The 71,647-nt window shown below is 44.4% G+C and overlaps 2 protein-coding genes across 6 annotated transcripts; both read right to left on the bottom strand.

The window, feature by feature from the left end:
* Nucleotides 1-29,856: 29,856 nt before the first annotated feature.
* On the bottom strand, nt 29,857-43,270 carry LOC100383276 (uncharacterized). Of its 4 annotated transcripts, none has more exons than XM_035959410.1 (35): nt 42,372-42,488; nt 42,031-42,294; nt 41,094-41,210; nt 40,972-41,014; nt 39,988-40,063; nt 39,766-39,897; nt 39,205-39,294; nt 39,025-39,094; nt 38,874-38,944; nt 38,719-38,802; nt 38,561-38,638; nt 38,410-38,481; nt 38,164-38,247; nt 37,998-38,080; nt 37,804-37,912; nt 37,662-37,717; nt 37,557-37,599; nt 37,385-37,468; nt 37,011-37,148; nt 36,577-36,642; nt 36,404-36,499; nt 34,749-34,859; nt 34,482-34,646; nt 34,063-34,122; nt 33,426-33,590; nt 33,165-33,281; nt 32,954-33,052; nt 32,577-32,714; nt 32,209-32,309; nt 32,057-32,102; nt 31,845-31,979; nt 30,907-31,014; nt 30,740-30,831; nt 30,404-30,501; nt 29,857-30,322 (listed from the first exon to the last, which is right to left on the bottom strand). In XM_035959410.1, the coding sequence occupies exons 7-35, from the start codon at nt 39,247-39,249 to the stop codon at nt 30,297-30,299; spliced, it is 2,640 nt and encodes an 879-aa protein (XP_035815303.1). In that variant the 5' UTR covers nt 39,250-39,294; nt 39,766-39,897; nt 39,988-40,063; nt 40,972-41,014; nt 41,094-41,210; nt 42,031-42,294; nt 42,372-42,488; the 3' UTR covers nt 29,857-30,296. The 4 variants fall into 4 exon arrangements, with proteins under 4 accessions (XP_035815303.1, XP_035815296.1, XP_035815299.1 ...); XM_035959403.1 differs by having other exon boundaries at nt 29,870-30,322; nt 39,988-40,103; nt 42,372-43,270; XM_035959406.1 differs by having other exon boundaries at nt 29,870-30,322; nt 40,972-41,010; nt 42,372-43,270.
* Nucleotides 43,271-43,830: 560 nt separating this feature from the next.
* On the bottom strand, nt 43,831-57,218 carry LOC732796 (serrate RNA effector molecule). 2 transcript variants are annotated; one of them, NM_001308505.1, is made up of 12 exons: nt 56,805-57,218; nt 54,839-54,906; nt 54,442-54,496; nt 47,309-47,383; nt 47,003-47,077; nt 46,789-46,836; nt 46,606-46,674; nt 45,642-46,433; nt 45,501-45,549; nt 45,210-45,427; nt 44,928-45,131; nt 43,831-44,192 (listed from the first exon to the last, which is right to left on the bottom strand). In NM_001308505.1, the coding sequence occupies exons 1-12, from the start codon at nt 57,014-57,016 to the stop codon at nt 44,132-44,134; spliced, it is 1,926 nt and encodes a 641-aa protein (NP_001295434.1). In that variant the 5' UTR covers nt 57,017-57,218; the 3' UTR covers nt 43,831-44,131. The 2 variants fall into 2 exon arrangements, with proteins under 2 accessions (NP_001295434.1, XP_008663998.1); XM_008665776.3 differs by having other exon boundaries at nt 43,833-44,192; nt 54,839-55,084; nt 56,805-57,175.
* Nucleotides 57,219-71,647: the final 14,429 nt, after the last annotated feature.

Here is a 71,647-nt window from a genome sequence, read left to right as displayed (position 1 = left end):
GCCAACGGTCGGCTGGGGGCACCGGACTGTCCGGTGCGCCAACCAGCCCGGAGTTGCAACGGTCAGCTGCGCCAAATTAGGAAGGAGATCCGCACCAGACATGCTACAGTGACTGTCCGGTGCGCCACCCGACAGAAGGCAAGAATTGCCTTCCTTGTTGGTCTCCAACGGCTCCTAGCTGCCTTGGGTCTATAAAAGGGACCCCTAGGCACATGGAGGAGACACCTAAGCATTCACTAAGCAATTCTAAGTCTCCACACTCCGTCTTCACGCACTTGATCGATCGTGTTAGTGATTTGAGCTCCGTTCTAGCTGTGAACTCTCTGTGCTTCATTTGAGCTCAAGTCTTGGCTTGTGTGCATGTGTGTGCTGTGGATTTGTGTGTGTTGCTCCCAACCTTACTCTTGTGTTTTCATTGTGATCTTTGTTGTAAGGGCGAGAGGCTCCAACTTGTGGAGATTCCTTGCAAACGGGAAAAGATATAAGCAAGAAAAGTCGTGGTATTCAAGTTGATAATTGGATCACTTGAAAGGGGTTGAGTGCAACCCTCGTCCATTGGGACGCCACAACGTGGAGGTAGGCAAGTGTTATACTTGGCCGAACCACGGGATAAAATCACTATGTCTCTCGTGTTGTCTTTCTTTGTGATTATTGTGATTCGCAAGAGCTCACTCTATAGCCACTTGGTTCTTTTGAGCACTAACATCTTTATAATTAAGTTTTGTGGCTATTAGTTGTTGAATTTTACAGAATCACCTATTCACCCCCTCTAGGTGCTCTCATTTGGTATCAGAGCCGTTCTCTTCACGTAAGGGACTAATCGCCCGAAGAGATGGATCCTAAGGGAAAGGGGATGGTGGTCAACGACAAGGAGAAGGAGTCCTTCCTCAATGAGCCTAGAGATGACAAGCCCACTGACTCTGGCTCGAGTCACAAGAAGAAGGACGGGAAGAAGAAGAGGCGCATCAAGAAGATCGTCTACTACAACAGCGACGAATCTTCTTCTTCACCAAGAGACGACGACGACGAGAAAAAGAAACCAGTTAATTCAAATTATTCATTTGATTATTCTCGTATTCCTTTTAACTCCAATGCTAATTTGCTTTCAATTCCTCTTGGTAAACCTCCACACTTTGATGGAGAGGACTACTCTTTTTAGAGTCACAAAATGCGTAGTCATCTATTCTCTCTCCATCCTAGTATTTGGGAGATAGTCGAAAATGGAATGCGATTTGATAGTATGGATAACCCTATGTTTATTAACAAGCAAATCCATAAAAATGCACAAGCTACCACTGTTTTGCTAGCATCTTTGTGCAGGGATGAGTACAACAAGGTGAGCGGCTTGGACAACGCCAAGCAAATCTGGGACACCCTCAAAATATCACATGAGGGAAACGACGCCACCATGATCACCAAAATGGAGTTGGTGGAAGGCGAGCTGGGAAGGTTCGCTATGATCAGGGGAGAGGAGCCAACACAGACGTACAACAGGCTCAAGACCTTGGTCAACAAGATTAGGAGCTATGGGAGCACGAGATGGACGGACCACGACGTCGTTCGACTTATGCTCAGGTCTTTTACTGTTATTGACCCTCATCTTGTGAACCTCATCCGTAAAAATCCCAGGTACACAAAGATGACGCCCGAGGAGATACTCGGAAAGTTTGTGAGCGGGCGCATGATGGTAAAAGAAGCCCGATATGTAGACGACACGCTTAATGGTCCATTACCCGTCTACGAGCCTCAACCCATTGCTCTCAAAGCAACAAGTAGCAGGGAGGCGCTACCAAGCAAGGTGGCACAAGTTGAGGCGGCCGGACTAAACGAAGATGAGATGGCTATTATCATCAATCGCTTCAAGACTGCATTAAAAGGACGCAAGGAGTACCCCAACAAGAGTAAAGCAAGGGGAAAGCGCTCCTGCTTCAAATGTAGTAAGACAGATCATTTTATTGCTCAATGTCCCGATAATGAAAATGACTAGGGAGAAGAAAGACATGAGAAGAGCGAGAAGAAGAAGGCCTACAAGAAGGCGAAGGGCGAGGCGCACCTTGGCAAAGAATGGGATTCGGACTGCTCTTCTTCCGACTCCGACGACAAAGGACTTGCTGCATCAGCCTTCAACAAGTCCTCTCCCTTCCCCAACGAACACCACACTTGCCTCATGGCAAAGGAGAAAAAGGTAAGCGTTCGAGAAACCCCTAAGTATACTACTTCAAGCGATGATGATTCTAGTGATGATGAAGTAGATTATTCTAGCTTATTCAAAGGCTTAGATAGAGCAAAGGTAGAAAAGATCAATGAATTGATTGATGCTTTAAATGAAAAAGATAGACTACTAGAGAGGCAAGAGGACATTTTGTATGAGGAACATGATAAATTTGTTAGTGTTCAAAAGTCTCTTGCCTTAGAAATTAAGAGGAATGAATTACTATCTTCTGAGTTATCTACTTGCAATGAATCTATCTCTAGTTTAAAGGCTTTGAATGATGAGTTAAGTGCTAAGCTAGAAGTAGCTAATAGATCAAGTTCATGTGTTGAACATGTTGTAATTTGCAATAGATGTAAGGATTTTGATATCAATGCTTGTGATGAACATCTTGCTTCTATTGCTAAATTAAATGATGAGGTGGCAAGTCTTAATGCTCAACTTAAGACTTGCAAGGTTGATTTTGATAAACTAAAATTTGCTAGGGATGCCTACACTATTGGTAGACACCCCTCAATTAAGGATGGACTTGGCTTTCGAAAGGAAGCCAAGAACTTAACAAGCCAAAGGGCTCCTATTTCTAACAAGGAGAAAGGGAAGGCCCCTATGGCTAGTAGCGTTCAAAAGAATCATGCTCTCATGTATAATAGGAAAATTGTTAGTCATAATAGGAGATATGATTATGATGCTTATGATTCACATGCTATGTTCGCTTCAAGTTCTAATGGTAGGCCTAGGAGAAACTTTGTGTCTCATGCTCCTAGGAAAATGTGTAATAAACATACTACTGTCTTTCATGCTTGCAACACTAAGTTTGTACTTTCATGTAAAAATGAAAAAGTGGTTGCTAAAAAATTGGGACCCAAATGCAAAGGAGACAAGGCTTGCACTTGGGTACCAAAAGCTATTGTAACTAACCTTGTAGGACTCAACAAGAGTTGTGTACCTAAAACCCAAGCGTAAATTATCTTGCAGGTTTATGCATCCGGGGGCTCAAGCTGGATTATCGATAGCGAATGCACAAACCACATGACGGGGGAGAAAAAAATGTTCACCTCCTACGTCAAGAACAAGAATTCTCAGGATACGATTATCTTTGGAGATAGGAACCAAGGCAAGGTCAAAGGCTTGGGCAAGATAGCCTGAAAGGGAATTAGGCTTACACCTAGTCCCTAATTAATTTTGGTGGTTGAATTACCCAACACAAACAAATTGGACTAACTAGTTTGCTCAAGTGTATAGATTATACAGGTGTAAAAGGTTCACACTCAGCCAATAAAAAGACCAAGTTTTGGATTCAACAAAGGAGCAAAGTGGCAACCGAAGGCCCTCTGGTCTGGGATCACCGGACTGTCCGGTGTACACCGGACAGTGTCCGGTGCACCACCGGACAGTGTCCGGTGCACCAGAGGACTCCAACTCGAACTCGCCACCTTCGGGAATTTCCAGAGGCACTCGCGCTATAATTCACCGGACTGTCCGGTGTACACCGGACAGTGTCCGGTGCACCAAGGGAGGTCGGCCTCAGGAACTCGCCAACTTCGGGAAACTCCAACGGCTAGTCCGCTAAAATTCACCGGACTGTCCGGTGTGCACCGGACTGTCCGGTGCAACTCCGGAGCAACGGCTATCTCCGCACCAACGGCTCTCTGCCGCGCATTTATTGCGCGCTCTGCGCGCGCAGATGTCAGGCACGCCCACTCCGGCACACCGGACAAGGAACAGTGCATGTCCGGTGTGCACCGGACACCCAGGCGGGCCCACAAGTCAGCAGCTCCAACGGCTAGAATCCAACGGCAGTGATGACGTGGCAGGGGGCACCGGACTGTCCGGTGTGCACCGGACTGTCCGGTGTGCCATCGAACAGACAGAACTCCCAACGGCCATATTTGGTGGTTGGGGGTATAAATACCCCAACCACCCCACCATTCATTGCATCCAAGTTTTCCACTTCCCAACTACTACAAGAGCTCTAGCATTCAATTCTAGACACATCAAAAGAAATCAAATCCTCTCCAACTCCACACAAGCCTCTAGTGATTAGCGAGAGAGATTTGCCGTGTTCTTTTGAGCTCTTGCGCTTGGATTGCCTCTTTTCTTTCTCACTTGTTCTTGAGATCATAACTCCATTGTAATCAAGGCAAGAGGCACCAATTGTATGGTGGCCCTTGCGGGGAAGTTTTGGTTCCCGGCTTTGATTTGAGAAGAGAAGCTCACTCGATCCGTGGATCGTTTGAGAGAGGGAAGGGTTGAAAGAGACCCGGCCTTTGTGGCCTCCTCAACGGGGAGTAGGTTTGCAAGAACCGAACCTCGGTAAAACAAATCTCCGTGTCTCACTTGCTTATTCGCTTGGGATTTGTTTTCCGCCCTCTCTCGCGGACTCGTTTCTTTATTACTAACGCTAACCCCGGCTTGTAGTTGTGTTTATATTTGTAAATTTCAGTTTCGCCCTATTCACCCCCCCCTCTAGGCGACTTTCAATTGGTATCGGAGCCCGGTGCTTCATTAGAGCCTAACCGCTCGAAGTGATGTCGGGAGATCACGCCAAGAAGGAGATGGAGACCGGCGAAAAGCCCACTACAAGCCACGGGAGCACTTCATCGGAAGAGTCCCGCACCAAAAGGAAGGAGAAGAAGAAGATCTCCTCCAACAAAGGGAAGGAGAAGAAATCTTCTTCTCACCACAAAGAGAAGAAGGAAAAATCTCCTTCCCACAAGTCGCATCGGAAAGGTGACAAACACAAGAGGATGAGGAAGGTGGTCTACTACGAGACCGACACTTCATCAACATCGACCTCCGACTCCGATGCGCCATCCGTCACTTCAAAGCGCCAAGAGCGCAAGAAGTATAGTAAGATCCCCCTACGCTACCCTCGCATTTCCAAACATACACCTTTACTTTCCGTCCCATTAGGCAAACCACCAACTTTTGATGGTGAAGATTACGCTAGGTGGAGCGATTTAATGCGATTTCATCTAACCTCGCTCCACAAAAGCATATGGGATGTTGTTGAGTTTGGTGCACAGGTACCATCCGTAGGGGATGAAGACTATGATGAGGATGAGGTGGCCCAAATCGAGCACTTCAACTCTCAAGCGACAACAATACTCCTCGCCTCACTAAGTAGAGAGGAGTATAACAAAGTACAAGGGTTGAAGAGTGCCAAGGAGGTTTGGGATGTGCTCAAAACCACGCACGAGGGAGACGAGCTCACCAAGATCACCAAGCGGGAAACGATCGAGGGGGAGCTCGGTCGGTTCCGGCTTCGCAAAGGGGAGGAGCCACAACACATGTACAACCGGCTCAAGACCTTGGTGAATCAAGTGCGCAACCTCGGGAGCATAAAATGGGACGACCACAAAATGGTTAAGGTTATTCTAAGATCTCTCATTTTCTTTAACCCCACTCAAGTTCAATTAATTCGTGGTAATCCCAGATATACTAAAATGACCCCCGAGGAAGTAATCGGGCATTTTGTAAGTTTTGAGTGCATGATCGAAGGCTCGAGGAAGATCAACGAGCTTGATGATCCATCTACATCCGAGGCTCAACCCGTCGCATTCAAGGCGACGGAAGAAAAGAAGGAGGAGTCTACCCCAAGTCGACAACCAATAGACGCCTCCAAGCTTGACAATGAGGAAATGGCGCTCGTCATCAAGAGCTTCCGCCAGATCCTCAAGCAAAGGAGAGGGAAAGACTACAAGTCTCGCTCCAAGAAAGTTTGCTACAAGTGTGGTAAGCCCGGTCACTTTATTGCTAAATGTCCATTATCAAGTGACAGTGACAGGGATAACGACAAGAAGGGCAAGAGGAGAGAAAAGAAGAGGTACTACAAAAAGAAGGGTGGCGATGCGCATGTTTGTCGGGAATGGGATTCCGACGAAAGTTCAAGCGACTCCTCCGACGACGAGGACGCCGCCAACATCGCCGTCACCAAGGGACTCCTCTTCCCCAACGTCGGCCACAAGTGCCTCATGGCAAAGGACGGCAAAAAGAAGGTAAAATCAAAATCCTCCACTAAATATGAAACCTCTAGTGATGATAATGCTAGTGATGAGGAAGATAATTTGCGTATCCTTTTTGCCAACCTTAACATGGAACAAAAAGAAAAATTAAATGAATTAATTAGTGCTATTCATGAAAAGGATGACCTTTTGGATTCCCAAGAGGATTGTCTAATTAAAGAAAATAAGAAACATGTTAAGGTTAAAAATGCTTATGCTCTAGAAATTGAGAAATGTGAAAAATTATCTAGTGAGCTAAGCACTTGCCGTGAGATGATTGACAACCTTAGGAATGAAAATGCTAGTTTAAATGCTAAAGTTGATTCACATATTTGTAATGTTTCAATTCTCAATCCTAAAGATAATAATGATAATCTGCTTGCTAGGATTGAAGAATTAAACATTTCTCTTGCTAGCCTTAGAGTAGAAAATGAAAATTTAATTGCTAAGGCTAAAGAACTAGATGTCTGCAATGCTACCATTTCCAATCTTAGAGATAAAAATGATATTCTTCATGCTAAGATTGTTGAACTTAATTCCTGCAAACCCTCTACATCTATTGTTGAGCATGTATCTATTTGTACTAGATGTAGAGATGTTGATATTAATGCTATTCATGATCATATGGCTTTAATTAAACAACAAAATGATCATATAGCAAAACTAGATGCTAAAATTGCCGAGCATAACTTAGAAAATGAAAAATTTAAATTTGCTAGAAGTATGCTCTATAATGGGAGACGCCCTGGCATCAAGGATGGCATTGGCTTCCAAAGGGGAGACAATGTCAAACTTAGTGCTCCTCCTAAAAGATTGTCAAATTTTGTTAAGGGCAAGGCTCCCATGCCTCAGGATAACGAGGGTTACATTTTATACCCTGCCGGTTATCCCGAGAGCAAAATCAGGAGAATTCATTCTAGGAAGTCTCACTCTGGCCCAAATCATGCTTTCATGTATAAGGGTGAGACATCTAGTTCTAGGCAACCAATCCGTGCTAAGTTGCCTAAGAAAACTCCTAGTGCATCAAATGATCATAACATTTCATTTAAAACTTTTGATGCATCTTATGTGTTGACTAACAAATCCGGCAAAGTAGTTGCCAAATATGTTGGGGGCAAGCACAAGGGCTCCAAGACTTGTGTTTGGGTACCCAAAGTTCTTGTGTCTAATGCCAAAGGACCCAAAACCATTTGGGTACCTAAAGTCAAGAACTAAATTTGTGTTGTAGGTTTATGCATCCGGGGGCTCAAGTTGGATACTCGACAGCGGGTGCACAAACCACATGACTTGGGAGAAAAAGATGTTCTCCTCATATGAGAAAAACCAAGATCCCCAAAGAGCAATCACATTCGGGGATGGAAATCAAGGTTTGGTCAAAGGTTTGGGTAAAATTGCTATATCTCCTGACCATTCCATTTCCAATGTTTTTCTTGTTGATTCTTTAGATTACAACTTGCTTTCTGTATCTCAATTATGTCAAATGGGCTACAACTGTCTATTCACTGATGTAGGTGTCACTGTCTTTAGAAGAAGTGATGATTCAATAGCATTTAAGGGAGTATTAGAGGGTCAGCTATACTTGGTAGATTTTGATAGAGCTGAACTCGACACTTGCTTAATTGCTAAGACTAACATGGGTTGGCTCTGGCACCGCCGACTAGCCCATGTTGGGATGAAGAATCTTCACAAGCTTCTAAAGGGAGAACACATTTTAGGATTAACAAATGTTCATTTTGAGAAAGACAGGATTTGTAGCGCATGCCAAGCAGGGAAGCAAGTTGGCACTCATCATCCACACAAGAACATAATGACGACCGACAGTCCACTGGAGCTCCTACACATGGATCTATTCGGTCCGATCGCTTACATAAGCATCGGTGGGAGTAAGTACTGTCTAGTTATTGTGGATGACTATTCTCGCTTCACTTGGGTATTCTTTTTACAGGAAAAATCTCAAACCCAAGAGACCTTAAAGGGATTCTTGAGACGGGCTCAAAATGAGTTCGCCTTAAGGATCAAGAAAATAAGAAGCGACAACAGAACGGAGTTCAAGAACTCTCAAATAGAAGGCTTCCTTGAGGAGGAGGGCATCAAGCATGAGTTCTCTTCTCCCTACACACCTCAACAAAATGGTGTAGTAGAGAGGAAGAATAGAACTCTATTGGACATGGCAAGAACCATGCTTGATGAATACAAGACTTCGGATCGGTTTTGGGCCGAGGCAGTCAACACCGCTTGCTACGCCATCAACTGGTTATATCTACACCGAATCCTCAAGAAGACATCATACGAACTCCTAACCGGTAAAAAGCCCAACATTTCATATTTTAGAGTCTTTGGTAGCAAATGCTTTATACTTGTTAAAAGAGGTAGAAAATCTAAATTTGCTCCTAAGACTGTAGAAGGCTTTTTACTTGGTTATGACTCAAACACAAGGGCATATAGGGTCTTTAACAAGTCCACTGGACTAGTTGAAGTCTCATGTGACGTTGTGTTTGATGAGACTAATGGCTCTCAAATAGAGCAAGTTGATCTTGATGAGATAGGTGAAGAAGAGGCTCCATGCATCGCGCTAAGGAACATGTCCATTGGGGATGTGTGTCCTAAGGAATCCGAAGAGCCTCCAATTGCACAAGATCAACCATCCTCCTCAATGCAAGCATCTCCACCGACTCAAATTGAGGATGAAGCTCAAGGTGATGAAGTAGAAGATCAAGCAAATGAGCCACCTCAAGATGATGGCATTGATCAAGGGGGAGATGCAAATGAGGAAGACAAGGAGGATGAGGAACAAAGGCCGCCACACCCAAGAGTCCACCAAGCAATACAACGAGATCACCCCGTCGACACCATCCTCGGCGACATTCATAAGGGGGTAACTACTCGATCTCGTGTTGCACATTTTTGTGAGCATTACTCGTTTGTTTCCTCTATTGAGCCACACAAGGTAGAGGAAGCACTTCAAGATTCGGATTGGGTGGTGGCGATGCAAGAGGAGCTCAACAACTTCACTAGGAATGAGGTATGGCATTTAGTTCCACGTCCTAATCAAAATGTTGTAGGAACCAAATGGGTCTTCCGCAACAAGCAAGATGAGCATGGTGTGGTGACAAGGAACAAAGCTCGACTTGTGGCCAAGGGATACTCCCAAGTCGAAGGTTTGGATTTCGGTGAAACCTATGCACCCGTAGCTAGGCTTGAGTCAATTCACATATTATTAGCCTATGCTACTTACCATGGCTTTAAGCTTTATCAAATGGACGTAAAAAGTGCCTTCCTCAATGGACCAATCAAAGAAGAGGTCTATGTTGAGCAACCTCCCGGCTTTGAAGACAGTGAGTACCCTAACCATGTCTATAAGCTCTCTAAGGCGCTTTATGGGCTCAAGCAAGCCCCAAGAGCATGGTATGAATGCCTTAGAGATTTCCTTATTGCTAATGGCTTCAAAGTCGGAAAGGCCGATCCTACACTCTTTACTAAAACTCTTGAAAATGACTTGTTTGTTTGCCAAATTTATGTTGATGATATTATATTTGGGTCTACTAACGAGTCTACATGTGAAGAGTTTAGTAGGATCATGACACAAAAGTTCGAGATGTCTATGATGGGGGAGTTGAAGTATTTCTTAGGATTTCAAGTAAAGCAACTCCAAGAGGGCACCTTCATTAGCCAAACGAAATACACTCAAGACATCTTAACCAAGTTTGGAATGAAGGATGCCAAGCCCATCAAGACACCCATGGGAACAAATGGGCATCTCGACCTCGACACGGGAGGTAAGTCCGTGGATCAAAAGGTATACCGGTCGATGATAGGTTCTTTACTCTACTTATGTGCATCTCGACCGGATATTATGCTTTCCGTATGCATGTGTGCAAGATTCCAAGCCGACCCTAAGGAAGCTCACCTTACGGCCGTGAAACGAATCTTGAGATATTTGGCTTATACTCCTAAGTTTGGGCTTTGGTATCCTAGGGGATCCACATTTGATTTAATTGGTTATTCGGATGCCGATTGGGCGGGGTGCAAAATCAATAGGAAGAGCACATCGGGGACTTGCCAGTTCTTGGGAAGATCCTTGGTGTCTTGGGCTTCAAAGAAGCAAAATTCGGTCGCTCTTTCCACCGCCGAAGCCGAGTATATTGCCGCAGGTCATTGTTGCGCGCAATTGCTTTGGATGAGGCAAACCCTGCGGGACTACGGTTACAAATTAACCAAAGTCCCTTTGCTATGTGACAATGAGAGTGCAATCAAAATGGCTGACAATCCCGTCGAGCATAGTCGCACTAAACACATAGCCATTCGGTATCACTTTTTAAGGGATCACCAACAAAAAGGGGATATCGAGATTTCTTATATTAACACTAAAGATCAATTAGCCGATATCTTTACCAAGCCTCTTGATGAACAATCTTTTAACAAACTTAGGCATGAGCTCAATATTCTTGATTCGTGGAATTTCTTTTGCTAGATTGCACACATAGCTCTTTTACATACCTTTGATCATGTCTCTCTCATATGCTATGACTAATGTGTTCTCAAGTCTATCTCAAACCAAGTCATAGGTATATCGAAAGGGAATTGGAGTCTTCGGCGAAGACAAAAAGGCTCCAAGCTACTCTCCGTTCTAGGGGGAGAAAACATGAGCACCACGCAAAGGGACTTCGTCTTTGGTATAATCTAAACTCATTTATTTATGACCAAAGGGGAAGATAGCACTTTGAGGGCTCTAATGATTCCGTTTTTGGCGATTCATGCCAAAGGGGGAGAAAGTAGAGCCCAAAGCAAAAGGATCGCACCACCACCAATTTCAAAAAACTTTTGAATATTTTCAATTGGTATCCTATTATGTTAAAAAGGGGGAGAAAGTAGTATTTCAAAATGATATATCAAAACCCTCTTGAACACTAAGAGGAGGATCTCATTTAGGGGGAGTTTTTGTTTAGTCAAAGGAAAAGCATTTGAAACAGGGGGAGAAAATTTCAAATCTTGAAAATGCTTTGCAAAAATCTTATTCATTTACCGTTGACTATTTGCAAAAGAACCTTGAAAATGATTTACAAAAGAATTTGCAAAAACAAAACATGTGGTGCAAACATGGTCCAAAATGTTATATAAGAAAGAAACAATCCATGCATATCTTGTAAGTATTCATATTGGCTCAATTCCAAGCAACCTTTACACTTACTTTATGCAAACTAGTTCAATTATGCACTTCCATATTTGCTTTGGTTTGTGTTGGCATCAATCACCAAAAAGGGGGAGATTGAAAGGGAATTAGGCTTACACCTAGTCCCTAATTAATTTTGGTGGTTGAATTACCCAACACAAACAAATTGGACTAACTAGTTTGCTCAAGTGTATAGATTATACAGGTGTAAAAGGTTCACACTCAGCCAATAAAAGACCAAGTTTTGGATTCAACAAAGGAGCAAAGTGGCAACCGAAGGCCCTCTGGTCTGGGATCACCGGACTGTCCGGTGTACACCGGACAGTGTCCGGTGCACCACCGGACAGTGTCCGGTGCACCAGAGGACTCCAACTCGAACTCGCCACCTTCGGGAATTTCCAGAGGCACTCGCGCTATAATTCACCGGACTGTCCGGTGTACACCGGACAGTGTCCGGTGCACCAAGGGAGGTCGGCCTCAGGAACTCGCCAGCTTCGGGAAACTCCAACGGCTAGTCCGCTAAAATTCACCGGACTGTCCGGTGTGCACCGGACTGTCCGGTGCAACTCCGAAGCAACGGCTATCTCCGCACCAACGGCTCTCTGCCGCGCATTTATTGCGCGCTCTGCGCGCGCAGATGTCAGGCACGCCCACTCCGGCACACCGGACAAGGAACAGTGCATGTCCGGTGTGCACCGGACACCCAGGCGGGCCAACAAGTCAGCAGCTCCAACGGCTAGAATCCAACGGCAGTGATGACGTGGCAGGGGCACCGGACTGTCCGGTGTGCACCGGACTGTCCGGTGTGCCATCGAACAGACAGAACTCCCAACGGCCATATTTGGTGGTTGGGGGTATAAATACCCCAACCACCCCACCATTCATTGCATCCAAGTTTTCCACTTCCCAACTACTACAAGAGTTCTAGCATTCAATTCTAGACACATCAAAAGAAATCAAATCCTCTCCAACTTCACACAAGCCTCTAGTGATTAGCGAGAGAGATTTGCCGTGTTCTTTTGAGCTCTTGCGCTTGGATTGCCTCTTTTCTTTCTCACTTGTTCTTGAGATCATAACTCCATTGTAATCAAGGCAAGAGGCACCAATTGTGTGGTGGCCCTTGCGGGGAAGTTTTGGTTCCCGGCTTTGATTTGAGAAGAGAAGCTCACTCGATCCGTGGATCGTTTGAGAGAGGGAAGGGTTGAAAGAGACCCGGCCTTTGTGGCCTCCTCAACGGGGAGTAGGTTTGCAAGAACCGAACCTCGGTAAAACAAATCTCCGTGTCTCACTTGCTTATTCGCTTGGGATTTGTTTTCCGCCCTCTCTCGCGGACTCGTTTCTTTATTACTAACGCTAACTCCGGCTTGTTGTTGTGTTTATATTTGTAAATTTCAGTTTCGCCCTATTCACCCCCCTCTAGGCGACTTTCATAGCCGTCACAAATGAGCACTCTATTTCTAATGTATTGTTAGTAGAGTCGCTAGGCTATAATCTCCTGTCTGTTAGTCAATTGTGCCACATGGGCTACAATTGTTTGTTTACAAATGTTGATGTATCTGTCTTTAGAAGGAGTGATGGTTCATTAGCGTTTAAGGGTGTACTAGATGGCAAACTCTACTTAGTTGATTTTTCGAAAGAGGAGGCCGATCTAGATGCATGCTTAATCGCTAAGACTAATATAGGCTGGCTGTGACATCCCCGTCTAGCACATGTTGGGATGAAGAACCTTCACAAACTTCTAAAGGGAGAGCATGTGTTAGGACTAACCAATGTATGCTTCGAAAAGGATAGACCTTGTGCAGCTTGTCAGACAGGAAAACAGGTGGGAAGCACTCATCACAACAAGAATGTGATGACTACATCAAGACCACTGGAGCTTCTCCACATGGACCTCTTCGGACCCGTCGCTTACCTTAGCATCGGGGGAAGTAAGTATGGTTTAGTAATTGTTGATGATTTTTTCCGCTTCACTTGGGTATTCTTTTTGCAGGATAAATCAAAAACCCAAGGGACCCTTAAGCGCTTTCTAAGGCGGGCTCAAAACGAATTTGAGCTCAAGGTGAAAAAGATTAGAAGCGACAACGGGTCCGAGTTCAAGAATCTACAAGTGGAGGAGTACCTTGATGAGGAAGGCATCAAGCACGAGTTCTCCGCTCCCTACACACCACAGCAAAATGGTGTGGTAGAGAGGAAGAACAGGACGCTTATCGACATGGCAAGGACGATGCTTGGAGAGTTCAAGACGCCTGAGCGGTTTTGTTCGGAAGCTGTGAACACAGCTTGCCACGCCATAAACCGGCTCTACCTTCATCGCCTCCTCAAGAAGACCTCGTATGAACTTCTTACTGGTAACAAACCCAATGTCTCATACTTTCGTGTATTTGGGAGCAAATGTTACATTTTGGTGAAGAAAGGTAGAAATTCTAAATTTGTTCCCAAAGCTATAGAAGGGTTTTTACTAGGTTATGACTCAAATACAAAGGCGTATAGAGTCTTCAACAAATCATCGAGTTTGGTTGAAGTCTCTAACAACGTTGTATTTGATGAAACTAATGGCTCTCCAAGAGAGCAAGTTGATCTTGATGACATAGATGAAGATGATGTTCCGACGGCCGCAATACGAACCATGGCGATTGGAGATGTGCGACCACAGGAACAACAAGAGCAAGATCAACCTTCTTCCTCAACGATGGTGTTGGGGACTTGTTCTCAAATGCTATGAATTAAGAACAAGGCAACATAAAGTGTTAAATGTTAACGTCCTTCGTCCACGAAACATTATTCCCTTGAGGATAATGAACCTTGGACGAAGGTTGATGAAAGTATAATTACGAAGCTTAAGTCTTCGTAATAAAATTTCAATAGATATTGTAAGATGACATAAAATAAAAGGAATAAAAAGGGGTAAATAAATCATAGACGAATTATATCATATTTACTTAATATATTGAATCATTGAATACAATAATACCTCTGCCTTGGCAAAGGTTGGATTCCAGAATATGCTATTGCAATTATCAGGATGCGTGAACAGTAAAGGAATACTGTTCACTATTTATAGGCACAGGACGCAGCCTGTGAGGAATTACAAGTATGCCCCTTATAAAAGCCTACAACATTGACTCAGACCTTTATGGACTAAAAGGTCATTCTATTTTTAAGTCGGTTTGTAATACCGAAGCTTCACGAAGAGGAACCTTCGGCCATCTTATACAAACAGCCTCAGCCGAAGACCGCTTCTTCCTATAAGACCTTCGGCGACGAAGCATAGGCCCAACAGTAGCCCCTTTCGCGGTGCTAGATCGTTTTTCGTAACGAGCTTGATCCGTGAAAAAAGTCTCTTAGGCTTCGGGGAGCCGAAGGTCCAAAAAACACCTTCCCTGAGCTCGTTGTCGAGAAACGATTCAATTTCCCAGCGTGTAACGGTCCCACCTTGCAGAGTTACTGTTTGGTCTCTGCGGTCCACCGCACAGCGAGTGTAAGCGGGTGTCCGCCTGGTGTAAAAATCCTGGAGCTTCGCCTTCTTACCTGCAGTACTATATAAACAGATGAGTAGGTGTGAAGTTACCACAGCATTCATTGCTATTTGCATTGTTCTGCTGCCAAAATTTTTAACCATCGCCGAAGCTTGTCTGTCGGAATCAAACGAAGCTCCAGTTTGAAGCCTGCTTCGTCAGAAAAAACTTCGGAAGAAAAAAGTGTTAAATTTGCACACATTCGTAATCAAATGGCCAGAGTGTGTTCTACCGCCAGGGTTGAGCGTGAGGGGGGCGAAACTGAAGCTTCGGAGACTGTTCCCATCTCCGAAGCCATGCAACGATCCGGGCTGGTGACTTCCGAAAAGATCCCTAGTGATGATGCAGAACAAGCAGAACAAGCAGAACAAGCAATCGCTGAAGCAGAGGAAGAAGATATTGAGGAAACTGATCCCGAAGATGATTACCGCATTGCCATGCCAAGCAAGCCCAGCCACTTGGACTTCGGGAAATCTACTGTTTCAAAGGCTGATCTTTCCAAGATGGTAAAGTCGGGCTTTTTTAATGAAAATCAGAAGAAGCTATTACGCTTCGGGGGGGAAGAGACTACCCCCAAAGCCGGAGAAGGATGAAATTGTCATTTTCAAAAGCTTTCTAAAGGCTGGATTGAGATTCCCCCTACATGGAATTATTGCAGAGGTACTGAAGAGGTTCGGTATCTATTTTCATCAGCTGACCCCTAACGCTATCGTTAGGCTTAGCGTTTATATCTGGGCACTCCGAAGCCAAGCAGTGGAACCATTTGCGGACAGCTTTTGCCGAGTTCACGAGCTGCATTATCAGACGAAGGCTAGAAAGGATGGATTGCACGACAATTTTGGTTGCTATAACTTCGCCTACCGGAAAACCACAAAGTTTCCTGTAATCAGCTATCGAAGCAAATGGGCAGCAGGCTGGAAGTCGGAGTGGTTCTATGTCAAGGTTGATGACGACAAGGAGAAGCTTGTGCAAAGTCCACTCGAACTAATCTTCGGAGAAACCCGACCTCGCTGTAACATGACACCCGAAGGTCCAACACAACAAGCAATGAATGAATTCAGAATTATTGCAGAGCATATCAGTACAAGGGACCTGGTTCAGGAGTTTTTGGCTTTCAAAGTTTTTCCCAGTTTGAAAGAATGGGAAATGCCGAAGCTGAAGGGGGAGAAGAAAGAAGGTGAACTTGTACGTTTACCTTACTATTTCAAGTTTAAGAAATACTTTAAAGCGCCTTGCCAAGAGTGGCTAGACACAATTGAAGTAATGTGTAATGAAATACTTGGCAATTATTCCAAAAAAGAAGATCAATTAATGACTGCGGCCTTCGGCACCCGTCCGAAGCGAAGACTGAACCGAGTGTTGGACGCCTTGGGTTTTGAATACCCTGACTATGAAAATCTGAACAAAGGTGCCGGAGGCCAGAAAAGGAAAAGGGTAACCGAAGCCTCAAATGAAGATGAAAAAGAGACACCAAAGAAGAAAATTCCAAAGAAGAGGAAAGCGTCTTCTCCGAAACGGAAAATATCCGACGAAGAAAAATCCCCCGCATCACCCTCTGTCGCTGACGTTGAGGAAATTCTGAAGGTAATGACTGAATCCTTACCTGCGAAGCTAAGTCCACTGGGGCCCCAACTGACAAAGTTTTTTCAGAAGGACAAGGAGCCCGAAAAATCGAAGAAAATAATCAAAGCAAAGAGACAAAGAATTATCACTGTGACAGAAGTAATTGACAAGACACCGCCAAGAGCTTCAGCTCAGAAAACACCAGCGGCTGCGGAAGGGACAGATATTGAAATTACACCTTCGGAGGTCGCAGCTGCCGAAGCTGCCTCAGCTGAAGATTTGAACCTGGAGAGCACAATCGAACACATAGACAAAATACTGCTAGACATGGCTGCAGAAGAAGCTACCACCGCCGCCGAAGAGGCCGCGACCGCAGCGTCGGAGAAAGGGAAAGAAATTGCTGATGAAGCTTCAGAAAACGAAGCCTTCATGTTCCAGAATTTAGTTGGGGCAAAACTATCAAAAGCTGAAATAGAAGAGCTTAGAGAGTATGCCAAATCTTGCGGATACAAACCTGGAGCACTCCTCTTCGGAGGCGTTGATGATGAAAAATTAGATTGTATTCGAGATCAAACCGGAGCCAAAGTTATCGGTACTCTGTCAAAGAGTATCGGTTTTCCGAAGCTGGAGACAGACATCAGCCGCTACCGACGACAACATATCGTTGGTAGTTTATTTTATTCCAATTTCAAGGTGAACTACTTTTCCCTTAACTTTTATTGTTTCTAATAATGAAAACACGTCTGACGAAGGTTGATTTCGTGCAGAGTATGCTGTTGAGCAAAGCCTTAAAAATGCAGCAAGATTTTGAAGACAAGAAGCACGAAGTTATAATTGAAAATTTGGAAAGCAGAATAAAGGAGCAATCAGATGCTATCAAGAAAAAGAACTTCGAGCTCCAGGCAACCGAAGGTTTATTGGCGGAAGCCGAAGCAAAAATAACATAACTGAACTCGAAGCTTCTTCGCCAATCTGAGCAGTTCGAACGAGAAAAGCAAGACCTTAATGCAAAACTTGAAGCTGAAGCTCAACAAAATTCAGATTTGAGAAAACTATTGACGAGCCTTCAAGAAAAATGTTTGGAATTTAGCAACAAATGCATTCAACGATTAAGAAAGATTTTCCACTCAGTTGGAGCCAGCAGTGAAAAATTCACCCCCTCAGCTGAAGATCTACCGAAGACCTTCGAACATATTGAGGGTGAGATTGACGAGCTCGACGAAGTCATAGCTGGGCACGGTGACTTCTGTGCCTGGGTAGCTTCTCGGGGCACTGCTGCAGCTTTCCTAAAATCTGGCTGCGATCATGGAAAGATTGTCAATAGGCCAAATTTCACTTTATCACCATCAATCCTAGATGACATTCCTGATCTCGCCCGAAGTATCTCTAATAGATTTGTAAAAATGATATGGACAAAAGGTGGGCGAGAAAAGGCTGGAGACGAAGCTCGGAGTCATCTTGAACCAGTAAGAAATCATACCTTGTGCTTACCTCTTCCTTCAAGTTCGATTTTGACTTACAACAACCTTATTCATGTAGGATGACGAAGCTGATGATTAAAAAATGACGCCGAAGCTGAAGCTCCTTGGAGATTAAATAGTAGACTTGTAATATATCCTTATCCTTCCAATGGTGTATGGGAAGTGCTTTGATGTGGACGAAATTTTCTTTTTTGAGCCGAAGGCGAAAAAACACCTTCCCTTCTTTTCGTACGCAGCGAAGCATAGAAAACAACATTCCCCTCTTTCCGAAGCTCTCCTTTTTGTATACGAAGCTCTTTCTTTCTCTTCCCCCCCTTTTTTTCTTTTTGCCGAAGCAACCACTTATGCCATGATGATGATTATCCTACATATGCCTGGATGAATGTTTATGAATGCAAATGCTATGATGTAATGTGATGTGCAAATGAATGTCCAAACACATATCTGAAGCCATACTTATAGCCATTATTTCCTTAGAAACAATCACACCTCAGCTCTGCATTCCCTTAGGAACGACTTTGGAGCTTCTTCGCCTTTACTTTTGGCGGAATCAGCGTTGACTTTTCGCTGTAAGCTCTGCATTCCCTTAGGAACGTCTTTGGAGCTTCTTCGCCTTTACTTTTGGCGGAATCAGCGTTGACTTTTCGCTGTAAGCTCTGCATTCCCTTAGGAACGTCTTTGGAGCTTCGTCACTTTTTACTTTTCGGCACTCGATGGTGCGTTCTCAGCTTTTACATTTACATTCCTTGGGGGATTTTGCTCTTATAGAACTAAAAAAGAAAATTACATATGATGGCCCCATTAAAAACCTTTCTCCCCCTTCAGAAAGGAAAAGGGTGCCATGAATGAAAAATTACATCGAGCTATACATAATATCGCCGAAGCTCATCCGCATTCCAAGATCTAGGAATGTCGTTGCCGTCCATATCCTTCAATCTGTATGAACCGGGTCTTGACGAAGATGCTACTAAGAAAGGTCCATCCCATTTCAACTGCAACTTGCCCACTGTTTCTGGGTTGGCCACTCTCCGAAGCACCAAGTGTTCTGGCTCAATATTCTTTAGCCGAACCTTTCTATCTCGCCATTTTATTGTTTCGGCTTGATATTTATTGATGTTCTCCACGGCTTGCAGCCTGATCCCTTCTAAAGCATCTTTTTCCACAGAATAAGCAGCTTCGGAACCTGATTCTGCCGAAGCTACTACTCTTATTGATCAGGTTTTAGCTTCCTCCGGAGTTATTGCTTCGTCGCCGAATAATAACTTGAATGGAGTAAAGCCTGTAGACCTTGATGTTGTTGTATTGTGGCTCCACACCACTTTGGTTAACTGATCTGGCCACTTTCCCCTGGGTTGATTGAAGATTAACTTCATTATTCCTGTCATTATAATGCCATTGGCTCTTTCAACGAGTCCGTTTGACTCCGGATGCCTGACTGATGCAAAATGGATCTTCGTACCAATTTGATCACAGAAATCCCTGAAAGCTTCGGAGTCAAACTGTGTTCCATTATCCACAGTGATGGCCTTTGGTACCCCGAAACGACAAACAATATTCTGCCAGAAAAACTTTTGAATGGTGGCCGAAGTTATTGTGGCTAAAGGCTTTGCCTCAATCCATTTGGAAAAATATTCCACAGCCACTACAACATATCTTAAGTTCCCTTGGGCCGGTGGTAATGGACCCAACAAGTCAAGGCCCCACCTTTGCAATGGCCAGATGGGTTGTATGAGCTGTGTTAAGGACGAAGGTTGTTTTTGATCTCTTGCACATTTCTGACAACCTTCGCACTTTTGAACTAATTCCGCCGCATCCGAAGCTGCCTTCGGCCAATAAAACCCCTGACGGAAAACTTTTCCAAGTAACGGCCTAGATCCAATGTGAGATCCACACAGGCCTGCATGTATTTCTTTCATCAACTCTATGCCTTCGGCTCTAGATAAACACTTGAGTAATGGAGCACAAACTCCATGCTTGTACAACTCCCCTTCTATCATGACATATGGACGAGCTCTTGCCTCTATCCTCCTGTTATAAGTTTCGTCATCTGAAAGGAATTTACCCTGAAGGTAAGAGATGATCTCAGTTCTCCAGTCTTCACTATAAACAGGAGATATATTGAGGACTGCTCTTTCAAGAAGTTCCACCGAAGGTGCTTTTATTGTTTCGAAGAACACATCCGAAGGTAAGGGCAGCCCCTGTGCTGCTGACTTAGCTAGCAAATCAGCATGCTCATTTTGTCCTCGAGGGATATTTTTAACAGAAAATCCTTCGAAGGAAGCTTCAACTCTTCGAACCATATCCAGATATTTTTCAAGCTTCGGATCCTTAGCCTTGCAACTCTTATCAATATGACCCGAAACAACCTGGGAATCAGTTTTAAGCATAGCCCTTCTGATTCCCATTGCTTTTAGCTTCCGAAGACCCAAAAGCAGGGCTTCGTACTCGGCAATGTTATTTGTGCAACTAAAATCAAGTTTTGCCGCATAGCAAGTTTTAACTTTGGAAGGTGAAACCAACACAGCAGCCGCTCCCGCTCCGAAAGTTCCCCAAGACCCATCACAAAACACTGTCCATGCTTCGGCGTCTTTATTTGTTTCTTCCTCCTGAGCCCCTGGCGTCCAGTCAGCAATGAAGTCAGCTAACGCCTGGGACTGAATCGAAGATCTATGAACATATTCAATACAAAATTCGTTGAGCTCTGCAGCCCATTTTCCAATCCTTCCAGTAGCTTCTCGGTTCCTCATAATATCCTTCAGAGGTTGTGAAGAAGGAACAATTATGTTGTAAGCTTGAAAATAATGCCGAAGCTTCCTGGAGGCCATCAAGACAGCATACAGTACCTTCTCCAACTCTGTATAATTTTTCTTTGATAAACTAAGAACCTCGGATACAAAATATATTGGGGCCTACCGCTTAACTTGACCATCAAGCTTCTCCTGGACAAGCGCTGCACTTACCGCTGAGTGCGAAGCTGCCACATATAATAACAAAGGAGCCCCTGGCGTCGGGGGAGTTAATGTTGTTAGATCTATCAAATACTGTTTCAGCTCTTCAAAGGCCTTCTGCTGAATTGGTCCCCATTGAAAGACTTCGGCTGACTTCAGCACTTCGAAGAATGGTAAGTTTCTCTCTGCAGATCTGGATATGAATCTATTGAGAGATGCCAACCTTCCTGTCAATCTTTGAGCCCCCTTTTTTGTAGTTGGTGGCTCCATCCGAAGTATAGCTTCAATTTTACTTGGATTAGCTTCAATTCCCTTTGTTGAAACCAAGCACCCAAGAAATTTCCCCTTCTTTAGTCCGAAGACGCATTTTTCTGGATTCAACTTTAAACCAGCTTGTCTGAAACTGGCGAAGGTCTCCTGCAAATCAGCAATATGATTCTCCTGTTTTGTGCTTTTTACAATGATGTCATCAACATAAGTTAGCACATTTCTGCCTATCTGAGACTGGAGAACCTTCACAGTCATTCTGCTGAAACTTCCTCCAGCGTTTTTGAGCCCCTCAGGCATCCGAAGATAGCAATATGTGCCACTTGGAGTTATGAAACTAGTCTTCGGCTCATCTTCCTTCTTCATCCAGATTTGGTGGTAGCCTGAATAACAGTCTAACAGACTCATGAGCTCTGAAGAAGCTGCTGCATCAACTAAAGAGTCTATCCTTGGCAATGGGAATTCATCCTTCGGACAAGCCTTGTTAAGATCTGTAAAATCGATACACATTCGCCACTTGCCATTGGCCTTTTTTACCATAACAGTGTTAGCTAGCCATTCTGGGTACTTTACTTCTCTGATAACTCCTGCACTGAGGAGTCTTTTGACTTCGTTACGAACACCTTCGGCCTTATCATCTGACATTTTCCGAAGCCTCTGCTTTCTGGGCCTGAAGGATGGATCAACATTGAGCGAGTGCTCAATAACATCCCTACTAACTCCACAGAGATCATTGGCTGACCATGCAAAAACATCTTTGTTGTGAAACAAAAACCTTATCAAGGTTTTCTCTTGTTCTTCGGATAATTGAGAGCCCAGCAGCACCTTCTGCTCTGCTATGTCCTCACATAAGAGCATGGGCTTTGGCTGATCTGCTGAAGCTGCTTTCTCCCTTCTGAATTTGTATTGTTCACAAGCTTCAGCTCCATCTATGTTATGGATTGCTTTTGAGTCGGTCCAGTTTCCTTCGGCCCTTCTGGCAGCTTCCTGACTTCCATGAATAGCGATGGGTCCTTGATCCGAAGGTATCTTCATGCAGAGATAAGCAGGATGAAGAATCGCTTCGAAAGCATTGAGAGTGCCACGACCAATAATTGCATTGTAAGGGTATTCCATGTCAACAATGTCAAACACAACTTGCTCAGTTCTAGTGTTGTTGATGAACCCGAAGGTCACTGACATGGTGATCTTGCCGAGTGCTACAATCTGTCTTCCTCCGAAGCCACAGAGAGGATGTGTAGCATCATGAATCTTATCTTCTGGCTCTTGCATTTGTCTGAAGGCCTTAGCAAATATGATATCAGCTGCACTACCTGTGTCAACCAAGACATTGTGGACCAGAAATCCTTTGATAACACAAGAGATAACCATGGCATCATTATGTGGGTAATCCTTGAGCTGAAGGTCCTCTTGGGAGAAGGTAATAGGAATGTGAGACCATCTTGACTTGATGAAGGGCCCTTGCACCCCAACATGTTGTACCCTTCTCTGTGCCTCTTTCTTCTGTTTCTTGTTGGCTGGCTCTGAGGACGAACCACCTGTAATCGGGAGCACCAGCTTCGAGTCCGAAGCAGCTCCAGCTTGATCATTGAACGAAGCCATCAGCTCAAAAAGTGGAAGTGAGTTCACCGGAGGTGGGCGCCAATGTTGGGGACTTGTTCTCAAATGCTATGAATTAAGAACAAGGCAACATAAAGTGTTAAATGTTAACGTCCTTCGTCCACGAAACATTATTCCCTTGAGGATAATGAACCTTGGACGAAGGTTGATGAAAGTATAATTACGAAGCTTAAGTCTTCGTAATAAAATTTCAATAGATATTGTAAGATGACATAAAATAAAAGGTATAAAAAGGGGTAAATAAATCATAGACGAATTATATCATATTTACTTAATATATTGAATCATTGAATACAATAATACCTCTGCCTTGGCAAAGGTTGGATTCCAGAATATGCTATTGCAATTATCAGGATGCGTGAACAGTAAAGGAATATTGTTCACTATTTATAGGCACAGGACGCAGCCTGTGAGGAATTACAAGTATGCCCCTTATAAAAGCCTACAACATTGACTCAGACCTTTATGGACTAAAAGGTCATTCTATTTTTAAGTCGGTTTGTAATACCGAAGCTTCACGAAGAGGAACCTTCGGCCATCTTATACAAACAGCCTCAGCCGAAGACCGCTTCTTCCTATAAGACCTTCGGCGACGAAGCATAGGCCCAACAGATGGTGCACCCCCCAACTCAAGATGATGAACAAGTTCCTCAAGAAGAGGCATGTGATCAAGGGGGAGCACAAGAAGAACAAGTTATGGAGGAAGAGGCACCACCAGCCCCTCCAACTCAAGTCCGAGCGACGATCCAACGGAATCACCCCGTTGACCAGATTTTGGATGACATAAGCAAGGGAGTAACTACTCGCTCAAGATTAGCTAACTTTTGTGAGCATTACTCGTTTGTCTCTTCTATTGATCCTTTCAGGGTAGAAGAGGCCTTGCAAGATCCGGACTGGGTGTTGGCCATGCAGGAAGAGCTCAACAACTTCAAGCAAAATGAAGTTTGGAGCCTGGTGCCACGTCCAAAGCAAAACGTTGTGGGAACCAACTGGGTGTTCCGCAACAAGCAAGACGAGCATGGGATAGTGGCAAGAAACAAGGCTCGACTTGTGGCAAAAGGTTATGCCCAAGTCGCAGGTTTGGATTTTGAGGAGACTTTTGCTCCTGTGGCTAGGCTAGAGTCAATTCACATTTTGTTAGCCTATGCCGCTCACCATTCCTTCAGGTTGTTTGTGAAGAGCGCTTTCCTCAATGGGCCAATCAAGGAGGAGGTGTACGTGGAACAACCCCCTGGCTTTGAGGATGACAGATATCCCGACCACGTTTTTAAGCTCTCTAAGGCGCTCTATGGACTTAAGCAAGCCCCAAGAGCATGGTATGAATGCCTTAGAGATTTCTTAATTGCTAATGCTTTCAAGGTTGGGAAAGCCGATCCCACTCTTTTCACTAAGACTTGTGACGGTGACCTTTTTGTGTGCCAAATTTATGTCGATGACATAATATTTGGTTCTACTAATCAAAAGTCTTGTGAGGAGTTTAGCAGGGTGATGACACAGAAATTTGAGATGTCGATGATGGGCGAGTTGAACTACTTCCTTGGGTTCCAAGTGAAGCAACTCATGGACGACACCTTCATCTCCCAAACGAAGTACACTCAAGATCTTCTCAAGCGGTTTTGGATGAAGGACGCCAAGCCCGCGAAGACGCCAATGGGAACCGACGGACATGTCGACCTCAACAAAGGAGGTAAGTCCATTGATCAAAAGGCATATCAGTCTATGATAGGATCCTTGCTTTATTTATGTGCTAGTAGACCGGATATTATGCTTAGCGTATGCATGTGTGCTAGATTTCAATCCGATCTAAGGGAGTGTCACCTTGTGGCCGTTAAGCGAATTCTTAGGTATTTAGTTGCTACGCCTTGCTTCGGGATTTGGTATCTAAAGGGGTCTACCTCTGACTTGATTGGGTATTCAGACTCCGATTATACCGGGTGCAAGGTTGATAGGAAGAGTACATCAGGGACGTGCCAATTTCTAGGAAGGTCCCTGGTGTCGTGGAGCTCAAAGAAACAAACCTCTGTTGCCCTATCCACCGCTGAGGCCGAGTATATTGCCGCAGGACAGTGTTGCACGCAACTACTTTGGATGAGGCAAACCCTCCGAGACTTTGGCTACAATCTGAGCAAAGTCCCACTCCTATGTGACAATGAGAGTGAAATCCGCATGGCGGATAATCCTGTTGAACACAGCCGCACTAAGCACATAGACATCCGACATCACTTTTTGAGAGACCACCAGCAAAAGGGAGATATCGAAGTGTTCTATATTAGCACCGAGAACTAGCTAGCCGATATCTTTACCAAGCCTTTAGATGAGAAAATCTTTTGCAGGCTGCGTAGTGAGCTAAATGTTTTAGATTCACGTAACTTGGATTGATTTATAGCATACATGTGTTTTATGTCCTTGATCAAGTTACTTTATGCATTTATGAGATTTGTTGTTTACTTATGGTGCTCAAGTTGTGCAAGGGATCCCTGGACCTCACAAGTCCATGTGTGAATGATGCACATATCTAGGGGGAGAAGTGCTACAACTTGACCCTTTGAGACTAACCTTTGTGTTTGAGTTTACTTGATGTAGTCTCAAAGGTGAATTTAAAGGGAAAGGTGAACTTGGAACATGCAAAGACTTCCACTGCACTCCGGTATAAGTGTACTCACCTCCAAGTTCATTCTTAACCTTCTATTGCCTTTTTGCTCTTAGTTGACATTTTTGGTGAGGCAATGGGGTTAAAGGGCCAATAATGATCCCGTTTTGGTGCTTAATGCCAAAGGGGGATAAATTAAGGCCAAAGCAAATGGATCAGCTACCACTTGAGAATTTTGAAAAATAGTAGAGTTAGAACTTTTTGATTTGTCAAAATACTCTTATTGTCAAAATTTGGTCTCTTGTGGGGAGAATTTATGATTATGAGAAAAAGGGGGAGTTTTTTACACTCGTTCAATTTTTCAATTGGAATATCTCTTTGTGCCTAAACATGTGTGTTTGACTTAGAGATAGAAAAACGATTTTGATTTGCAAAAACAAACCAAGTGGTGGCAAAGGATGATCCAAATATGCCAAATTTGAGTCAAAAACAATTTGGTCTTCAATTTGAATCAATGTTGCATGTTTTGCATTTGCTTTTTGATGTGTTGGCATAAATCACCAAAAAGGGGGAGATTGAAAGGGAAATGTGCCTTTGGGCAATTTCTATTATGTTTTGGTGATTAAGTGCCCAACACATTTAAATAAGCTCTCATGTGCTAAATAAATAGAGAAGTGATAATCAAGGCAAAGGTATGGTTCTAGACTTAGTACATTGGTTTTTGTGTGTGCTAATATATTTGTCTAAGTGCTAGAATCAGAGAAAAGAGAAGAAGAAAAGGACTTGGCTAGAGCAGCCAAGACTCAGCTTGGTCTGGCACACCGGACTGTCCGATGGTGCACCGGACAGTGTCCGGTGCGCCAGGCTGGCTTCCCGCGAACTGGCCGCTCTCGGGAGGATTTGGCGGCGTACGACTATAATTCACCGGACTGTCCGGTGAGCCAACGACCGCCAGCGCAACGGTCGGCCCCGCAATCCGCGGGCGACGTGTGGCCCGCGCCAACGGTCGGCTGGGGGCACCGGACAGTGTCCGGTGCGCTAACCAGCCCGGAGTTGCAACGGTCGGCTGCGCCAAATTAGGAAGGAGATCCGCACCAGACATGCTACAGTGACTGTCCGGTGCGCCACCCGACAGAAGACAAGAATTGCCTTACGTCTCCTAGCTTCCTTGGGGCTATAAAAGGGACCCCTAGGCGCATGGAGGAGACATCTAAGCATTCACTAAGCAATTCTAAGTCTCCACACTCCGTCTTCACGCACTTGATCGATCGTGTTAGTGATTTGAGCTCCGTTCTAGCTGTGAACTCTCTGTGCTTCATTTGAGCTCAAGTCTTGGCTTGTGTGCGTGTGTGTGCTGTGGATTTGTGTGTGTTGCTCCCAACCTTACTCTTGTGTTTTCATTGTGATCTTTGTTGTAAGGGCGAGAGGCTCCAACTTGTGGAGATTCCTCGCAAACGGGAAAAGATATAAGCAAGAAAAGCCGTGGTATTCAAGTTGATCATTGGATCACTTGAAAGGGGTTGAGTGCAACCCTCGTCCATCGGGACGCCACAACGTGGAGGTAGGCAAGTGTTATACTTGGCCGAACCACGGGATAAAATCACCGTGTCTCTTGTGTTGTCTTTCTTTGTGATTATTGTGATTCGCAAGAGCTCACTCTATAGCCACTTGGTTCTTTTGAGCACTAACATGTTTATAACCAAGTTTTGTGGCTATTAGTTGTTGAATTTTACAGGATCACCTATTCACTCCCCCCTCTAGGTGCTCTCAAGTACCCCGTACTGTTCACGTTGATTGTAATTGCTTTCGTGTCAACACTTTCAAACAAGACGAAGGTATCAATGTAATATAAATTATGTTAATATTTATCTTTATATCATAAAATAAATATATGAATGAATGAAAGGATAACATATATTATCTTTATAGATTTTTATTTTCATGAATAATAAAGGTGTGTCATTCATAACCTTTGTCCGAAGACCATTATACCTGAAAAGAGATAATGATTTAGAAGACGAATGTCTTTAATCATTAACAGTTGTATTATCTTGTCTTATTCTTTATTCACAATATTTGAGAACAAGTGACCAACAACAGTCTAGCACATGTTGTACTGAACCAGAAAAGTGTTATTAGTCCAGTGGCGAGACGAGCGATCAGCCATTGAGATCGTCTTGTCTTACAGGAAGAGCCTTGGAAAGGTTTCTTGCATCACGGACAGCAATGAAATCGGATATTTAAATTATTCAGACAAATTTAATATTTTAAAATTTATATGATCTTTTTCTATATTATCAAGCATATTATTTTAAATAAGAATAAAATTTTGCATAAGTTGTTTTATTCATTATTTTCTCTACAACAAGAAGGTTAATAAATATATATGAATCTGTATTTGAATTTTATAGAAAATATCTACAATCTATAGAGATAAAATATTGTAATAAAAACCAATATAGATTAAAGCCACACGTCTTGTCGGTCCACCGTCGTGCATGCTATGCACACGTGCGCCGCCGTTTCCTTTCCTCCGCGGCCGCTGCCGGCAGCAAGAGCAAGCAGGGCAGCAGGCGCACCATGCACGTAGCCGTTGAGAGCTTTCCATTCCGGGGCCGGCTCTCCGTTCGACCTCCCTCGCTCCTCCTCCTCAATTGGAAGCCCAGGCATGCACGTAGCCGTTGAGCTTCCCATTCCTGGCCGGCGAGCATATATAGCCGGGAGATCACACCGTATCCGTCTCCAGATCTTTGGAGGATCCGCAAAGATCTCAGCAGCGCCTCACGACGAGATCTGCTGTGATCTCGGCTAGATTCTCATGTCGGCGGCGGGCGGCGGCGGCGGCGGCGGCAGTAATATGGAAATGGACCAGCATCCGGACAGCGGCGGCGGCAGTGCGGCTGCGAGCCGGCGGTGCGCCGCGTGCAAGTACCTCCGGCGGAGGTGCGCCCCCGGCTGCGTCCTGGCGCCCTACTTCCCGGCGTCGCAGCCGCGGAGGTACGCCGACGTGCACGCCGTCTTCGGCACCAGCAACGTCACCAGAGTGCTCCAGGTGCGTGCAGGTGCAGCGTGCATGCATGCATGCGTCGTCACTCTCGTCAGTCACTGAGGCTTTTCATTTTAGCTCTTATTATTAGTTATTACTGTATATCTATATGGGCAAAAAATATTTGGGGGTGCGATACGATACGATGATGACACTCGTACGTGTGCGTGCGCGCCATTTCTATGTACGTTTGCTTGCAGAGCCTGCCGGTGCAGGAGCGAGGCCGGGCGGCGGACACGATGGCGACGGAGGCGCACTGCCGGGTGCAGGACCCGGTGTACGGCTGCACGGGGATCATCCACCGCCTGCAGCAGGAGATCCGCGACGTGCAGCGCCAGCTCGCCACTACGCGGGCGCAGCTCGCCACTATGCACGTGCACGGCGGCACGGCGCCGCCGCCGCCGCCGCCTCTCGCTGCCGCTGGAGCTGGAGCTGCAGCTGCTACGGTGGCGGTGAGCAGCGGCGGACGGCGTCGCGTCAGCGTGCACGACGACGACGAGGAGGAGGCGCCGTTGACGGTGGACCCCGCCGAGTTCCTCGACCTCGATGCATGGCCGCCTCTGACGAGCGAACTCTGCCGGCCATAGCAGCGCTTATTTTTATACCAAAGCAACCACGTCACTTCTTTCGATTTTTGTATTTATTTATTATATTATTATATGGAAATGTAGAACATTAAGTTGCAAGCGTACGTGTACGTATCTTGGGTTCGTCAACGGCCTAATTACCATAGTTAGCAAGACCTAACTATGGTTTTCACAAAAGGTGCGGACTCGTATTAAGTATTATTGGACTCGAGATATGCAATAAGATAGCATAATGACGGTATTTCCAAACTAAAAAAAGCGCTTTTCGTTCATTTTTTTTCATTCAGGATATATAGTTTGGAAACTCCAATCCCCTTTGGGATTAGAGAGAATTGATGGAGAAATTAATTCATTTTTTTTTTAAATCCCCTTCAATTCCGAAGGAAATTTGATTTTTCAAACTAAGGTTTTGTCACGGCGGAGGGACTTGCCATGTGGAGAATGGGATGGCGTTGAAACGACGACGCCTGTGCACTAGAGGACGCAGTAGGCCATATAGATTAGCTTGTTTTAGCGTAGTTGAGAGAGCATAGGTCAACTAGTTGCAGTTGGGCTTGGTTTCCAGCGTCAAGATTTATTTTCTCGATTTAATTTAAATGTGGGTGTTCAAATGTCCTTAGATTTATTTCAAGATTTAACGATGGCTCAAGATTTATTGAATTTATTCAAAGATTTACGACGACAACAAGGCACGGAAAATAGACGATATACCCATGTATAGACAGTAAGGCCGATAACTTCTTCGTCAATACCATCAGTCTCAGTCAAAATGCCAGCTGAGTCTCAGCCATTCGATTATGGTCGTAGGGTAGGATGGTGATTTGCATACGTATCTAAACTGTGATTCAGGAAAAAAAAAACAGTCGTTTTAGAACTGCTCTGTTGACTTTATTTTCTTATATAGAAAAAAACGTTCCGTAGAGAAGAGGTGGATGAAAAATAAGAACAACTCGTAGTCCGAAAGCATTTACAAATTTACAGTCAGATGATATCGCCAGGGAAAAAAAGGTACTGCTACATCGCAAGCTAGCGCTGCTTTCATTCAGGCTACAATCTAATGACTCAAGTTTCGCTGCCGCATAGCAGACACACCAGCTGGATAGGGGTAGACAAGTTTGGCTTCTGTATAGTACTTCTTTTCTTCCGACTGCTTCTCCTAGAAGAAAACGACGAGGCCGACTACCTGCCATCTTATGCGTACATCCCCAGGATGCTGCTACCATGGAATCAACCAGTGCAATTTATCTCCATTTTTTTATCACGTGCCTATTTACACTGCCCACTCGTTGCGCTTTAGCTCTGCCCACCTTCCTCCTCGTCTGCATTACCGATTAATACCTGAGTTCTGGATCGGAACTGACGCAGAAAAGGAACAAAGCCAACTACATCCAGAGACTCACCTCGGCGCGGCGGTTTCCAACAACAGCGGGGTTTGAAATAGTCCGGAAGAGGTCTTACGGGCACAGGAATAAATTTACCCACATAAGCCAGGGGCCAACTGGAAACATCAAACGAACCAAAGATGTCAGCATCCACACCAGATTTGACATTGAAACAAGGCTTCACGTTCAGTTTTAGATTGAAACAAGGGTTCCGTGGAATAAGTGACTTGTCTTCATATGCGCAATGATCAAGTCAGGATGGTAAGGTTGTGCATAAAGGATGTGATGTATTCGAAGAATTGAAAAAAAAGGTTTACAGAACCATAATAGGTTGCCAAATTTTGAAGTGCATACCTCACAAGGCCGATAGCAACTGAAACCAACCATAGTCTCCAACCAAGCCTCACTATTTTGAAGAACTTCCCCAGGAACTGAATTATCAGTATCTGCCAAAGACGAGAGCAACTTTATAACCATGGACAGAGGTGATACCAATGGAGAGAATCTATATCGTATGTTACCTGAAATACTGTCGTTATACCGATTATTCCCATGAACAGGTGATTCTTCGTGACCCCTTTGAAGACATTCTTTTCCTCGGGTTTTCGTGCATTGAACTCATTGAAGATCTGGCATAAAAAAAACACACCCAAGTTAACTCAAACCTTCGTTCCAGATCTACATGGAGTTAACACGGGCCATAAATCATCAAAATAATCTATATTTTCATGGCAAATTCACTCTGGTATGGTTCAACTTCGTACAAGCAAGACAACAGGTTAATATATGGTCAGTCAAGGGCCTAGATTCTAGGAGGTTAAAGCTGGCCACATTAAATTACCGGAACAAACCAAAATGCAAAGAAAAATAGCGAGTCACTGAAAATTGACCAAAAACAGTCCAAGTGAAGCGCATATAACCAACTTCCACATAACTTATGCCATACCTGCAGCACATCCAGGAGGATGCTACGCTGTGGGGTATGGCCGGGGCTAGAGGGCTTAGGGGCTTATGGCCTTAAGACTAGGAGGGCCTGCTGTTGTGTCATAGATAAGGGATGAGTGTGTTTCTGTATTTGTGTTTTCGTCCCCCGTAAGGAGTCGTTTGTACCCCGGTCTGTTCTCAGACCTATCTCTTTCTTAATATAAATTATACGCAGCTCTCCTGCGTGTTTCAAGAAAAAAAACTTATGCCATACCTGAAATTCGACTATGGTAAAGCAATGAATAGCTTATAACGAGTCCTTACGTGAAGAAAAATATCCATGTAGTATCAAGGCTAGAGTACACATTAGTCCCTTTTGGGGGAAAACTACTATCAATTTATAGTCAACTCAATATTGATTCTTTTCTTTTGGGAACAATCCAATGCCAGTATGTATTTGTCTAAAAGGTGAAGCAAGATTCGTCCGCTAATGTTCTGTTATGATTCTTAAATTATTGAAGAACAAATACTCCACCTGGCAAAATACAAATGTGTTGAAGATGAAAGTATTTGTTATCTTCTCAGCATCAGATCGGCTTTCATTCTGCAGACGCAGAATCCTTACTCCATCAAAATCGAAAATCAGAAGAATTGCTACTTGGTAAAGGGCCTGTGTAAAATTCCAAACATATCAGAACAAGAAAGAGTTTTTAACAGAATCCAGTTGTATAATGAAGGAATACTAACCTGAACAAACAAGTTTCTCCACATGATATTTGTAACAAGAGGTTCCCTGCAGTAGAAAAGTATGGGTAAAAATGTTTCCAAATTCAAAAAGCATAGTATATAGGTATTGGACACAATGTTGTCAACAAGAAATTTTGGATCATTTGACATGCCTTCGACCAACAGGATTTCTCTTCATAAGGTTGTCTGTTGGAGGCTCGGTTGCTAATGCAAGAGCTCCAAGTGTGTCCATTATGAGGTTCACCCACAGAAGCTGAGAAGTGAAAGAAGTATATGATACTGATGAGAAACAGCCTGGAAATACATGTGTCTCAGGTAAAATGCTGTGTCGTTGTTAAGCTATATGTATCTGAGTTTTATATAAATTGTTTATCAAAAATATTTAAAATTACATATATACTTACACATAATATCAAACTTCAGCAGATGTTTCATGCAACATGACAACTAACTTCTTGAATGAAGAAGCAATGGCAGCATTCGAGTAAATTGCACAAAAAAGGATGAAAATTGTCCGAACCTCAACAGCATTTAGGGGCACATCACCAGAGGACACAGCAGCAACCACATTAATGACAAGTGCAGCAACATTGACGGTGAGCTGGAACTGAATGAATTTCTGGATATTAGCGTAGACAGATCGTCCCCAACGAACAACCTGAAAGAGAATGTATATATCCATAAATTCTATCGTAAAATCTCACCAGGTAGACTTCTGCAACAAGAATTATAGCCTAGAAATGCACATTATACCCAAAAAAAGGCATGCATGTTTGCTATGTTCAGGAGTCAGGACTTCAATGTGTGAACTCCAAACAAGTGGAATTATTTTTTACAAGGAAAGAAAATCAGTGCTGAACTCAGTTAGGTCCTCTTGGATAATTCTACCAAACAAACCTTGACAACTGACGTGAAGTCATCATCCAAGATTATAATGTCAGAGCTTTCTTTAGCAACTTCTGTCCCGGAAATGCCCATTGAAAGACCTATATCGGCCTAGGACAACAAATGAAGAGGCAAGGCAGCAATTAGAAACGGTAAGCTCATCAATGCAAAGAAAAGGTGCAATATGTAATGCCTCATCAATGTCTTGAGCTGAACATGTCACCTCGTGCAATGCAGGGGCATCATTTGTGCCATCACCAGTAACAGCTACAACATGGCCTTTTCGTTTTAAAGCTTGGACAAGCAAAAGTTTATCATTTGGCGAGGATCTCCCCATCACCTGAAACAAGTTAATTAGCTCTACAGAACCAAAAAGAATGAAAGGACTTAAAAAATACTCCAGAGGATGAAGGCTAGAATGAGAGCATTGACAAAGTGAAAGAAAGCACCAAACAACTTGTGAGACATAGTGAGAGAGAGTTACAATTATCTTGTCGGCGGCCTCTCCTCTTGCACTTTCAGACATCTCACGGAACACTTTTCCCTCGATTACAACTGGCTCTGAAATAACACTATTTGCATCTAGTATTCCACACTCCAGAGCTATAGCTTTAGCTGTTTCAATATTATCTCCTGTAACCATGCGCACCTAAATTGCAGACATTATGGCTATCAGTCATAGAATATAAAAAAATCCATTTCCAAAGAAAATGCATGTATACTTGAAAGAAAGAAAAAAATAGAAAGACTATCCACATAGTAACACAACAAGAAAAATCAATGACTGGAAAGATGTCCATAATCTAGTGAACAGTATTTGGTTAACGGGCAACTACATGGTTTTAATAATGTGTAATCTGCCATAGGAATGAACAAGGGATTTTAGGAAGTTATTTACCACAGGACAAAGGCTAGCAATTTGTTCATGCTCAAACATGGTAGACAACATATTGCATTTTTTTTCCGTTGCTGTTTTTTGAACTTCTACATTCAGTTAATATTAGTTCCTGTTACTACCATTTTACTCTCTGAATATTAAAACGATAAAAAAATCCTAGGTCATCCTCAGAATACACGATATTGGAAGCAGGAAGAATAAAAACAATATAGGTAATACAAACCTTAACACCAGCAGTAGTGCACAGGCGTACAGCATCCCTTACACCTGGGCGACAGGGGTCCTATAGGAGAAACAAGAAGCTGCTCAATGCTATTACCAATTTTGCTTAAAAGCAGATGCATGGGGAGACTGAACTGGAGGTATTATGATGCAAGCTCAAAGATATGGCAAAATCATTTGAAGATGCACTGGTCAATAATAGTACCCATGGCAGTGAGGGATTGTACCAAATTATGCATACTGTTTTTTCTCCATTAAAATAAAACTAAGCCATGCTCATGACACAAGAAAGTAGAGCATAGAATACACAGTACTGTCCTACGCTCAAGTGTTTGAACAAATAACTTGAGTGTTAGTCCCTAGTATGTGTCGAGCACAGACAGTCAACAAAAAAACGAGTCCACAATAACAGTAAGCAACCTTTATTCCTATGATGCCAAGCAGAGTCAGGTCATCCTCAGGCAACTCCCAGCTTGTTATGTCTTCCATTGGGATCTTTTCAATGTCAAAGGAACAGTATGCAAAAGCAACACAGCGTAATGAATTCGCTCCCATGTCTTCGATTGATCTCTTGAATTCATCGTGCTGCAAATATTAAAAGTTCCAAGTGGGTCTCACAGAAACAGACATTTTAAAAATTCTAGTGAATATCAGATTAACCAACAAAAAGTTAGGAGATGGTATTACCTTCTCAGCACTCATTGACTGAACAGAGCCATCGACGGAAAGCCAGCTTTTGCAAGATGATAACACTATTTCAGCTGCACCTTTCCAGTGGATGTGAACACCATCATCTAACTAAAATTCCAGGAATCAGACACCAAGATAACACTAGCCATATCAGGATAAGAAAGAATATGGCATAGATAGTTTCATCAGGATAAGGAAGTCAGTGGACAAAAAGTTACAAGTCTTTCCATATCAAAAGACAAGATCATGGACATGCTATCCTGATTCAAGAATGATAAGAAAATGACAATGGAATCTAACGATTAAAACCATTGACGCAATTGACTAGTAAGCATTAATCCCTGTAAGCAGAGGGGTGTCCCAAAACTGGCTAATTTAGAAGTATAAGTCTTGCCTCTCTGGGGGTTGTCGTAGTCACAGTCGTTGTTTTGTTGTATTGCCCAGTGTAGAATTTTTTTCCCTCTTCTTAATATAATCGGCAGCTCTTCTACTTTGTTTTTTAAACGCTCAAAACACATCCAGAAGTTGTTTACAAATTACAACTAGTAGCAAGATGGTAAGTGGAAATCATTTGTCAGGTCTTTGTTCCAATCAAACAGCAAGCCAATCAGAAAACAGTATCAGCCAGCTGACAGATATGACATGTTATTTGTAAGTGTTAAAGATTCGATGACATCAACTCCCAACAGATTTTTTTCAATTAATTGTTAATTAAATGTTATTTCAAATACTCCCTCCACACTCAAAATTAACGTCGTTTAGGACATCATTTGTGATACCAATGAGTGATTAATTGCATGCTAATTTTCCCTATATGCCCTTATTAAATAGCGTACCGGGTCCACTTCAATCACAATCATCTACTTATCCGACTGGTTGCCTTCCTCGTTCTATGGTCTTCAGTCGCCGGTTCGATGCCCCACAACATCATATATTGTTTTTGCACACCGCTTTTTCTGTTTATTTCCTTCTCCGGTGACCTACTCCTAGGTAGTAGTGAAGGGACGCTTGGTTTAAATGCATCGCCACGGGCAGGGGCTATTTGGTCCAGAGCATAGCAAAAAACTCTGAAATGACTTGAATTCTGAAACTGCTTTTATCTCCAGAACGACCATAATTTTGATATCGGAGGGAGTATAGATTTTTTTTGCAAAGAATTTAAAAATCAATAGGATAATTTAGGCACGCCCATTCATTATTTTATGTCTCGCGAAAGTGCCTCTAGCGTAATGGTTAAGGCTTCCGAGTAGCACCTCCAGATTCTAGGTTCGATCCCCCTTGGGGGCGAATTTCAGGCTTGGTTAAAAAAATCCGTCGTTGTGCCCCGCCCGCTCGTGGGGATCGATATCCTGCGTGCCACCCTCCGGTTGGGTGCAGAGTGGGCAATTGATCGGCCCATTAGTGATGGGAGGCCAGGGTTCAGAGGTTTTCTCGGCCGAGACTATGTTTCGGTTTCTTCTTAATACAATACCGGGAGGACAGTCTTTCCCTCACCGGACGAGTTTTCATTATTTTTATGTCCCCACTCCCCACTGCAAGTGTTACGTTACATGGTACAAGGGATTACTAATATAAAGCTGTAGAAAAGATCAAAAAGTATTCTCAGACACACATTCGTTGCAAGGTTTCATACACATAACACTATGTAGTACCTGTACTGCAACAGCGCCACGTTTCTTCTCCGAGTTAAATGGAAAAACATGAATAACTGAAGATTTTGTCCTCACATCGTCGAAATCCATCCCTATCTGTACAAGGTGGAAAGTCAAGTTGACAGAAAAAGGACTTGTAGAAATACTGAAGAGTAAAGCAAAAGTAATAATACCTTAAGGCCCCAAGAAAGAATGGCCTTTTCAGTAGGCGAACCAGTAAGTTCAGCTGCTCCCCCATCCTGTATAAAGAAAAAGAATGGATGAAAAATTGTCGAACATGGCAAGTTGTCGATTGAAAAGACGAGTACTCTGGATGATTTTTAATAGCGCCCTTAGACTGCCTCCAGGAGGATGACCAGTTCAAGTCTCCTGCATGTTAAGGGTGTAACCTGATTGTTTCAGAGCTTAAACTACTGATGAGTTTCATCCCAGTTTCATACTATTAAACAATTGTGCTTGAGACTCATTCAATTTTTCTTTAGTTGATCTAGTTGACAAATTGTTAGCGGCTTCATTCTGGACACTGAAACCATGATATTATGAACTATGTAATCCAGCATTGAGTTTCCAAAAATGGTATCTAGAATAAAAGGAGACTTTTCTGTACCTCTGGCAGAAATACAGTTCCTGTTGTGTTCTGCGCAATTCCTTCAATAATAAGTGACGCTGCACTGTCTGACATCTGGCTAACATCATCACATGGATCCAACTTTGTTCCAGCAAAATATGCTTCCACGACTGTCATCTGCAGGATTAATTCATACAAGTTACAAATGAATTGTGATGCCAGCAATTATAAAATATCACAACTAAAGCACAAAAATCAGAGCATATGCTCATTGTACTAAATAAAATTGAGCATATGCTTGTCCGAGAATTAGTTTGACATAAAGTCCTGAACAAGCATTATGTCAGAACATCTTGGGGATATATCATGAAAGAATTTAAATGACAAATGGGCTGGTAAATGACTCAACAAACCTTATTCAATGTAAGGGTTCCTGTCTTATCACTGCATATTGTAGTAGCTGATCCCATTGTTTCACATGACGAGAGCCGCCTCACCTATTTAAATAAACAAAAATCAAATCATATTCTTTCTCCTGTCGTACCTTTTTTAATAAATATATGCATAAAAATAATTTTTATTTACCAGAGCTTTGTCTCGCATCATCTTTTTCATGGAATATGCAAGCCTGAAAAAATTCAGATAGTCATTTACCTGAGAAGTTAATGGAATTTACATAAGAATTCATACGTCAGTGTTACTGCCAATGGGAGTCCCTCAGGCACAGCAACAACTACAATGGTCACCTGTGGATAAACAAGAGAAGAACCACTTAAATCTGTTCATAGTACTAGTTTTATACTTTTATATTAACAACATTAGGATTACATACAGCGATAGTCAAAATTCTAATTGCCCCCATAAATCCTTGCTTCACACCAGTAGTTCCAGCAACAAATTGAGGTGTCCCATCAGGATTTTCGGTATGTCCAGTAAAATACCTGAAGTTGGTTTCAAATTCAGTGAGAAAGAGAGAGAGAGAGGTACATATTTTTTAAGTAGTAATATTTAGTAAAAATAAAATACCTTATCCAAAGCACAACAAGTACTGCACCAGCAACAGACAAGCCCACCAAACCAATAAAAGTTGCAACACCATTCAAGCGAACCTAAAAAGGGTCAAAGCATAAACCAAAGAGAGCCTTCAGTAATTGTCCATTCGAGAATTTGCACTATCCTTACAGAGAATAACCTGTAATGGTGTTTCTTCACCATTATCTTCTGAAAGGTTAGCCATCAACTGACCCCATTCAGTATTTGTACCCACCCCTGTTACCTTAAATTGATAAGCAAAGTGTATAAGAAGTCATAGTTAGTTTATCCATGAAAAATAAAATATTAAAATGATAATAATAAAATACTATAGAGCACAGTGACATGGAAAACAAGGGTTCTCATTTCTAGATGTTGTCAAAGTGCTTGAGATTTCTGGACTCACCAACATAGAACCATAGCCATCTGCAACCTTGCAACCAGACATCAAGAATGGTGCCTTTTGATCCTTGTGGACCTAAAATATCACCCAATAATGAAAATCCAATAAATGCAGAATTGGGAACAGCAAATGGCTCTGTTGTCGATAGACTTACAACTTTTGACTCTCCAGTCATACTTGATTCATCTATTGCAAGAGAATGGCCAGATATCAGGACACCATCAGCAGGAACCTGGAGGCGAAAATGGGATAAACAGATGGTTCTACACATAAAAATGAAATAGCAGTCGAAAAATTAATATACCATCTTACTTGATCACCAATTTTGAGAGGAACTACATCACCAACAACAAGGTCAAAGATTGAAGCTCCAAATCTTTTACCACCTCTAACAACCTAACCAATAGAGATAGCAAATCAGAAATATAACCAATGAATGGGAGTTCACGTGGCATAGCCGCACTCACCTCCACTTGTATGTTCTGTTTCTCCTCATTCAGATGTCGAAACTGTAGAGATTGCCTATAATCACTTGTTGCTGGAGATATGACGATGATAAATATTAACAATAGAACATTGCTGCTGAAAACAAGTTTACGTGTAATCCAAACCCATTACCAGTAACAAGTATCACAAGAAAAACGGCTAAAAAGATACTTCCGCCATCATACCATCCTTCATCAACACCCTGAATGAATAGTGGTAAAGAGAAGAAAATGTAAGGTAATATGTATAATAAAGGACAGCATGATTTTTAGTTCAAACAACATGAGTGATAAAAAAACTCAAAAACAATACCTCTGTAGTCATACCCAATGTTAGTGATATGGCAGCAGCTATCATCAGAATGACAAGAGTTAAATCTTGGCAAGCTTCAAATACAAAACGCTGTGAATCAAACATAATAGAGTTAAATTTTAAAAAAAAATTGAAGCAACAAGTAACACATAGTGATACAGAAGTAGAAAATTATGATGGGAACAATGTCTAGTTTGATTTTACCATTAAAAAATGTATTCATTATAAAGATTTATTCGTATTTTTGTTGCTTTTGAGAATTTACTCATTTCCAAAAAAAAACAATTTCTTCCTGTGAGCTATCTCATTGAAACGTGGTCCAAAATTCCACCCAGTAGCAAAAAGGGGACAGGATTTCAATCAAAGTAGCAGAAACTTTGAGCAGAGAAACATAAAGACATCAGTTCGACAAAAGGCTGAAAAACAAAAGGAAAAGAAAAGGGAAATGTGTAACACTAGGAAAAATTGCAACCACAGTGTTAATAGTAAGAGGTTTTAACTGGAAGTGATTATTTGCCATGCTTAAAAATATATATGATCTTATGTGTACTTATAAAATACCAGTATGTTTTTTCTCTTCTTGCGTGGATATGTATTTGATCCATATACATTCTTCCTTTGTAATAATTCATCCTCATTTGGACTAACTCCCTTCTCTAAATTACTCTTCAACAAATCTGACAATCCCTTAACCTGATCAGGTGGACATAACAAGTGATGAACAAAATTTAACATGAAGAGGTTGACCAAAAGAAGTGATAATAAAGGTCTGCATTATCTTACTCCTCCAATTTCTTGAAGAAGAACACTGTCATGGTCCCTGTTTAATGTGTTAAGCTTTTCCAGTTCAATTGGAAAACTGCGAGAGGCCGTTGCAAGATTTATACCAGTATAAGCTTCTGCTTCGTGCAAGGACATTAAACATAACACAAGAATATAAATAAATGGTATGCAAAACAAGCATAAAGGAAAACATAAGAATTAATCACAAGTATAACTTGGCAGAGCAGAAGTAAACTTCCAAGCAGAATTAAATACAGCTAGCTGATTTAAGGTAAAAGTGAAAGTGGAGCCTCAGTTTTATAGGAGAATCAGATTATGTTCAAAAAAATAGATGATTCAGAAGAACTTTAACATAATAATGTACAGCTTAACGGATGAAATGATTTGAAGGAAACATAATGGAAGGGCAAACTAGCAAAACAAATTATTATGACTGTTGCTGTAATCCAAGCGCATTACAACATCATTATTTTTGTATCATATTATAGAGTTAAATGCATGAGCGGTCCTGAACTTGTCAATGGATGCCACTTAGGTCAACAAACTCTGAAAATGTATTTCTAGATCCTCAAACTTGTTAAGTGGCACACCACAGTGGTCGGTGTAGTCCACAATTGGACCTGTGATGCACCTTTTTTTTACAAGTTTAGGGATGTGTGGTACAACACCTAACAAGTTCAAGCAAGGATCTAGAAATACATTTTTAAAGTTTGTGGACCTAAGTGGCATTCCTTGCCAAGTTCAGAGGCCACCGAAGCATTTAATTCTATATTATATAGAACTGTGCTCTTAGGTGCATTGCTACCAGGGAAGATGCTATAGTTTTTGAAAATGAACAATGAAAACATAAATTTGTTGCCCTTTTTATCACTAGGCACTAGCCTTTATAAGGATGGGATGATAATTGATGGCATAATAGTAACATGTTTCTATAAAAATGAACACAAAAACAGAGGTTAAATATCTATGAAGTAGCAGTCGTACCTCTGATATCTTTTTGCCCAGCTTCTTTGAAAAGAAATGCTGCCTGGAGAATACAAATTCAGAATACAAAAATAATGAAACGAAAAAAAATGTGGTATCTCAGTAAGCAGATGACACAGTACCCGTATAACTTGCGCATGGGACCGGATCTTCCTCCTTATAATCTCTTTCTCTTCCTCCTTTTTAAGGTCAAGAGTATATCTAAAACGTCGTGAAGCATTAAGAACAAGAGCAGCTTGCTGAAATGAAGAGAATAACCATATTTGTCAGAACTCAACAGTAGAAGCTTGTGTCCATCCACTATACACAGACACAGCAAACTTCTGTATACCAAAGGCCAAACTTCAGCTTTACCATGAAAAAAATCTCACATAAGCAACTTTGAACTATTAATAAGTAATAATAAGTGAAACAACTAGTATCTCATTGCCATAAAATTGATGCCTGCTTCTTTTAATAATCTCCCCAGCATGTCAACGGGATAATCCAGCCAAGCTACAGACAGTATCCTCGTCTGCATAAGAGCATCAATGTTTGGAAAACTCTGTGGCTACATGAATTTGCGCAAAGTGGCAGGATCAGGCATTGTGTGTTGTGTCCGCAAACAGACCACGATCCACAATGCATTTGTAGGAATGTAGAAAGAAAACAAGCACAGTGCGCATGTCATTAGGAGAAAAGAGGCTGCTGAACCCCCGAATCAAAGCATCGGGACATTTCACTGGAGTATAACTCTTCAGTGAAATGCTCGTCACACATTCGCAATTCCCCTTCTCTCCGTGCGGCAGAACGCTTGGAGCCTCGAAAATGGAAACGACGCCTCCACAACCACACTCCGAACTCCACACCCCAGTCACGATCATACCGACAATGGCTGTATACTTATTTTATTCTCCGAGAACACTCAAACGGTTAGAGTACGGCATACGCACTAATGATTTCCAAATCGAGGTAAACCACACGGAGGACGCAACCCAGATCCCCGGGGCACGACAGGCCAACCGAAGATCCAAATCCGAAGGGAACAGAGACAGTCAGAGGAGGGAGACGATCGCGTACCCTCCACCGGCGCAACCGGTCGTGCGGAGCGTTCTTATGGGGTATGTCGAACGCGTCGTCGAAGACCACCTCCCCCGCCTCCGCCTCGGCGGGGTCCTCCGCCGCGGCCCGCTCGTCCGGCGAGCGGATCTCCGGCGGCGGCGGCGAACTCCCCTGCGCCATGCCCGATCAGACCACCCCGGCAGCAGCAGCCAGGGGCACCTTCGCAGGAGAGACGACACCGACCGACCGACCGACCGACGAGCGCCCGCGCGCGACCGACCCCTGCGCGCCACACAGACGTCACCACGAGATCGCTGGGGACGCCAGGTGGGGCCGGCGGGAACCCAGTCGCGGCTCACCTCGGCGTCGCGAAGGTTCTTCTCGGCGGGCCTGCTCACACACACACACACACACACAGTTGCCTCGCCCTCTCTCCCTCACCTCCCTGACTCTGAAAATCCTCCTGTATATCCAGCGAAGAATGGGGGAAAAAGCTTCGGGTTTCGTTTTGTTCTCTTCTTCCTCGGCTCGGCCCGCTTTTGCGGTCGGGAATGGGGACTTGTTCTCGAGGCGGTAGCGGCCATGAAGCTTCGTGGAAGCTTCTTGCGGCGCATCACGCTGCCACATGGGCCCGCGCATGGCCAGGACCGTGGGAGCTCGTCCAGACGTGGAGGTGGCCCACCGGTCAGTGATCCGTGTCCGGCGGGAAGTAACGATCGGAATCGGACGCTGCGGATTACTCGAGTCAAGCTTGGCGCGGCGGGTTTAGCTGACAGGTTTGAAATGGAGACGCAGCTCGATGGATTCATTCACAGACGGGACCCAAAAGGATAATGGGATACTGGAGCAGTGGAGCATGAGGATACAACTCGATCGATGCGAACCACAGACATGGCACTACTGTCATGTCCAAGTAGCACGTAGCAGGATTCATCTCCCGCGATATATCAAAAAGAAAGAACGAAAAAAGGAGTTGCATGCACCGGCAACAGTCACGTACTATGACATATCAATACGATGTATAGACGATCGGTCAGGCGACAAAAGGAATGCTGAAGAGGAAGCAGCAGCAGCAGCAGCATACGGTATTACGGTCATTACTGGGTCCAGCTTGCGATCCGTCCAGGATCCCGCTCCGGTCCGGTCCACGTCGCGTGCCACTCACTTCGCCGGAAACCCGGGCTCTTCGGTCACACACCACCGCACACATGCTCCTGCTCGTCTTCCCTCAGTACGGGTACAGCGCCCTGCCGCCCAATCATAGTACTCGCCCGCCTCCCTTTCTCACGGGTCACGGATTTACTTGCACGCCGGGGCACGAGAGCGAGAGCTCCGGCTCCGGCGGTGGGTGGCCGACAGCGACCACCGCCGGCTGCTCGCCGCCGCTGGCCAGCAAGGAAGCGTGGCGCGGCACGCCCGTTCCGGCGCATCTGTCATCCGCTGGGTTTCGTGTTCGCCGTGTTGATTGAGGCCCCCGCGACCGTCGCTGGGTCATGCATGCGATGCGATCGCACATCGCAGTCAGCACTCAGCAGTGTGTTTCCACGTGTTGTCCAGATTGGGTGAGCAGATACAGACAGACTGGACCGGATCTGGGGTCCACCCGTCCAGCTCAGCGCTCCAGGTCCAGGTCCAGGGGCTGGAGCTTTCCAAACAGTTTCCGTCCACGAGCTGGACCAGCATGCTTGCCAGCTCCCACGGATCAGGATCACGGTCACGGGGAAGAAATGAAGAATTCCCGGAAACAGCTCCAGGCAGGCACAGAATATAATAAACTGCGAGAGCAGACACCAGTCGACTCCACTTGCCATTTGCATGTGCAGCGACAAACGAACCCCCGCCCTATTTGCCAAGGTACGTACATGTACATCAATGCTGGGCTGACCAAAAAAACAAAACACTGATGGAAATCTTTCACCTTGTTTAATGGGGAGAAGTTGTAATGTACTTCCTGTGTTTCGTTTTACAAAACACTGAGAAGCTGACATCTCAGTGGTCGCGACACAAAAAGCCTGCCGGGGTTTCCTCCGCGGCGATTCTAGAAAGAGCAAGGTGTTTTTCTCTCGCGCTAAAAATGTTGACTACAAAGGTATCTGGATGCACAAGAACTGGAGGAAGTCTACAAGCTTCGGTAGTCCATGACAGTCACTTCGTCCTCCGGAGCATCGAGGTCTTGGTAGCTGCAAGCACGGTGAGGTCAAGAACTGGTGAGAGGGTGTACCAAACAGACGAAATGTTTGCATCGCTAGGTATCTGGAAAGACGTACGTCCTAGTCAAGCATTTGTTATAAACTGGCCATATTCCACACGATCATAATATGGTTGCAGAAGTACTAGAACATGGTTGAGACTTGAGAACGACTAGGACTGCAGATAGCAGTGTCGGTAGAGATGGCTGCACAGCCAAAGCTCCTGCGGCTGCTTGGGTTGTAAAGTGAGGCAACAGCTGCTGCTGAATGAATGCCGCAGCGGTTGCTGCAGCAATCAGAAGCGAACAGAGTCCCATAATCCAAAATTCCAACCATTCTTCAACTAGAACATTTTCCAGTGGCAGCAAGCAGGAGTTTTAATCAGCCGATCAGCTTAAATTTTACAGTCAAGTGTTCAAATTTGGTACTCAAACTCACAAGAAATGGCCAAAACAAAAACCAAGGACAGACCTACTACCAGAGTCTCCCACATGAGTGAGGTCCGGAGGCTCCCAATATACAAATCAAGGCAAAATGTAAAACAGAATGATATCAAACTTAAGTTGGCAACGGATAAACAGTTACGCATTGCTTTGTCTCACTGTCAAAGGCCTCGTCTCAGAATGTGGCAAATGAATTGTTTTATTCAAAGAGTGATGACTTCATGATCATGAGAAACGCAGTGCAAAGTGCAAAGAAACTTGAGATAGACAAGTAAATACTAACCTTCGTATTCTGCGAGGATCATGCATATGATGAGGGGAAGGAGCGCCAAAGATTGGGGATGGGCCACGCATTGAAGGACCACCACCCGTCCCTGCTTTCCTAGGATGTGGACCTCCGGTTGGCTCAATAGGTGGCGGCGCACCCTGATCTCTCAACATATGCATGGCAACTTCGGGTGGTGCGGGAATAAACGGTCCGAGCGGACTGCATGGAGATGAGCTGGATGAGTACATCGTTGATCATTCAAAATTTAAAATCAGCAAGCAGAAGTTGCAGGCTTACCCAGCACCAGGCACAGGCATTAGAACCGGGGGAGCAGGGATATCTGGAGGGAAGGCACCATGCATAGCTGGATCACCAAACGAATCATAAATAGGATCATCGGGATTTTCACCAGACCCATCACGTTTTGGTGAATCAACATTCCTGTCGAACCTATGATTCCCACGCTCATCCCTCAGCCGACTCTCTATTGGTGGCCTTTGTCTGCCTTTTCCCCTCTGAACATTGATCAGTACAAACAGTTAGACAATATAATTTGCAAGTAAACACAAACTTAGTAATGGGGCTTACTGGAGCAGGTTGCTGCATGATAGGTGTACCACCAGGCGCCTTTGGGTCACTGCATTCAAGATAAAAATTTCTCATAATCATCTTGCAATTTTTGAACCTGGCTAACTTAATAGTTCAAAGAATGGGTTTGCAGAAACATACTTCATATAGTTCTCAAAGTAAATATCCTCTCTCACTTTTGAAGTTAGATCAACCACCAAGTCTGCATGCTTCAGTTTAAGATGCTTCTGGACAAACTCAGCGGCATGGAAAAGTTTCGTGCAGCCCTTGGCTCCACATCCATATTTCCACCCATATTTCTCATCCCTTATTTTCCTCACATATGGATCCAAGACTTCAGTAGCAGCTCCATCAATCTTCTCCTTTCCTTTCAACATTTCTAATGGATCCTGACCTTGAATTCTGTCTTGCCAGAATGAATCAAGTTTATTCTCCCATTCAGCACCATTTGAGCTAGCCCCATTATATGTCCTTGCATCAGCTTTCACATGCCTTAGGCCTTTAGGTTCATTTGTCTCAGACATACCATAATAATCCACACCATGGATACGCCATAAATAAGTAACAAGAGTGTCCAGCAACTCAGCACCCTCAAGACCCTTCACAGTAGATGATCCTTGTATTATAACAATTGGCCCCACTGAACCATGTGACTTATCCCTGTCTGACTTTTCATGGTCACTACTTGAGAGAACGTTGTTTTCAATACCCTTCTCAGAATCAAGTTTACGAATGAGAACTTGAGCTTGCTCAATGTCAATTCGAATTCGACGAACCTCGGAACTAACTGGGTGAGCCTTGGAAGCAGCATAATATGAATCATCAGAACCCTTTCCATGTTTTCCCTTTTTACCATCCCCTTCCACAGCATCTAGATTTTTACTGCTATTATTTCCTGATTTGCTCACTGCCGAACCCGTCAAACCTGGACCGCTATGCAGTACAAAAAAGTGTAATAATTAATACACACTCTTAATGAATGCATGTGTGTGCGCGTGTTATTGGGTGACCTGTGTGTGAGTGAGAGAGTCATCATGAGTGCAGGTGTGTGTGTCCTTGTGCGCCGTGCGTGCGCATGGTGTGTGTAAGAGAGAGAGCATCTCACATGTCCAGATCTCCACTTTGCAATTTTAGGAAGAAATCATTTGCAGTAGTTCTTGCCAGTTCATTCCTTCTGTTTGAATAAAGGGTAGTGATAGCTAAGATGGCAGGAACGTTAAAGAAAATGCATTGAAAAAATGCCAGTACATCATGAAGACGACAGAAATAGACTAAGAAAGTAGCAAACCTTTCAATGACATTTTCAAGGTTTGTAGGATGGTACTTATTTCTTAACCTACAAGAAAAAGATGCAAAATTAAAAAGTTATTGAAGAAAATAGGAAGATATATCAAAGGATGATACTTATTTCTTAACCTACAAGAAAAGATGCAAAATTAATAAGTTGTTGAAAAAATAAGAAGATATTAGATATATCATAGTGTAATATAAAAAACAATTACCAATCTTCATTCTTATGGAGGTCAAAGTATGCTTTCTTCTGAGTTGTGATGTATTCTGACTTGTACCCCTCGTATCTATGAATAAATAGGATCAACTAAAACGTCAAACTGGATTTCACATCAGCCATAGAAAAAGTGAACCACACACAGCAGAAATGCGCATTCCACATCAACCATACAACAAGTGTACCACACACAGCAGATTGATTCTTTTGATTAAAGGGGAGAAAATTTATTTGCGGTAGAAACGTATACGGTATGCCTGCCAAAAAATACAGTACAAAAAAGGAAGGTCTGGTACACAACCTGCTTTGAGCTTCAACTGGTGAAACGTCATCTTCAAGTTCCTGAATGAATTGCTTGTATGACATCAATCCTTCCCTGTAGAGCATCAGTGTTGATCACTCTGGATGTTTCCCGTGTTTTTTGTATATAACAAAAGGAAAAAAGCAATAGTAGCAAATAAAAATAAGTTAAAAATGTCAATTAGATCCATCTTAATGTTTTTCCTTCATCCTTCTATTTCTACTTTAAATAAAATTAGCCAATATGACTTAACTATGCTTTTAAATCTGGTCTATTCCCCCCATAGCTAAAGAGATGGAAGGAAACTAAGATGCTGTTTGGCTCCTAAAAATGTAATGTTGTCTGTTCACGCAGGGAAATAGAAAGTGTTACTTGTGTTTGGTTAAGGTTGGGCCGTAATCAAGTACGGCGTAATTAGATACCCATCTATGGACTTTTGATTCCTCCCCTCCCCAAGCATTATCGCATTACTGGCTGCCGCTGCACAAGCGCTTTTGCTCCCCCTGACTCCACAATAGTGTTACCATGCCCAACCAAACAGTTCACGTAATCACTGCTCCCTCCGCGATCCATTCCCAAAACCATTCACGTTACAGTGAGTGAACCAAACACTATCTAATATGCAATTCTAGATGGTTGATTCAAAGTGTTGTGATGACGCGAAAAAAATGATTTTGTAGTGTTCACATGAGATTGTCTGCGGCAGCCACTGCTTTTCCTCAGTATATCTATATCAGATGGGAAAGATATGATCACTTTTCTTCAGTTGTTTAGTGCAGATAGTTCAGTCCGTAAAGAGTCTATTGTGCTTAAGGATGGTAATGGATCGTGATCCGAATGTTTCTTCACAAATTGCTAGGGCCCTAAATTATTTTTAGTTCAAAAATGAATAGAAATACGATCCGATCCGATCCTTACATTTTATAGTGTAAAATTTAGAGCCCATTGTCACCCCTAATTATGCTAGTATTTATTACTGTTAGAAACTGTATCCTGGCTGACGCCTGGCAGATATGCCGGCCGCCCTATATGGAAGTATTGTCTCTGATATAGATAGAGAGGATTAGGGGAGGATCTCAATCACTATGATTGAGGATCTGATTGTACTCTAGATCTTTCCTTAGGTGTAGAAGGCTTCCTTTTACCTCTCACCTTCCTCCCCTATATATACCTGTACATGTGCTGTCTATCAACATCAATATACAAACACACGCTTCCAACTCTCTCACATGGTATCAGACGCCTAGGTCCTGATTCCTGCCCTCCACCCCCGCGCGCCTCCTCTACGGCGCTGCTTCTCCCCATGGCCGACCTCCAGCCAACCTCTCCGGCCATCACCGATCCTGACGGCGACACCTCTGCTGATTCTGAGCGCGCGGCCCTGGCTGCCCGTGAGGCTGCTTTGGCTCGCGCCGCCGCTGCAGAGTAGGACGCCGCCCTCGCCCAGCGCGAGCGCGACGCCGCCGACGCCCGCATCCGTGCGGCTCTCGCCCGTGCAGCTCACGAGCGCGCGGCAGCGGCCCTCTCTCCCCCCATCAATGACCTCACCTCCGACGGCACTGGTGCTGACTCCGTCGCCCAGCTTTCTGCCGCTCTTCTCCAACACGAAGCGGCTGCACTTCTCAATCTGCACGCTCAAGCCGTCGCCGTGCAGAACATTCGGGCCCTCGTTCCACTCCTCCTCGACGTCAACTCCACCTTCTACTCTCGGTGGCGTGAGTCCTTCCTCCTAACCCTCACCAAATTCTCTCTGGATTGCCACGTGCTGTCTGATGCTGTCCACCACTCGCCCGACTGGACTCGCATGAACGCCGTTGTTCTGTCTTGGATCAACGGCTCCATCACCGACAACCTCGCCGATACGATCTCCGAGCGCGGTGCATCTGCTCGCGTCCTGTGGCTCGCCATTGAGTCCCAATTTCTTGGGAACCGCACGACGCGCACCCTATACGCCGACCAAGCTTTCCGCTCCTTCACTCAGGGCGACCTCTCTGCAGCTGATTACTGCCGCCGCTACAAAAAGCTTGCCGAAGATCTTCGCGATCTTGGCGAGCCGGTCTCCGACAAGACCCTTGTCCTCAACATCATTCGCGGCCTCAACGAACGCTTTCAAGCGCTCGGCCTTCACCTCCGTCGCACCTCTCCTCTCCCCACCTTTTTGCAGGTCCGCGATGATCTTACTCTGGAGGAGCTCACCATGACCAATGCTGCTCCTGCAGCAGCTCTCGCTGCTGTTACTACACCACATGGCGAGAACAGCAGCTCCAAGTCATCTACACCCACTGCTCCCGTTGGGCGTCCTTCACATCAGCGTCCGCCCTCTCACCATTCCGGGGGCGGTTCCGGTCATGGCTCCTCCTCCGGACAACGCGGCAAGCGAGGCAAGCGCGGTGGTAGAACCTCCAGCAACAGCAGCAGCGGCATCATTGGCCCTGCACCCTCTTCCAACTACAACTACTACAACCCTTGGACGGGGGCCATCTACATGTGGCCTGGCCAACGTCCACCTTCGACTCCTCGTCCGCCTGCTGCCTCGCCCCCACCACCACATGCCTTCGTCGCCGGCACTCCTGGTCAGTGGGCTGTCCCTGCTGCAGCATATGGGCCGCCCCTGCCTACGTCGATCCTTCTACGCCTGCACCCGTCTGGGATCAACACACCCTCGCTGCCAACTTCCAAACTGTCACTCTTCAGCAGCCACCCCAACAAGAGTGGCACTTTGATACTGGTGCCTCCAGTCACATGACATCTGACGCTGGTATAATATCTCATCCCCCCCTCTTCCCAGCATCTTCCTACTCATATTGTCGTTGGCAACGGCCATCTAATCCCTGTTACCTCCACTGGCACCACTCGTCTTCCCTATAACCTTTCTCTTCATAATGTTCTAGTTTCCCCCTCGCTCATTAAGGATCTGATTTCTGTCCGTCAATTTACCACTGATAATAATTGCTCTGTTGAATTTGATCCTTTTGGCTGCTCTGTGAAGGATCTTCCCACTCGGCGCGAGATCTTCAGATGTAACAGCTCTGGTCCACTATACCCCCTGCGGTTCCCGGCCTCTGCTCTTCTTGCATCTACCCTATGGCACCAACGACTTGGACATCCCGGTCACGCCGTTTTATCACATTTAGCGCAGTCATCCGCAATTTCCTGTAATAAAAATACTAGTACTCATCCTTGTCATGCTTGTCAACTCGGACGACATGTCCGTCTACCATTTCCTATTTCTTCCTCCCGCGCCACCTGTAATTTTCAGTTAATTCACTGTGACCTCTGGACATCACCCATCACCAGTGTGTCTGGCCACAAATATTACCTTGTTATTTTGGATGACTGCTCTCACTATTTATGGACATTTCCGTTACGTCTCAAATCTGACACCCTTTCCACCTTAACCAATTTCTTTGCCTACGTTCGTACGCAGTTTGGTGTCCCTATCCAGAGCATCCAGTGCGACAATGGTCGCGAATTTGACAACCTTCAAGCCCGCAATTTTTTCTCCTCCCATGGAGTCCATCTGCGCATGTCTTGCCCCTACACTTCAGCTCAAAATGGTAAGGCTAAACGTGTCATCCGTTCCATCAACAATATAATCCGCACCCTCCTCGTTCAATCCAGTGTTCCCCCCAATTTTTGGGCTGCGGCTCTTGGGACTGCAACATACCTCCTCAACATCCTACCCACCAAAACACTCGCACTCTCTACACCGCATTTTGCTCTCTTCGGTCACAACCCATCCTATGACCACCTTCGCGTTTTTGGCTGCAAATGCTACCCCAACCTTTCTGCCACCACTCCACATAAATTATCCCCTCGCTCCACTCTTTGTGTCTTCCTTGGCTATTCCCCCCACCACAAAGGCTACCTATGCTTTGATCGCCACTCCAATCGCACCATTATCTCCCGTCATGTGGTTTTTGATGAAACCTCGTTTCCCTTTTCTGAGGCTTCCCATCCACCCCCACCAGCGGCCTTCGATTTCCTTGACAATTACACTAACCCGGTTGCAGCTCCTTTTGGACTGTCGCCGTGTCTTCTTTTTCAGGTACTCGTATGCCACCACCACCCCCACCGGTGGTCCCTTCGCCGGCTGTGCCCCTCGTCTCCTCAGAGGTGGCATTTCAGCCACTTGCCGCGCCAGCTGGGCCTGCCCCGATGCCCCAGTCTCCTGCCCGGATGGCTGGTCTCCCAGGCGCATCGGCACCAACAATACTGCCGCCTGGGTCTACTACCGTGCCCGACGTCCATAGAACGACAGCTCCTGCTGATCGTTTCTGCGGACGGGTATACTCTCGACGCCCGCCCACTGCTACTGCTCCAATACCTTCTCCGACGACCGCCCCTGCACCACCTATTCCTGCTGGTGCAGTCCCTGTCGATCCAGTGGTCAACCACCACAGGATGACAACTCGTGGCAAGAGTGGTCTTCGGTTTCCTGCTCTTTTTGAAGCCGCCGCACTGTCCCCCATTCCGAGGACATATCGCGCAGCCCTTACTGATTCAAATTGGCGCTCCGCTATGGAACAGGAATATTCTGCTCTTATTGGTAATCACACTTGGGACCTTCTGCCTCGACCGCCGAATTGTAATGTTGTGACTGGCAAGTGGGTTTTCAAACACAAGTTCAAAGCTGATGGTTCTCTTGAGCGCTACAAGGCAAGATGGGTTCTTCGGGGTTTCACTCAACGCCCTGGTATTGATTTTTCAGAAACTTTCAGTCCAGTGGTCAAGCCAGCTACAGTCCGGACCGTTCTTTCCCTGGCTCTCTCCCACAGATGGTCGATTCACCAGCTTGATGTCAACAATGCTTTTCTTCAGGGGACCCTGTCAGAAACTGTTTACTGTGTTCAGCCCACCGGTTTTGAAGATTCCACTCATCCTGACTATGTGTGCCGTCTCAATCGGTCACTTTATGGCCTCAAACAGGCCCCTCGTGCCTGGTACAGTCGATTTGCTTCTCACTTGATTCAAATTGGATTTGTTGAGGCCAAGTCTGACACTTCATTATTCGTCTACCACAAGGGTACAGATATGATTTACCTTCTTCTTTACGTGGATGACATTGTGCTAACTGCTTCGTCCATGAATCTTCTCCGGCGGACTATTACTGCTTTCCAACAGGAATTTTCACTGAAGGATCTTGGCCCCCTTCATCACTTCCTGGGCATGCATGTTCAACAATCTGCCTCTGGCATCACTCTTTCTCAGCGCCAGTATATGATTGGGATACTTGAGCGAGCTGGTATGAGTAACTGCAAACCCTGTACAACCCCTGTTGATATCAACCCCAAACTTTCAGCCGACGGTGACCCTGTCTCCGATCCCACGGAATTCCGCAGTCTTGCCGGCGCACTACAGTACCTCACCTTCACCCGTCCGGATATTGCGTATGCTGTTCAACAAGTCTGTCTCCACATGCACGGTCCTCGGGAACCTCATTTGGCTGCTCTCAAGCGTATCCTGCGCTATATCCGAGGCACTCTTCAGTTGGGCCTTCACCTCAGTTCCTCTCCGCAAATGGAACTTGTGGTTTACTCTGATGCTGATTGGGCTGGCTGTCCAGACACTAGGAGGTCTACTTCCGGTTATGCTGTTTTCCTCGGTGCTAACCTCGTCTCATGGTCTTCAAAGCGCCAGAACACGGTCTCCCGCTCCAGTGCCGAAGCCGAGTACCGCGTTGTTGCCAATGCAGTCGCTGAAGTCTCCTGGTTACGCCAGTTGTTGACAGAACTGCATGTTCCTCTCCCCAAGTCCTCATTGGTCTATTGTGACAACATCAGTGCTGTTTATATGTCCTCCAATCCTGTTCAACATCAGCGCACCAAGCATGTGGAAATTGACCTTCACTTCGTCCGAGACAAGGTCGCCCTCGGTGTTGTTCGCGTGCTACATGTCCCGACGACTTCCCAGTACGCCGACATCTTCACCAAAGGCTTACCATCAGCAGTCTTCACTGAATTTCGGACCAGTCTTACCGTTCGCTCCACGGACGCTAACACTGCGGGGGGGGTGTTAGAAACTGTATCCTGGCTGACGCCTGGCAGATATGCCGGCCGCCCTATATGGAAGTATTGTCTCTGATATAGATAGAGAGGATTAGGGGAGGATCTCAATCACTATGATTGAGGATCTGATTGTACTCTAGATCTTTCCTTAGGTGTAGAAGGCTTCCTTTTACCTCTCACCTTCCTCCCCTATATATACCTGTACATGTGCTGTCTATCAACATCAATATACAAACACACGCTTCCAACTCTCTCACAATTACGATAAATGGAGTGAGTGTACACCTAGGGTGGTAATGGATCACGATCCAAATGTTTTTTTTCCACAATAAGTTAGGGCCTTAAATAAATTTAGTTCAAAAAATGAATAAGAATAGAGCCTGATCCTAATCCAATTTGATCCTTCAATTTTATAGCGTAAAATCTAAAGCCCATCACCACCCCTATGTACACCCCACACAGGTTCAAGTCCTATTTGGCTCCAATTGGGTGCCCATTTTCCTCTTAATGAAATTGCTTAGTCTCCTAAATAGGTCTAGGCTCTAGGGTTTTTTTCAACACTACACAGGACAACCCCATGTATGTCCTATATCCTTTTTTTTCCACAATACATAGGACGATCCCATGTACACATCTTAACTGTTTTCGAGTCGAAAAGTCGAGTCGTGCAACTACCAACTAGTAGACTAGTCGTGACTAGTCGAACATAAGCCGATGATTATTTTTATATAATTTTCTATATAAGGTAAGCCCAAAAACATGATGAAACACTAAAAACACCTTGTTTAGTATATCTTCATCCATCTTCATCTTCTACAATACATCATTAAACATAGTCTTGTAGCAAGTCTTCTACTGTTCTCTCTAATTTCAAAAAACTTGTTTATTCTCTTCTATTGTTTTTTTCTTTCTTTGTGTGTTTTTTCTTTTCTTCTTTCTATTTTTGGTGGGTGTTCTCACCCTTGTACTAAAACCTATTATTCCTTCAATAATGCAATGAAATGCAACTCTCGTGTTGTCTTGCATGAGAAAAATATCTTAGTGAAAATCATGACAATCTTGAAAGAGTTGATCCTCATGAAGTAAAAAAGAATACATAAAGCCAATCCAGATTTATATATGTACCTACGACTGTTCCCAGGACCCTCATTCCATCCACCACGTCCAGAATCCGACCAATCTATACATCATATGGAAAATTATAGTTGAAGGAACATCACTACCAAACATAAGTAGCTTGAAATGAAAAAACATATGTATGAATTGATTCCAATGTGTACAGTGCATATTATGCCGTGTGCTTGACACACTTGAAGACTTGACTTAAAAAAATATTTGCTATGAATTGTGATCCATTCCAATGTGTACAATACATATTATGTTGTGTGCTTGACACACTCAAAGATCAAGAAATTGGCACTACCTTTTCAATCTCCTGTCCAACTTACAACTAATAATATCTTTACAAAATGGAAATTTGAAAAGTAACAGGTAATGGCAATCCTGGCTCACTAATTCATACCTGGTGCACGATTCGTATATTGACCATCACCACCTCTTCCTCCTACACCACCAAGACCATTTCCATACCTAGGAAACAAATCACAGAAACTTCAAAAAACTGACACAGTGCTCAAAAGATGTGCAAGAAAAATTGGGGACTGTTTTAAGAAAACTCGTCACAGAATCTCCATCCTTTCTGCTCATAGTTATAGCACTGCCTAGAGTTCCAAAATTGAAACAGAAAACCCATGTGTAGAATTAAAACCTGCAATGAATTCAAAGCATCAAAATATATTTGCTTAATGCAGAAAAAGTAACACTACGAGCTTTTGGATACACAAATTTAATAGCACATTCTCATCATAAGGCAGAAGAAAAGGTTGTCTAGTGTCAATTGAAATCAGTTGACGGCTTTACTGGATCATCCCACAAAATGCCTTCTCTGTGATCAGGAAGAAGAAACAATGCAACACATTCTGGTGCAATGTGTTTTTGCTAGGGAAGTTTGGTTCTGTATCCTCTCTTATTGGGCTGCAGCACCTCACTCCAGCAACTGTGGAATCTGGTTTTCTAGCCTGGTGGCATAGGTCAGAAATGACAGCACTAAAGGCACAAAAGAAAGGTTTCAATTCAGCAGTGATCCTAGTGGCCTGGTGGTTGTGGAAACACAGAAACACCTGTGTCTTTGACAGGACTTCCCTGGACATCTCTAGGGTTACTCAAGACATCAGGGGGTATGCCAAGTTGTGGTGCTTAGCTGGGGCTGCAGGCCTGAAAAGTCTGTGGCCTTAACTCAGGAGGAGTTTAGGCCTGGTCGTTTTGTCTAGTCACCTTTGAAATAGCCCTTTAGCATTCTAGGTTACCACCTATGGTTGGTGGATTTTGTATAGGTCTATTTTGGATTGGACCTTTTTTCTTCTTCTTGATATAATGATGTGCAGTCCTCCTGCGCGCTCGAGAAAAATAATAATAATAAACTACCATGATAATCTCATCATTCCATCCACTTGCACATATGCGACCATGATCAATTTCCAACCTATGACACTAATCTCAACAGCTTCAAAAACTGCCACATCATTCAAATCGACGTGCAAGAATAGTGTCAACAAACCCATCACATGTTTTACTGCATTTCTGCTCACAGCTATAAGCCACATATAGTTCTCAGATGGGGACAACAAAGCCCATGCAGATAAAATTGTGAAAAGCTATTACATATGCCATGTACCACCAAAATATGCTAGCTTCACATGAAAAATGGACATCATAATACTTTAAATATACACAAGTTAAAAGCTATTGATGGCACATGAGCACAGTCACTCCAGGAAGCTCAGGTCATTGATGGTGTTGAAGTGATTCCAGAGCTAAACAGAAGAACTAGGATAGCCCAGATATCCGTAACGTGATGAAATCTCATTTGCAGTGCCGCACACCCCAGGACACAACCTCTCTGATTCCCACAGCTAGACCTATCTGAAATAGCAATTTCTGATAAGCAATGCTCAGCTCCAAACTAAACTCCTGATTCCGTCACACACTTTATCGTCATGTTCCTTCCCATGCAAAGTTCTCAAACAGGTTGAACAAATCCACACGAAGAAAAGTGTGGATGGGTATTACAGTTGTGAGTTGTGACACATCATCAACAGATATGCTATCATAGGGCTTCGGATGTACAGATCATCAATAACGCATTCAGTCAAATAGTAAGCACAGTCACTGCAGGAGGTCAGGTCATTGAGAAATTGACAGTGCTAAACATATTCAGAAGCTAAATCCTTAATGTGATGAACTGCAGGTCACAATATCTATTATCTGATCTACACATATAGACCAAGCCAAAAACAGCGATGTCCGGTTACCACCATACAGTTCCAGTGACAGCAACAAGTAGAGCATATAGCAAGCTCCGATCTGCTGCGATCAACCATATACATGCATACAGCAAGCTAAACTCCTATAACACCGCGGCCACTCACCTCCTGTCGTCCTGTTCGTGCCCTCCGCCGCCGACTGGGCCGAGCCGGCGCCGGTCGAAGCCGCCACCGCCCTCCTCCCTACGCTTCTTGTGCGGGCCGGGTGGCGGGGGCCCGGGCGGCGGCGGCGGGAGCACTGGCGAGGCTCGGCCCCGCTTGCGGTCTCCGCGGCCGACGGTGGGAGGAGGAGGCGACGCGTCGGCGGCCTCGGCCATGGCTGGGGGGCCGGCGAGATCCTTGCTAGGGCACCCTACAGTCTGCCGCGCGCCCGCCTCGGTATGGAAGGATCTCTCGTCTCGGAACGTGTCGGGTAGGGCTGGGATTTGGGATGGGGGAGAAATCAATCGGACGGAAACGAAGCGCCGGGGTCCGGGAGACGTGCGATTGGACTATGGAGGGAGAATCTGCATAGCGAATGCAAACCCACTCTTTAGAGCACCTCACGTTTATCATGTGATACCAGCGTTTCCGTTGTTTTTGTTACGGTTCTTATATATTACTACGTGTTGCAACGGGAAGATAAAATACCACGATAACTCATGTACAAATGTGTTATAATATTATAGGAAAAGGTTTCATAATTTATTTGTAATCCTACCCATACATTAATATACAAAAACACTAATTATTATTCTATATTTTTGTTAGTATCAATAAAAGTAGATGTTTATATACCTTAAAAGATATAGGTGTATATTCGTCTATTGCTATGGAATCAATATGATAAGATACATTGATATACAAAAATACTAATTATTATTCTATACTTTTGTTAGCATCACTAAAAGTAGATGTTTTCATATCTTAAAAGATATAGTAAGGTACGTGCCAGAGTAAGTCACTTTTTAAGGAATATACTCTGACATCATGAACTTAGAAAACTTGCTAGCAGCAATCCACCGCCTACTGCTTGTCTGTCTAGAAGAGGTAGGCAGCTCCCGTTCCTTCAAATACATGAAATTAGCATTGATGAGGGATGAACAAACCTCATGCAAAATAGAGATACATATGAATTAGGTTACCAGACGAGTACAATGGTTCTTTTGTTGTATATTATCTGCTGCTACTACTACTTCATTAGTTCATTCTCATATGTTAAAATATTAAGAAATACATACCCTACCAATAGTGCCAATGATGGCAGTGACAAATGAACAAATTGAGCCAACAAATGGATAAAAAGCATTTCTACCTTTCTAATAACAGCAGTTGGGTTGCCAGCATCACCAAGAGCATCAGTCCTCTCAGATTTTGTGGCTCATTCTAGACATCTCAACAATACCACCAGCATTGTCACTGATTGGACCATCTCAGCAATATCATAGTGATGTTTGACCTTGACAGTGAATCCGTTAATCCCAGCAGAGCTGCTTTATGGAGCCTCTGATGCTAATGATATGGCAAGTCATTGGAAATTTGGATTGGATAAAAAATAATCTATTTAGATTAAACAAATTCAAGCCCAAGAAATATATGCACATCCTGAATTGCAACCTCACCTTAAGCATATCTTGTACATGCCGACCATCCTGCATTGCATATATCACGACAAATCGATTGGAATGAAATAAAAAATCAATGGAAGCATGCAGGGAGAGGGCTCGAGACTGAACCACCTTGTACATGTTGATCTTGGTGATATGGTAGGAGACATCGCGCCAGGTGGTCTTGGCGACCTTGTCGCTACTTCCTCTCCTCCCTTCTTTAGAGCAGCAGCACACCACCTCACTCGATGTTCTCGATGGAGCGCAGCACATCAACAATACAAATCATTTATTTTAAAAATGATTATTTCCTTCAAGGACAGGCCGGGTTTCTTGGGCCCTTCTTCCATTTCAGGTAAAATAAGCATCATGCATGGACAAATGCATATCAATATATATATGGACCTGTATAAACGACACATACTATACAACATTATATGCTTAATTAATCAGGCACAGCCACAAAAGCATGCAACATTAGTTGCTTGAATACTGACAGTACAAATTATGTATCATAGAACAAGTGTACCAAAACTATATATTGCAGACAACAGCCATCTCAGATGTCAAGCACACAGATACCATCGCATCACTTATTCTAAATTACATCAAAAGTAAACAAACTCCAAACATGGTCTAATGAGAGTCTATATTAAAAAAACAGTTCCAGCATTTGATATTACTGTTGAAAGAAGTGGTACTGGTCTTCCATTCCATCACAAGAATTGTGACAATTTAAACTATGTAGGAACAAAGGAGGAGAAAATAGAGCAGCAGAAACAAGTTAGACGCCTTGCCATTTTCCAGAGCAGGTCCTTATGCCATTACAACTTTAATTTCTTCCTCAAGCTGTTTTAGCTCTATCAACCTTGCTGCCCATGCGGCCATGCCCGCTCTCTTGCCACAGCAGCCATCTTCCTTTCTGTTCGTTCTGCCTCATTTCTCTTAACAGCAGCAGAATACTGAGCTCTGCGCTTCTTCTCAGCCTATACAAGGAACACATGCATTTTAAGTGTTTCATTAGAAACTAAGGGCGATACATCAGAGCTCAAATCCAGATAACACTACTCAGCCATATCGACTAAGTTGCTTTGGTTGATACTTCAGTTTACTCATGTATCTCTATGCCAGGCTTGGGTTATGCCATTCACTTGCTTGGGTCCAGGAAAATGAACAAATTGTAAAATAGTGAATCAAAAGAAGGTTGATTTTAAACTCTACTGAGCACCGCTGGAATTGACTGGGTGGCATAAAAGTTATTGTGTAGATCTGTTTCATGGTGACACTTAGGACTGCTAGGCGACATCTACATATCAACTCTCAAGATTTTATTGGTGAAAAAATCCCCCTTCCAGCATAAAGGAAAATCAGGCTAGGCTTACATAGCATAAAACAGAATACCGTAGCAGTAAATCAAGTAATATATTTATTTTATTAATAACAGTAACAACTATAGAGAATGCAAAGGGCATTCACCATGATAAAGTCCCTGCGCTGCTTGATCTGCTTCTTCTCCTTCCTCCCTCGCACGCTCCCTTGGTTCGGCTGACTAACTGGTATGGGCTCGTCAGGCTTGCACTTCACCCAGTAGTACGGACCTGCGGACGAGCAGCAGCATGGACATTAGTGACAGAACTGAACAAGCGGACGAACGGCGTTGAACCTATCAGGGGACCCCAGCAGAAACTCTGTAAATAAACTACAAGAACACAACCACACTCCAATCGAGCAGCGAAAATAAGAGGAATGATATAGAACAGATGCAAAAATAACTTCCCTACCACCAGCGCCCGACGCCGTCCCCGAGGTCCTTTCGCGGAGGTTGGAGCTGTAGCAGGAAAACGAGGCGGGATTGCGACGGCTGGTAGGGCGGTTCGCGACTTTCGCGGCGGTCGCAGTGGGATTGCAGCGTGGGAGCGGGTGGTAGGGCGGTTCGCGGAAGGATTTGTGGGCGGGCGGTAGGGCGGGCGGGTGGTAGGGACAGCGGTTTCCTGCGACGAGGTTTCCGGCGTGCGGGCGGGCGGAGGCGGGCGCGGGGTTTCTGGGGGCGGGGGCGGTCTACACAACGCTCTTAATTGTTAGTAGAGATATAAATAGTTATTAAGATATTTATTTAAATATAATTATTATTTATTTCTAAACACTAAGCTATATGTAGTTTGATGGTTAGCTCAAAAATTTTAGAGTAGGAGACGTGTGTTCAAATGCTCGTTTTGCATTTTTTTTATATAATTATTGTTTATTTCTAAACACTGAGTTATGTGTGGTCTGGTGGTGGCTGCACGGGCGCTAGGGTCCATAGAGCAGTAGCTGAAAACATGTTGAGCGTGGGACCAACAGCGCACAACGCAAAGGCGGGGGCGCGTGGAGCGGGCCCATAGTGTCAGCGCGGGGTGAAGTTTTTTTCTGATGTATCGGAGAGTCAGCACTCTCCACTAGTCCTCGTTGACACACCCACACAAAGGGTACCGCTCCCCTTAGTCCTCGCAAGGACAAGTGCTTACTATGAGATAATGTCACACCCAGGTTTTAGAGGTCCAAAACCCGGACGCGAAATAAACACCAGGTGTGCTGGGACCAAGTCTCACACATATGATGAATAGTAGTACAGAAAGGAATGTCACATCTTTACTATATAATAGGAGTTCTGTACAAAATAAATAAATAAATAAATAAATAAATAAATACATCATAAGTAAACAACGATCCTAAAAGGGAAATAGGCTTACACCTTTTCCTAAATAGATTTTGGTGGTTGAATTGCCCAACACAAATAATTGGACTAACTAGTTTGCTCTAGTCTATAAGTTCTACAGGTGTCAAAGGTTCACAACAAGCCAATAAAAAGACCAAAGATGGGTTCAAATAAAGAGAGCCAAAGACATCCCAAAGGCACCCTGGTATGGCGCACCGGACTGTCCGGTGTGCCACTGGACAGTGTCTGGTGCACCACCGGACAGTGTCCGGTGCACCAGGGCACTCGACGCTGAACTAGCTACCTTCGGGAAAATGGGAGGCCGCTCCGCTATAATTCACCGGACTGTCCAGTGAAGCACCGGACTGTCCGGTGTGCCAGCGGAGCAACGGCTACTTCGCGCCAACGGTCGACTGCAAACGCATTCAATGCGCTACAGTGCGCGCCAGAGTCAGAGCAGCGATAGACGGCGCACCGGACAGTCTATAAGACCTGTCCGGTGTACCATCGGACAGCCCAGAAGCCCCACCAGTCAGAGCTCCAACGGTCAGAACCTAACGGTCGGCTGACGTGGCTGGCGCCACCGGACAGTGTCCGGTGGCGCCATGCGACAGCAACCTTCCAACGGCCACATTTTGGTGGTTGGGGCTATACCCCACATTCAATGGCATCCAAGTTTTCCACCTTCAACACATTACAAGAGCTATAGCATTCAATTCTAGACACAACCAAAGAGATCAAATCCTCTCCCAAGTCCGGAATCACTCCAAATCAAATAGTGACTAGAGAGAGCGACATTTGTGTTCATTTGAGCTCTTGCGCTTGGATTGCTTCTTTTCTTTCTCATTCTTCTTGAGATCAACTCAATTGTAACCGAGGCAAGAGACATCAATTGTGTGGTGGTCCTTGCGGGAACTTTGTGTTCCGTTTGATTGAGAAGAGAAGCTCACTCGTGAAAGTGAATTAGGCTTGCACCTATTTTCCTAATTAATTTTTGGTGGTTGAATTGCCCAACACAAATAATTGAACTAACTAGTTTGCTCTAGTGTATAAGTTATACAGGTGCCAAAGGTTCACACTTAGCCAATAAAAAGACCAAGAAATGAGTTCAACAAAGAGAACAAGGGATAACCGAAGTGTGCCCTGGTCTGGCGCACCGGACTGTCCGGTGCACCAGGGGACTTCACGCTGAACTCTTCACCTTCGGGAAAATCCAGAGGCGCTCCACTATAATTCACCGGACTGTCCGGTGTACACCGGACAGTGTCCGGTGCCCCAGGGAAGAGCGACTCTAGAACTCGCCAGCTTCGGGAATTCGCTCCGCTATAATTCACCGGACATGTCCGGTGTACACCGGACTATCCGGTGAGCCAGCGGAGCAACGGCTATTCGACGCCAACGGTCACCTGCTACAACATTAAATGCGCGCCAGAGCGTGCAGAAGTCAGGCACGCGCGAAGTGGCGCACCGGACATTCTACAGTACATGTCCGGTGTGCCACCGGACATCCAGACGGGCCCAGCAGTCAGAGCTCCAACGGTCGGAACCCAACGCCCTGGTGACGTGGCTGGCGCACCGGACATTGTCCGGTGTGCACCGGACTGTCCGGTGCACCATGCGACAAACAGCCTCCACCAAACGGCTAGTTTGGTGGTTGGGGTTATAAATACTCCCAACCACCCCACATTCAAGTCATCCAAGTTTTCCAACTTCCAACCACTTAACAAGAGCTAGGCATTCAATACAAGACACAACCAAGTGATCAAATCCTCTCCCAATTCCACAAAAGCATTAGTGACTAGTGAGAGTGATTTGTCGTGTTCTTTTGAGCTCTTGCGCTTGGATTGCTTTCTTCTTTCTCATTCTTTTCTTGTGATCAAAACTCACTTGTAACCAAGGCAAGAGACACCAATTGTGTGGTGGTCCTTGCGGGGAAGTTTTGTTCCCGGCTGATTTGAGAAGAGAAAGCTCACTCGGTCCGAGGGACCGTTTGAGAGAGGGAAGGGGTTGAAAAAGACCCGACCTTTGTGGCCTCCTCAACGGGGAGTAGGTTTGCGAGAACCGAACCTCGGTAAAACAAATCTGTGTGTCACACTTCTTATTTGCTTGCGATTTGTTTTCCACCCTCTCTCGCGGACTCAATTATATTTCTAACGCTAATCCGGCTTGTAGTTGTGATTAACTTTGTAAATTTCAGTTTCACCCTATTCACCCCCCTCTAGGCGACTTTCAATTGGTATCAGAGCCCGGTGCTTCATTTAGAGCCTAACCGCTCAAAGTGATGTCGGGAGAACACGCCAAGAAGGAGATGGAGACCGGCGACAAGCCCGCTACAAGCCACGGGAAGGCTTCATCGGAAGAGTCCCCCAACAAAAAGAAAGGGAAGGAGAAGAAAGCCTCCTCCCACAAGTCGCATCGGAGTGGCGACAAGAAAAAGAAAATGAGGAAGGTGGTCTACTACGAGACCGACACTTCATCACCTTCCACCTCCGGCTCCGACGCACCCTTCATAACTTCTAAGCGCCATGAGCGCAAGAAGTTTAGTAAGACCCCCTTACACTATCCTCGTACTTCTAGACATACTCCATTACTTTCCGTTCCATTAGGCAAACCGCCAACCTTTGACGGTGAAGATTATGCTAGGTGGAGTGATTTAATGAAATTTCATCTAACCTCACTCCACAAAAGTATATGGAATGTTGTTGAGTTTGGAGCACAGGTACCATCCGTAGGGGATGAGGATTTTGATGAGGACGAGGTGGCCCAAATCGAGCACTTCAACTCCCAAGCCACAACAATACTTGAAAGGGAATTAGGCTTACACCTAGTTCCTAAATAATTTTGGTGGTTGAATTGCCCAACACAAATATTGGACTGACTAGTTTGCTCTAGTGTATAAGTTATACAGGTGTAAAAGGTTCACACTCAGCCAATAAAAGACCAAGTTTTGGATTCAATAAAGGAGCAAAGGGGCAACCGAGGGCACCCCTGGTCTGGCGCACCGGACTGTCCGGTGTGCCACCGGACAGTGCACAGTACCTGTCCGGTGCACCAGGGAACTCAGACTCAAACTCTTCGCCCTCGGGAATTCTCGGAAGCCGGCGCGCTATAATTCACCGGACTGTCCGGTGTGCACCGGACATGTCCGGTGCTCCAAGGAAGCTCGGCCTCTTAAACTCGCCAGCCTCGGGTTCGCGCGGCAGCCGCTCCGCTATAATTCACCGGACTGTCCGGTGTGCACCGGACTGTCCGGTGTACCAGCGGAGCAACGGCTCCCTGCGGCGCCAACGGCTCCCTGCGGTGCATTAAATGCGCGCGCAGCGCGCGCAGAAGTCAGAATCGCCCATACCGGTGCACCGGACATCAAACAGTACATGTCCGGTGTGCACCGGACACCCAGGCGGGCCCACAAGTCAGAAGCTCCAACGGCTAGAATCCAACGGCAGTGATGACGTGGCAGGGGCACCGGACTGTCCGGTGTGCACCGGACTGTCCGGTGCGCCATCGAGCAGACGCCTCCAGCCAACGGTCACTTTTGGTGGTTGGGGCTATAAATACCCCAACCACCCCACATTCATTGCCATCCAAGTTTTCCACTTCTCAACCACTACAAGAGCTCTAGGCATTCAATTCTAGACACATTCAAAGAGATCAAATCCTCTCCAATTCCACACAAAACCCTAGTGACTAGAGAGAGTGATTTGCCGTGTTCATTTGAGCTCTTGCGCTTGGATTGCTTCTTTTCTTTCTCACTTGTTCTTGAGATCACAACTCCATTGTAATCAAGGCAAGAGGCACCAATTGTGTGGTGGCCCTTGCGGGGAAGTTTTGTTCCCGGCTTTGATTAGAGAAGAGAAGCTCACTCGGTCCGTGGGACCGTTTGAGAGAGGGAAGGGTTGAAAGAGACCCGGCCTTTGTGGCCTCCTCAACGGGGAGTAGGTTTGCAAGAACCGAACCTCGGTAAAACAAATCTCCGTGTCTCACTTGCTTATTCGCTTGGGATTTGTTTTGCGCCCTCTCTCGCGGACTCGTTTATATTTCTAACGCTAACCCGGCTTGTAGTTGTGTTTGTATTTATAAATTTCAGTTTCGCCCTATTCACCCCCCCTCTAGGCGACTATCAATTGGTATCAGAGCCCGGTGCTTCATTAGAGCCTAACCGCTCGAAGTGATGTCGGGAGATCACGCCAAAAAGGAGATGGAGACCGGCGAAAAGCCCACTACAAGCTACGGGAGCACTTCATCGGAAGAATCCCGCACCAAAAGGAGGGAGAAGAAGAAGAGCTCCTCCAACAAAGGGAAGGAGAAGAAATCTTCTTCTCACCACAAAGAGAAGAAGGAAAAATCTTCTTCCCACAAGCCGCATCGGAAAGGCGACAAGCACAAGAGGATGAGGAAGGTGGTCTACTACGAGACCGACACTTCATCAACATCGACCTCCGACTCCGATGCGCCCTCCGTCACTTCTAAGCGCCAAGAGCGCAAGAAGTATAGTAAGATCCCTCTACGCTACCCTCGCATTTCCAAACATACACCTTTACTTTCCGTCCCACTAGGCAAACCACCAACTTTTGATGGTGAAGATTACGCTAGGTGGAGCGATTTAATGCGATTTCATCTAATCTCGCTCCACAAAAGCATATGGGATGTTGTTGAGTTTGGTGCACAGGTACCATCCGTAGGGGATGAAAACTATGATGAGGATGAGGTGGCCCAAATCGAGCACTTCAACTCTCAAGCCACAACCATACTCCTTGCCTCTCTAAGCAAGGAAGAATACAACAAAGTGCAAGGGTTGAAAAATGCAAAGGAGATTTGGGATGTGCTCAAAACTGCGCACGAGGGAGATGAGCTCACCAAGATCACCAAGCGGGAAACGATCGAGGGGGAGCTCGGTCGGTTCCGGCTTCAAAAAGGGGAGGAGCCACAACACATGTACAACCGGCTCAAGACTTTGGTGAACCAAGTGCGCAACCTCGGGAGCAAGAAGTGGGATGACCACGAAGTGGTAAATGTTATTTTAAGATCTCTCATTTTTCTTAATCCCACTCAAGTTCAATTGATTCGTGGTAATCCTAGATATACTAAAATGACCCCCGAGGAAGTTATCGGGCATTTTGTAAGTTTTGAGTGCATGATAGAAGGCTCGAGGAAAATCAACGAGCTTGGCGACCCATCCGAAGCCCAACCCGTTGCATTCAAGGCAACGGAGGAGAAGAAGGAGGAGTCTACACCAAGTAGACAACCAATAGACGCCTCCAAGCTCGACAATGAGGAAATGGCGCTCGTCATCAAGAGTTTCCGCCAAATCCTCAAGCAAAGGAGGGGGAAAGACTACAAGTCCCGCTCCAAGAAGGTTTGCTACAAATGTGGTAAGCCCGGTCATTTTATTGCTAAATGTCCTATGTCTAGTGACAGTGACCGAGGCGACGACAAGAAGGGGAGAAGAAAGGAGAAGAAAAGGTACTACAAGAGGAAGGGCGGCGATGCCCATGTTTGTCGGGAATGGGATTCCGACGAAAGCTCAAGCGACTCCTCCGACGACGAGGACGCCGCCAACATCGCCGTCACCAAGGGACTCCTCTTCCCCAACGTCGGCCACAAGTGCCTCATGGCAAAGGACGGCAAACGGAAAAAGGTTAAATCTAACTCCTCCACTAAATATGAATCTTCTAGTGATGAAAATGCTAGTGATGAGGAGGATAATTTGCGTATTCTTTTTGCCAACCTTAACATAGCTCAAAAAGAAAAGTTAAATGAATTAGTTAGTGCTATTCATGAAAAGGATGACCTTTTGGACTCCCAAGAGGATTGTCTAATTAAAGAAAACAAGAAACATGTTAAGGTTAAAAAGGCTTATGCTCTAGAAGTAGAAAAATGTGAAAAATTGTCTAGTGAGCTAAGCACTTGCCGTGAGATGATTAACAACCTTAGAAATGAAAATGCTATTTTAAATGCTAAGGTTGATTCACATGTTTGTAATGTTTCAATTCCCAATCTTAGAGATGATAACATTGACTTGCTTGCTAAGATTGATGAATTGAATGCATCTCTTGCTAGCCTTAGATTAGAGAATGAAAATTTAATTGCTAAGGCTAAAGATTTTAATGTTTGCAATGCTACTATTTCCGACCTTAGAACTAAGAATGAAATGTTGCATGCTAAGGTTGTAGAACTTAAATCTTGCAAACCCTCTACATCTAATCTTGAGCATGTTTCTATTTGCACTAGATGTAGAGATATTGATGTTAATGCTATTCTTGATCATATGGCTTTAATTAAACAACAAAATGATCATATAGCTAAACTAGATGCTAAAATTGCCGAGCACAACTTAGAAAATGAGAAATTTAAATTTGCTCGTAGCATGCTTTATAATGGGAGACGCCCTGGCATCAAGGATGGCATTGGCTTCCAAAGGGGAGACAATGTCAAACTTAATGCCCCTCCTAAGAACTTGTCTAACTTTGTTAAGGGCAAAGCTCCCATGCCTCAGGATAACGAGGGTTACATTTTATACCCTGCCGGCTATCCTGAGAGCAAAATTAGGAAGATTCATTCTAGGAAGTCTCACTCTGGCCCTAATCATGCTTATATGTATAAGGGTGAGACATCTAGCTCTAGGCAACCAACCCATGCTAAGTTGCCTAAGAAGAAAATTCCTAATGCATCAAATGATCATGGCATTTCATTTAAAACTTTTGATGCATCTTATGTGCTTACTAGCAAATCCGGCAAGGTAGTTGCCAAATTTGTTGGGGGCAAACACAAGGGTTCCAAGACTTGTGTTTGGGTACCCAAAGTTCTTGTTTCTAATGCCAAAGGACCCAAAACCGTTTGGGTACCTAAAGTCAAGAACTAAATTTGTTTTGTAGGTTTATGCATCCGGGGGCTCAAGTTGGATACTCGACAGCGGGTGCACAAACCACATGACCGGGGAGAAAAGGATGTTCTCCTCATATGAGAAAAACAAAGATCCCCAACGAGCTATCACATTCGGGGATGGAAATCAAGGTTTGGTCAAAGGATTGGGTAAAATTGCTATATCTCCTGACCATTCTATTTCCAATGTTTTTCTTGTTGATTCATTAGATTACAATTTGCTTTCTGTTTCTCAATTATGTCAAATGGGCTACAACTGTCTATTCACTGATGTAAATGTCACTGTCTTTAGAAGAAGTGATGATTCAATAGCATTTAAGGGAGTGTTAGAGGGTCAGCTATACTTGGTAGATTTTGATAGAGCTGAACTCGACACTTGCTTAATTGCTAAGACTAACATGGGTTGGCTCTGGCATCGCCGACTAGCTCATGTTGGGATGAAGAATCTTCATAAGCTTCTAAAGGGTGAACACATTTTAGGACTAACCAATGTTCATTTTGAGAAAGACAGGATTTGTAGCGCATGTCAGGCAGGAAAGCAAGTTGGAGCCCATCATCCACACAAGAACATCATGACGACCGACAGGCCGCTTGAACTACTCCACATGGATCTATTCGGCCCGATTGCTTACATAAGTATCGGCGGGAGTAAGTATTGTCTTGTTATTGTGGATGATTATTCTCGCTTCACTTGGGTATTCTTTTTACAGGAAAAATCTCAAACCCAAGAGACCTTAAAGGGATTCTTGAGACGAGCTCAAAATGAGTTCGGCTTAAGGATCAAGAAAATAAGAAGCGACAACGGGACGGAGTTCAAGAACTCTCAAATTGAAGGCTTCCTTGAGGAGGAGGGCATCAAGCATGAGTTCTCCTCTCCCTACACGCCACAACAAAATGGTGTAGTGGAGAGGAAGAATCGAACTCTATTGGACATGGCAAGAACCATGCTTGATGAGTACAAGACACCGGACCGGTTTTGGGCCGAAGCGGTCAACACCGCCTGCTACGCCATCAACCGGTTATATCTTCACCGAATCCTCAAGAAGACATCATATGAACTCCTAACCGGTAAAAAGCCCAACATTTCATATTTTAGAGTTTTTGGTAGCAAATGCTTCATTCTTATTAAAAGGGGTAGAAAATCTAAATTTGCTCCTAAAACTGTAGAAGGCTTTTTACTTGGTTATGACTCAAACACAAGGGCATATAGGGTCTTTAACAAGTCCACTGGACTAGTTGAAGTCTCATGTGACGTTGTGTTTGATGAAACTAACGGCTCTCAAGTAGAGCAAGTTGATCTTGATGAGATAGGTGAAGAACAGGCTCCATGCATCGCGCTAAGGAACATGTCCATCGGGGATGTGTGTCCTAAGGAATCCGAAGAGCCTCCAAGTACACAAGATCAACCATCCTCCTCCATGCAAGCATCTCCACCAACTCAAAATGAGGATGAGGCTCAAAATGATGAAGAGCAAAATCAAGAAGACGAGCCACCTCAAGATGATAGCAATGATCAAGGGGGAGATACAAATGATCAAGAAAAGGAGGATGAGGAAGAACCAAGACCGCCACACCCAAGAGTCCACCAAGCAATCCAACGAGATCACCCCGTCGACACCATCCTCGGCGACATTCATAAGGGGGTAACTACTCGATCTCGGGTTGCTCATTTTTGTGAACATTACTCTTTTGTTTCCTCTATTGAGCCACACAGGGTAGAGGAAGCTCTCCAAGATTCGGATTGGGTGGTGGCGATGCAAGAGGAGCTCAACAATTTCACGAGGAATGAGGTCTGGCATTTAGTTCCACGTCCTAACCAAAATGTTGTAGGAACCAAATGGGTCTTCCGCAACAAGCAAGATGAGCATGGTGTGGTGACAAGGAACAAAGCTCGACTCGTAGCCAAAGGGTATTCACAAGTCGAAGGTTTGGATTTCGGTGAAACCTATGCACCCGTAGCTAGGCTTGAGTCAATTCGCATATTATTGGCCTATGCTACTTACCATGGCTTTAAGCTCTATCAAATGGACGTGAAAAGTGCCTTCCTCAATGGACCGATCAAGGAAGAGGTCTATGTTGAGCAACCTCCCGGCTTTGAAGACAGTGAGTATCCTAATCATGTCTATAGGCTCTCTAAGGCGCTTTATGGGCTCAAGCAAGCCCCAAGAGCATGGTATGAATGCCTTAGAGATTTCCTTATTGCTAATGGCTTCAAAGTCGGCAAGGCCGATCCTACACTCTTTACTAAAACTCTTGAAAATGACTTGTTTGTATGTCAAATTTATGTTTATGATATTATATTTGGGTCTACTAACGAATCTACATGTGAAGAGTTTAGTAGGATCATGACACAGAAATTCGAGATGTCAATGATGGGGGAGTTGAAGTATTTTCTAGGATTCCAAGTCAAGCAACTCCAAGAGGGCACCTTCATTAGCCAAACGAAGTACACTCAAGACATTCTTGCTAAGTTTGGGATGAAGGATGCCAAACCCATCAAGACACCCATGGGAACTAATGGGCATCTCGACCTCGACACAGGAGGTAAGTCCGTGGATCAAAAGGTATACCGGTCGATGATTGGTTCATTGCTTTATTTATGTGCATCTCGACCGGACATTATGCTTTCCGTTTGCATGTGTGCAAGATTTCAAGCCGACCCTAAGGAATCACACCTTACGGCCGTAAAACGAATCTTGAGATATTTGGCTTACACACCTAAGTTTGGGCTTTGGTACCCTCGGGGATCCACGTTTGATTTGATTGGTTATTCGGATGCCGATTGGGCGGGGTGCAAAATCAATAGGAAGAGCACATCGGGGACTTGCCAGTTCTTGGGAAGATCCTTGGTGTCTTGGGCTTCAAAGAAGCAAAATTCGGTCGCTCTTTCCACCGCCGAAGCCGAGTACATTGCCGCAGGACATTGTTGCGCGCAATTGCTTTGGATGAGGCAAACCCTGCGGGACTACGGTTACAAATTAACCAAAGTCCCTTTGCTATGTGATAATGAGAGTGCAATTAAAATGGCCGACAATCCCGTCGAGCATAGCCGCACTAAGCACATAGCCATTCGGTATCATTTTCTTAGGGATCACCAACAAAAGGGGGATATCGAGATTTCTTACATTAATACTAAAGATCAATTAGCCGATATCTTTACCAAGCCACTTGATGAACAATCTTTTACCAGACTTAGGCATGAGCTCAATATTCTTGATTCTAGAAATTTCTTTTGCTAAGCTTGCACACATAGCTCTTTTGAATACCTTTGATCATATCTCTTTTATATGCTATGACTAATGAGTTTTCAAGTTTATTTCAAACCAAGTCATAGGTATATTGAAAGGGAATTGGAGTCTTCGGCGAAGACAAAGGCTTCCACTCCGTAACTCATACTTCGCCAACACTCCGAGCAACTCTCTCTTCTTTGGGGGAGAAATGAGCATCAAAGAAAAGAACTTCATCCTTGGGGGAGAGAATAAAAGCTCAAAAGCAAAAGGACCGGACCTCGTCTTTGCTATAATCTCAACTCATTTACTTATGACCAAAGGGGAGGAACTTACTTCGAGGGCTCTAATGATTCCGTTTTTGGCGATTCATGCCAAAAAGGGGGAGAAATGAGCCCAAAGCAAAAGGACCGCACCACCACCACCAAATTCAAAAACTTAGTGCTTTCCAAAAGTCTTTATCATTTGGTATCCTATTGTGTTCAAAAGGGGGAGAAAGTAGTATTTCAGAAATGGTATATCAAAACCCTCTTGAACACTAAGAGGTGGATCTCTTTT

This window comes from Zea mays, chromosome 1 (genome assembly GCF_902167145.1).
Source record: "Zea mays cultivar B73 chromosome 1, Zm-B73-REFERENCE-NAM-5.0, whole genome shotgun sequence".
Classification (NCBI taxonomy): Eukaryota; Viridiplantae; Streptophyta; class Magnoliopsida; order Poales; family Poaceae; genus Zea; species Zea mays.
Note: the sequence above shows the minus strand (reverse complement) of the source record. Positions and strands in the feature narration are given on the sequence as shown.

What these genes read in the sequence shown, in the direction of transcription:
- LOC100383276 (XM_035959403.1), bottom strand. Translation starts at nt 42,192, where the DNA reads ATGGCGCAGGGGAGTTCGCCGCCGCCGCCGGAGATCCGCTCGCCGGAC. An exon ending in CTCTCAAAATTGGTGATCAA is followed by an intron (nt 38,639 to 38,718) that starts GTAAGATGGTAT and finishes TTTCGCCTCCAG; the next exon opens with GTTCCTGCTGATGGTGTCCT. An exon ending in ACACATTTGTATTTTGCCAG is followed by an intron (nt 31,015 to 31,844) that starts GTGGAGTATTTG and finishes TTTTTATGCCAG; the next exon opens with ATCTTCAATGAGTTCAATGC.
- LOC732796 (NM_001308505.1), bottom strand. Translation starts at nt 57,016, where the DNA reads ATGGCCGAGGCCGCCGACGCGTCGCCTCCTCCTCCCACCGTCGGCCGC. An exon ending in TCATGCAGCAACCTGCTCCA is followed by an intron (nt 45,428 to 45,500) that starts GTAAGCCCCATT and finishes ATCAATGTTCAG; the next exon opens with AGGGGAAAAGGCAGACAAAG. An exon ending in GATCCTCGCAGAATACGAAG is followed by an intron (nt 44,193 to 44,927) that starts GTTAGTATTTAC and finishes CCGTGCTTGCAG; the next exon opens with CTACCAAGACCTCGATGCTC.